Consider the following 72,089-nt stretch of genomic DNA (forward strand, 5'->3'; position numbering starts at 1 on the left):
ATGCCAACCTGGAAGGCAAACATATAAAAAGGGGTGTAGCTATCGTCTTGTCGAAAAAAAAAAATTGAATATGTTCATTCAGAAAGTGACCCTAACGGCAGATTTCTGCTCCTAATTGCAAGATAAATGCCACAAAATTCACTCTGGTGAATATATATGCTCCGAATAACTTCTAATTCGGTTTCCTGGAAGATTGTATTGCTAAAATTGAAAAGGTCAAGTGTGGAAACGTAATTGTTGGTGGTGATTTTAATTGTGTTCCCAGCTTAAAACTAGACAAAAACAAAAATAACAAATAAAGAATGGGATCCAAAAATTAAGACTTTCGGCAATAAATTTAGTAAATATTTGCGGGAAAATTCACTATACGACTGCTGGAGAACTTTTAACTCAGGTTCAAGAGACTATATCTATTTTTCCCATGTTCATCAGTCATACTCCCTTATAGATTTTTTTTCAGTTAAACCCGATCTTCTGGATTTAGTTGTTGAATCCAGGATTGGTTCAATTATCGTATCAGGTCATGCCCCAGTAGTTCTAACACTCAAACCCCCAAATTGTGTTAAAATTAGAAACCAATGGGGAGTAAACAAAAAGCTATTATTAATAGATAATGTAAACTCTGAATTAGTTACAGAACTCAACTACTTTATTAAAACCAATAATGGATAGGTTTCTACATGCACAGTTTTGTGCACTTTAAAAAGCTTTGCCAGGGGGCATGGCCTGACAGCGCGCGGATATGGACGCGTGAATTGTCAGCTCCCGAGAGGGTACTTACATAACAGCGATTTGCACAGCGAAAACTACCCAAATACAAGCGGAATATAACCTCCAGATATCCTATACCACCATGTCTCAAAGGGCCCCGAAAAAATCAAAGATAAGACCTGCAACGACCCGGGTTTCCTCCTTCACACCGCCACGCAACAAAATCCAAGATGGCCCAGATTCACTGGCAGCAGCATCAGATAAAAGCGACAGCACCTCTATCTCTATGGGCACTGCTGCTCCTGCATCGGAACAAGCCCTACACAAAATGTTACAAGACCTCCAGCAAACCCTGCAAGGGGAATTTGCCAAACTGGCCCGTGATGTACGAGCAGACATCAAAGAGATTGGCGAGCGCACCAGCATGATAGAGGACAAAATGGAGGAGGTCATAGAGGCTCACAATGACCTAGCAGCATCATGTGAAGCTATGGAAACTCAAATGACCTTTCTTGAAACCAAGATTGCCGACCACAAAGACCGTGATAGGCGCAATAACATACGCCTGAGAGGTATTCCAGAAGAAATTAAACCCTCAGAATTGCGGGATTACGCTATAGGCCTTTTTAAGGCCTTGTGTCCAGGACTAACTGAAGGGGACCTCCGGCTGGACCGTATTCACCGCCTACCGCGACCTAAATTCCTCGCACCCACAGCGGCCAGGGACGTGATCACAAGACTGCATTATTTCACCTCTAAAGAAATGGTGTTGCGGGCAGCGTGAAACCCTGACAGCATACCACCTGAATTCCAAAATGTCAAGCTATTTGTAGATTTATCGGCGGCAACCCTGGCAAAATGCAAAAGCACTCACGAAAGCACTCCGGGATGCAGAAATCCTATACAAATGGGGCGCCTCATAATAAAAAGGAACGGTGTGGAACACCAAATATTTTCGGCGTCAGAAGGAGCCCGGATACTCCAGGATTGGAACCTACAGGTTGTCCTTCAAGACGCAGCAGATCCACATCGAGGCCTCAAAAAGTCACCTATGAAAATTACTAAGGACTGGTCTACTGGAGCGAAACACAAGTAAAACGGACTTACACTATCCACCGAACCGAACAAGCCACCTAGCTTAGACATCGTACCTTACAGATACGTGAGCATGTTGCATATACCAATTGTTCTGATTCTTATGCTCTACTTCTGATCATAATGTTTATTTATGTGTTATGAGGTTACCAGGATATCTAGCATTATAGAGCGATAATGACTGTATCTATATACAATGCCGATATGTAACTGAAACACTACCTAAAGCAAACTATACACTGTTGGTTTTATGACAGTTTAAATCAAGATTTAGGCAACCACAAGGGCAGTCCCAACTCAAGGATTACCCTCCCCCCAATTAGACTCCATAGGGCCATTAAGCTCTTCCCTAGGGTCAGACAGTTTAAATCTGACCTTTCTTCTGTATATAGTTCTCGTTTGGTCCCCCACCCTCAACTCACTCCTACACCCTCCCACAAACATATTATATGTGAAACCAGGTCTTAAGGCACAGGCCACCGTAACAACATGCCTCACACCTAAATGTTACTGCTATCTGAACTATTGCACACATGCACGAATTAAGATACCACCGGTATGGCACTTACAAAATCACTTATCTAAGGGGAAGTATCAACCCACATTAAATAGAGACCCAACCTACACGCAGATTGACTCAGCCAAAGCTAGTTGCATTATGAAATGCACCCACAGTTTAACCGTATGGCTCTGACTATTTCTTCACTAAATGCCAAGGGATTGAATTCACCTCATAAGAGGAGGCTGGCTCTCGAGGAAGCTAAAAAAATCGAAGGCATCAGTAGCCCTCTTTCAAGAAACCGATTTCTTATACACTAAAATGCCCAAATTCTCTTCCAAGTACTACCCAACGGGTTTTCACGCTGGCTACACCAAGAAAAAAAGAGGGGTTTCCATCTTAATCAACAGAGACGTAGCTTTCTCACTGCAAAAGAAGGTAAGAGACAAGGAGGGTAGGTTCCTTCTCATCCAATGTCTCATTAATAATGAACAATATACCTTCATAAACATCTATGGCCCACATGACAACCAAATATCCTACCTGAATAAAATCTTATCCCTTGCAGACACTCACAAATTGGGGACCTTGATCATAGGTGGTGACACTAACTTCATACTGGATGGTACCCATGACACATCTTCCACTCTACATGTCTCTCGCAAAACAAATAAAAGACGTACCATATCCTCTTGTGCCATTAGAAAACAATTACACGACTCAGGTTATGTAGACATATGGAGGATCCTCCACCCCACCGAAAAGGACTTCACATTTCATTTACAAGCACACAACTCTTACTCGAGGATAGATAGATTCCTCTTACATACATCCTTGATACCCAAAGTTCAATCCACACAAATAGGTCTTATACAGTGGTCAGACCATGCACCAATCACCCTTACGCTATCAACCCAATTCCCCAACAAAGGCCGAGGTTCTTGGCGACTAAATGAGTCGTTGCTAAAGGTCCCCCAGCTCGTAGCACAAATCAAAACAGAATTAGAAACGTATTTTCACATCAACACCTCAGATGATATCTCTATAGAAACAATATGGCAAGCCCATAAAGCTGTAATTAGAGGCCTATTCATCAAACACTGTGACAACAGCTATGAGTGGCACTGTGCAGTGGCAGCAGTTGGCAGAGTAGACGCTGTAGGCCTGACACACACGCTTGCAGACAACTAACTGCTATTCAATCTATTGTAGAAAAGACAGAAGTGGCGTATACCGCGCCTAGTGATTTATATATATGCAGAAAATACATACATGTATCCTTGAATATTCTGATAAATCATAACCTCGGAAAAGAATTAAGATAAAAAATCATAGTGCAAAACAGTACATATTATCTTAAAGACAGGTGGTTATATGGCTTTGTACAGTCCACTCACATTTAAATGAGCTATGACAGAGCTCTGCTGTGAAGCGCTTGGACGGTACAATCCCCGTCTTTGGATTTGTAGTGGTTGTCACAGATGTTTTCAAAGTGCAATGTGCTTGGTAGATATAAAAGAAAGATAGCAGCAATATGGTGAAGTAAGTACTAATATTATATTAAATAGTAAATAGTATTGTACTTACACTTTCTAGAGCAAATGACCTGCTCTAGTATAAACAGCTTAGGTGGTATAATCCCCACCAAGGATATACAGGATCCAGGAAACCAAAAAAATTATGGATCTATAAAAAGTAACTTAAAAAAGTATACTTTAATGTAAACAAACAAAATAGTGAAGGATAAAATATATAAAATATATAAAATATAAAGTTTAGTCCCACTTGACGCGTTTCGCCAGATAGGCTTCTTCAGAAGTGTGGTTAAATGTCCCAACAGTCCGTTTTTATATCCTTACTGATGAAAAGATGGTTTCCTGGTGTGTTTGCTTCCTGGTTCCGGCTTGCTGTTGACACGCACGCGGCATACCGGAAATGACGCGGCACCCGCGTCATACTGGAAGTGACGCGTTGCTCGCGTCAGAACCGGAAATGATGGCAGCATCATAGTGAAAGGGGAATGTAATAATATGGCGCCTTGGAACGCACGCTACACCAATCAGTGGTGTGCGTCGCGTTCCGAGCGTCACCCGCCCCAATGTTGAACGAGGTGAAGTTTGGGTATCACATGGTGCGAATAGGGCATGTCGGCCATCTTTGATATGGGCAAACATGCAGATATGCAATAAAACAAAGCAAATGTATATAGAGAATGATAATAAGATACTATCAATATTTATTTATAAAATATTTTACCAGGAAAGATACATTGAGATTTCTCTCGTTTTCATATGGATATTATAGATGTAGACAGCGAAGAATGAGCTGCACTACTAATTAGTAGAACTTAATCTTTAAAAGAAGGATATAGTGGATATGCAAAAATATATATAAGCAATAAAGAAGAAAAAACACTACCAAATGGAGAATATCTCCATGGTAGATCTATGGCACATTAAAGCAATATATCCATGGTAAATCTATGGCACATTAAAGCAATATATACAATATATACAAAACACTACCAAAGGGAGAATATCTCCATGGTAGATCTCCATGGTAGATCTATGGCACATTAAAGCAATATATCCATGGTAAATATATGGCACATTAAAGCAATATTTACAAAACAATATGGCATAGGAAACCAAACAAAGAAATAGCGTCCATAAGACACAGTAAATATGAAACATACAAAAAATATAAAAATATTAAAGGACAAGTGAGCCCAATTAAAAGGTGAACGTATTGGGGTGTATTTATAAAAAAGGTGGAGAACAAATGTTGGAAATTTGCAGAATAAGTAAAAATTAGCCGAATATGTAAAAATGTTTAAAACTATAAATTATAAATTCTAAAGAAGTAGAATATGATAAAAAGATAAATATTATAAAAATTATAAAAAATTAAATAAATCGAAATCGACATTTAACCCTTTGGGGTGTAGGGTATCTAATTGATATACCCACTGCATTTCCGTTTGTCTAATCTTTTTTATAAAATCTCCTCCTCTCCAGTGGTTCTTAACTATTTTAATCCCGGTAAACGTGAGATGTTTAGGGTCATTATTGTGCATGCAGAAGTGAGCTGGTATTGAATGATTCTGTAAACCTTTTTCTAAAGACGTTTTTTTATAGACCTAGTTATACTGAAACTGTCACACCCTGCCGCTGAGCCCCAAGGTTTGCAGTCCTCAATTATGTATGTCCACATTTTTTCTTTTTCTTTATTTTTTACACTGCCGTAAATTCGAGTTCTCTGTACTAGATCTATATGAATTTACTATGTCGATATGTGATGAAATACTGGATCTATTTGTATTTGTTTCTTATGTTTTTGGTTATGTTGATTAAAAAATAAATAAATGTAAAAAAAAAAAAACTTAGAAAACATAATTAACTTACTTCACATGGGGAAAAGGGCAATTGTCCATCAAAAGATAGGGCTATCAACTGTGTGTCAGGGCCAGAACTGTGGGTAGTAAAGCGTCCTCTGATCAGTCCCTAGATGCCTATCTTAAAAATGATGTGCGCAGACCTGGGATGAGAGTCGACGGGTTCCCTCAGCTGCATTAGGACACAGTGTTAGGACACTTCCTCCTTTTGATACACCCCACCATCTCACAGCTCACAGCGAGAAAAGGCATGCTTAAAGCGATCCTCAGCCCTGTTCCAGTGTTCCAGTACTCTGACCTCCTGGTTCTGCTTATGTCGCATAGACCTTTTCTTGGTACTATGAGGGAGCCTGGAGATCCCAGGTGGCTGTGTTTCATCTGGGTGTGTGGACGGTGGACAGGTACACGGAACCTCTTGGATCCCCTCCAGGAAGGGGTGCACCGAACCTGGGTTCTGGTCATATGTGGTGCCTTAAGTGTAGGTTGTACTGATTGCTGTCTCTTAGCCTCCAATCCCTTCCAGAACTAGTGGCATATGGCATCAAATGCATCCTGGAAATCAGCTTCCCAGTTTCGGGCAGCAGCCTGCTTAACAGGCATGGCATCATTGTTGTCAGCGGCCATCTTGGAGGAGACGTGTGGGATTTCACCCAGTTGCAGAGTAAAGGTGAGTTCTGGCTTGTTAGGGACCTGGATAACTCCCACCAGCCCAGGGGAGTGGGGGGGGAGTGCGGGGCAATGAGTGTCGGCAAGAAATCCTGGGTAGCTCCAGGCGTAAAGATTGGCCACTTCCTCCACCGAGGAAATACCAGGCTGAAGCAGCCGGAGATCTAGATCACCGGGCAGCATGGGTGGTGAGACATGTGCCACACACCAAAGCAGTCCAGGAGGTACCAAGTGTCAGTGCCAGTGTGGGAGAGTTGAGTAGTAGGGTTGTTGTACCCCTTAAATTATAAGATTAGTCTGGAGCTCAAGACAACCATGACCTTCCAACATGTTGTCCAAGCCCGGCCCCCCTGAAAAACAATTTTGAAGAAAAAAAAAAGATATATGCATTTTGTAAAAATATTGAATGCTTATGCTCTGGAAGCTCCATGTTCACACAACTGGAACAAAATGCCCTAATGGCAATAACATTAGCCCTTTACTTTGACACATTCCAGTACTGAGAATGTTTCTCTAAATAAAATTCCCACTCTAGATAAGACTAATTTCTCAGGCTGCAGAGCTACAGGAAAACTGTGACAATTATGAAAACTGTGTTCTACTCAAGATTTACCACATAAGAATAGAGTGCAATGCTATATATGTGTTCAGATACTCCAGTCAATTGATGGATCAATTATCCCATGCATCATCCAGATACTGCCTAGAAAATGTCATTCTCAAAAACTCAACAACCAAGCAAAGAGGAAGCAAGTGAGCAGGGCCACTCCTTGTGGTGTGCAGGCTATGCAACTTCACTGCATGCCATGGCAACAGGGGCAACAAGCAACCGACACAGCTCACACATGGTTGGACACTATGGCATGCGGCACTCAAGTTAATATGGAGGAGAGATGACACATTCCCTTTGGGTTATAGCCAGGCTGAGAGAGTCATTCATTATTGCCTCTTGTGAACTCCCAGCATCTGATTAGAGGCAAACAGTTCAAGGGGGCTGTGGGTGGCTAAACGTTGCAGAGCGAAGGATTGGGTGTCAGCAGGGCAGCACTACTTTGTCTTATGTAATTTTCCTGTGCTTGACAACTGTGACAACAGGTTGAAGCTGAAAGTGCCACTTGATTTGTCAGTCTAACAAAAGGGTGAAGCTTGCCTTAAGATCCACCCTTTGTCAAGATTGACAAATGTAGGAAAAATACCTAAGACAAAGTAGTACAATTAATATTAGACATTAGGCAAAGAACAGATTCTGAAAGATGAAGTGGAGAGGAAACAATAGAAAAAGGTACATTTGAAGTGACAGAGCTACTTAAAGGGGCAAATGGGTAAAAAGTACTTATACATGTAGATGACATTTTGTGAAAGAATCAGGACGTCTATAATTTATAATCAGCTGGATCAAGTCTATATTATCTATACTGAAAATAAAAATTACCATTATGTATCACCTGCATATCTGAAGTTGGACTTCGCAGTCTTCCTTGGCCACAGAAACGCAAGCAATTATGTTTCCACAACTACCACAATTCCCATCTTGACATGCAAATTAGCACAGACAGACATTGTGTTTCAAATAATATACTGCATTCCTTTAGATACCCTTAGCAAATTGATGCCATTTAAGGCACAGTTTTGTTAAAACCAAAGCATTTGCTTTAATCTGAAAGGATCTGTAATCAGAAACCAGCCATGGACTACAGTTTTGACCTTGTGTGTCTCATCCGATGGTCTTGGTTTTGGTCTGGAAGTTGAAGTCTCTCATAGCATAGAGTTGAAGTCTGTCAGAGAGCATATATCTAAACACCAAAAAGGTTATGGTTAGACCAACCTCCTATTGAAAAGAGAGTGGAGTCGTAATTCATAATAAGATAAAAGTATTTCTCAGATTTCCTTAAAAAATAAATCAATACAATGTTAACCAAATGATTTTTTTTTATAAGGAAATGGAATATGAACCGTCTTTTCTGGATTTTTACGTTATTCATTCAAAGGCTCAAAGCCAGACATCTAAAGAAATGGGAACATATTCTCACAGAGGAAGAACTGATCTGGTGGATGAAACACATTCAAGCGTTGAATGGTAGAGCCATTTTCAGATCATTACTGTATCTGATAATATAATCTAATAATAGAATCAGATGTGAGTCAGCAAGGCTGGAATGTGCAATGCTTAAATGAGATGTCTAGTGGAAAATTAAACGTGGAAGGTACAAATCTCCATGTCAATTACTTAAAATTACTGGCAGGGTTTTTCAAAGGATTTAACAAAACAAAAAGCCAGATAAGCGGGCATGGGTTCCCTTGTTAAAAGTGTGCAATACATTGGTGTTATAGACGTATTCGCAAGATATAAGTGAACTGATTATGGGGAAAAAAATAAGTACAAATTTAGCCTGATCACTGATGTCCCTTATCCATTTTCTCTGTTGGAAGAAAAACATTTACTCATGAATGTCAAAAGCCATTTTCGGATCATTACTATATCTGATAACTGATAAAATATTTTTGAAAAAATAGATCACCTTGCTACTATTTCAAAGAGGATTGGAAAAAAAATATTATAATTGCAAATGTATATATAATGCATAAGATGGCTAGCAAAGTAAACTATACATAATTATGAGTATTTGTTAGTCATTGGAACATATTGTGTTCCCTCTGCTGGGATCTGTTGCACATTTGATAGGTGAAACGCATTGAAGGATATAATGTCAAAGTCATTTTCAGATCATTACTGTTTCTGATAATAGGAAGCCTAGTTTGTTGTTTGCCTGTGACACAGTTTTGATGCAAAATGGATTCATTGTATCAGGTTAGGTTACAGGGCTTCACAAATGGTGAATCTATGACAAGTATCAGCTGGATCGTTTTGTAAAGCTAAAAACACGAACAGCAGTAAACTGCACTGAAATAATACAGGTGTTATCAGAGTGCTACTGGGGTGGTGATTTGATCGGTTCACCCTATAAAGCATGTCCGTGACTTCAAGAAATTGCTCAGCCATATATGTCTACTGGGGAAGATATCATATTGTTTTCCTGTGTAATATATTTTTTATTTGGTTTTCTCACTTCTAACTGTATTTATCCTTCATGAAGCTTTTCTGCTTGAACTATCCCCAGAACCAAACAATTTCTGACTACTCTATTATTACATGTATAATTTACAGGGAAACTATAATGCAAAGAAAACAAACAGGATGTCAATAATGTCCCTTTAAGGATTACTATTTTGTCACTAATTTTGGCAAGTTATTGCTAGCATTACTGTCTGGTCGTGTAACTAACTGCAAGTGTATGCTTTCTATAATGTATTGAGCTCAAGTTTCCTAGTCTATCCATTCAAAAATAACACTAAAATGCTCTCAGTACTGTTCTTGTTCATGTTACAATAACGTTACTGCCCCATCGCTTTATGTGTTGAGTGTGGTGTAGTGAAATACCTAACACATTTGTGGTGGTGTTCCTCCCTTGTGGTGCTGTTCCTCTGCATTTATCTTGTAATCCTACCTTTTGCAGATTGCAACAGAATATGGGTCCAGAAAGGATGATAAAAACAGATGGTGCAGGCTTTGCTTTGATGAAAAGGAGTGTGGCGGAACCAGCCTCGCCACTGGGCATTGGGGAAGACTGATTTCCAGCCTCCTGCCATGTGACTATGGCCCCTGGGATGTATTGCCCTTTAAGAAACTTATTTGGGCTTATTGGATTTTGAAACACTTTTTCTGCCCCTTTGAATACATGGGAAGGTGTGCCACTCCTCCGTTTCTGGTCTATTGTCCTCCAGCAGGGCTTTGTCCCAGGTACACTGCCAGACCAGTTGGAACTTGCTGTTTTGCCCCTCCTCTGTCTCTCATCAGCCCTTGCTATGGTTTAACCCCATGGCGATTTGACTATGTTTGTGGTATCTGAGCGCTGTTCGGATATAGTGAGTGCTCAGATCCAAGCTATGAATGTGGGGGTTCTGTTCAATATAATGAGAATTATGTATTTTTAGTTTTTTTACTGTTGTTGTAAATGGAGATAAAGCCGTGAAAAGTTAGTTTGTACACCAAGCTAACATCTCTTTAAAAAGATGTGAATACAAGAGTGATGTTATACATGCAGAGGCAACCATTGCAGCATTAAGAAATGTGAGAGAAATGTTAAGTGACGAATAGCTGATGACAATGATTCTGCAAGATTTGCCTGAATTGTTTAAACCATTTACCATCCAGATTTCATAAAGTGGTGGAAAGTATCTTCAGCAGAGTTTAAAACACAGTTCCTGTCGGGATCCCGCGGGCGGCTGCGAGTACCGCTCGCAGTACTCACCCTCCAGCCGTCCGCGGTCCCCTCCTCCTCGTGGGCTTGGCGAGTGGCATCCTTCCAGCCTCAGATGCCGCCCGCGTCTTCCTCCACGTCCCCCAGTGGCAGCATGCATGACGCTGCATGCTGGGAGACCGCCCACTTTATTACACGCTGGGGTCAGCCACCTGACCCGGCGTTAAAGGCACAGTGCCTCAATCACAGTGGGAGGTCTAGATACCTCCCACGTGTGATTGCTAATTCTGATTGGAAATTATCCAATCAGAATTAACCTTATGGTTTAAATACTTACCTTTCCTGTTCCTCCCTGCCCTGTTGTGGTCTTTGCTTGCTAGTATTGCTACTGAACTTGTGTTTCTGGTTACGTACTCTCTGGCTTGTTAATCTGACTTTGTGACTTTCTCCTACCCTTTGACCTCAGCTTGTTTCTCGTTATCCTGTCTTCTGGTTCCCCTTACTCGGCTTGTCTCCTGACTATTCTTTGTGTGCTTAGCCTGGCCGGTACTGCACCTTTTCTGTGTGTGTGTGTGTTAGCGTGTTGGGTTCCCCGAATCGTGACAGTTCCGAAATGTCAAAGAAACTGATAAACACTGTGCAAGCTCATATGATGAACGTGAGTAATGTGACTCAAGTTTAAAATGAATGACAACTCTAATATAGTTTGTTACAATTGTGGCCATAGAGGGCAACGGGCCAGAGCATGCACAGACAGTCAAATAGCAGCTAGACTCTGTGGTGTTATTACTGTAATAGCCCAGTACAGTGATGCAGACTGGATGCGCAAGAAAAGACAACAAATGTTAAACAAGTGGCAGATAATGTTGATAACAGACATTCATATGAGTTTAAAAGCCCAATTGACCAAATTTATGGGCTAATACCAAAATAGTTAATGGCCGGCACATCGACAACATCCCACATAATTACTAACATCAACAAGCATAAAAGTTTTAATAACACTGTTAGATGAGAGAAACACTTTGCATATGGGAAAAAGGAAGCAGGTGTGACACTGAAGACAGGTGATGCAAATATTTACCTACTTGACAATAAAAGAAATCGAGTGTTTGAATCCTAAAGAAAGCATTGTATATACTTTTATCTACTCAAGACATTTTCTTTGTAGAGCAATAAACAATGGTGCATCAGTTAACATTAGACAGAGCAGAAGTGAACTCATTTATAAAAATGGCACCAAATTGTTGTCAATGACATCCGTGTGCTCCAGGCAGTTTTTGTCATTAATCTTAATGTGAGACTATTTTCTTAATATTTTCTTAATATTTATTTATACAGTTGCGGTTTGGAAAAAAAGAAACCATTTCCTTTGCCTTTGACTAAATCTCCTTTCTTCCAGTCTACATGTCAACCTCATATATATAAATATTCATAAACAGGACTATATACACGTATATATATATATACACTTAACAAAATTATAAACGCAACACTTTGAGCTGAACAATGAGCTGAACTCAAAGATCTAAGACTTTTTCTATGTACACAAAAGGCCTATTTCTCTCAAATATTCACAAATCTGTCTAAATCTGTGTTAGTGAACACTTCTTCTGTGTGGCATATCAAGATGCTGATTAGACAGCATGATTATTGAACAGGTGGGCCTTAGGCTGGCCACAATAAAAGGCCACTCTAAAATGTGCAGTTTTATCACACAGCACAATGCCACAGATGTCGCAAGTTTTGAGGGAGCGTGCAATTGGCATGCTGACTGCAGGAATGTCCACCAGAGCTGTTGCCCGTGAATTGAATGTTTAATGTTCTACCATAATCCGTCTCCAGAGGGGTTTTAGAGAATTTGGCAGTACATCAAACTGGCCTCACAACCAGCCCAGGACCTCCACATCCAGCATCTTTACCTCCAAGATCATCTGAGACCAGCCACCCAACACTACTTCTATTATTGCTGCTATATAATGTTATATAGACACTTCTTCTATTATTGCTGTCCATAACAATATTAGAGAGAAATAGGCCTTTTGTGAATATAGAAAAAGTCTTAGATCTTTGAGTTCAGCTCATGAAAAATGAGGGCAATAACAAAAGTGTTGTATTTATAATTTTGTTCAGTGTATATATATATATAGTTCTGTTTATGAATAGATTTTCAGACAATAGTTTGTTAGTTTACACAATAAACAAAACAAAAAACAATTAAGGGAGAGAGCAGCAGAGTCTCCTTTGTGGCGTTTCACTGGAGCCACTCTTTGGTGAGGACATTACAGTGGACTACCAAAGTACTGTACCCAATGTCTGGCATTGAGGATTGAGGTGGTCATAAATCTGCAGATGATAATTCTGTTTCCCCCACCACTGCACACATCACTGGTCTAGAAGCTATTTGATTATGAGTATGATAAGCCAAAGGAATTACAAATGGAGAGGTTGAAGAGAAAATTTTCTATTTTCTCTGCAGGCAGTGTGCACTCACTCCCTGCATCTTGTCCACCATCTCCAAGTCTGTCTGTATCTATTATAGATTGGTCTCATCTAACATAGACAGATGAGACATCAGATGTACTTGCTATCCCTAGCACAATTGTCTCAGCCACAACCACCACAAAATCCACCAACACCTATGCCACCACCATTTACATCACCTGACCTAGAACCATCAACATTTCCATTAGTATTAATTAACCAAGTGCTAGATTGTAGGCTAGTGTTTTGACAGCTCCCACTGCCACTGATGCAGATCCACTTGCATCTTCAGCAGATGAAAGGCAAAGAGTGAGGGATAGTATATTGTGGTAATGAATCAACGTTTGGGATCACATTAAATGCCTCCAAGAAGGCCAACTTTCAAAATGCAAATTGTATGGCAAGAAAGTGAGTAGGGGCTAGTAAAGGGTCATCCCACTAGTGCCAATATAATGGGACATTTGGATACCAAGATACCACAAGTATATGTTATTGAGAGAAGAAGCAGTATAAAAAAGTACTAGGGCAGGCAGCAAGTTCACTGGTGGTGTATTTAATTCTGCACAGTTGTCACATCCAACCACGAGTGCTACCTGGAAATTCCACACTATCTGACTTCCATTGTTAGACTTTGATTCTCATCTGGATAAGGGCTGGAAGTTTTTTTCCAATTCCAGATGGACAAGTAATGTGCAGCTTTCATAGGGTCGGGGCTTAAGTCATAAATATTCCTATCACTCAGGACCATTTGCTCTTTTCTTGTCTTTGCTTTAGAAACATAGAAACATAGAATGTGATGGCAGATAAGAACCATTCGGCCCATCTAGTCTGCCCAATTTTCTAAATACTTTCTTACCCTCTATCCTTGGGAGGAGCATCCAATGCCTCAGGGTACAAGTGTCAAGGGGTGCTGTAAATACCAGGAGTTATGACTAGATTCCGTCACAACTTTCCTTAAATATTGTAATACTTAGGAATAAAAGTTGGTTAGAACTCAATTGCAGATTTAGAAATAAAGAAATTCTGTCACTTTAAGAATATTTAAAGTAAGTGTTTGATTGCTTAGGCCTTAATATAACACAATAAACTTTAGTAGCAATTAAATCTTTGCTATGCAGATCCTTATTTGAATACTTAAACAATGTCCAATATAATTATATGCAGAGTATAAACAAAAAGTATATACAGGTATGCAGGAGTTGTGCAGGATATATTCAGGTTACAATTTAAATACAGGAATATATTGAAGCACAGTGAACTGACTTTTGAATTGACTGTATTCACCCTTTGAGAGGATTAAACTGAATGACTTGAACAATACAACAATTCCCAGTATAACAGAAGAGCTTGTTTGTGGAAGTTGGTGATTAGAGAGAGTCCTTTCCATGTTTAAGAAGTCTGTAGTTCAGCAATATCAGTTTGGAGTAAAGAGATGAGACTAGTCAACCTTCCATTTCTGGGGAAAATAATTGAAAAAGTACTGACAACTCAACTGGAGGCCCATCTATCAAGCTTGAACATCTTTAATCCTTTCCAGTCAGGTTTCAGATGCCGCCGCAGCACGGAAACAGCGCTAGTCCGAGTGCTAAATGATCTTCTCATGGCGAGAGAAAAAGTTGATTACTCCATCCCAATCCTCTTGAATCTCTCAGCTGCATTTGACACCATAAACCATCGGATTTTAATAGAGAGCTTGCAGCACATCTGTGGTCTAGGAGGCACAGTCCTTAACTGGTTTAAATATTTCCTCATTGGTAGACCACAGAGAATAACATTAGGATCAAGCTCATCGGCACAAACAGAATTGGCCTGCGAGTTCCTCAAGGATCCATTTTGTCTCCCATAATATTCGCAATTTACTTGCTACCACTGGGGGACATCATTGGTCTAAAGTATCATTGTTACGTGGATGGCACACGACTCTACTTCTCCTTTGCTCCAGATTGCACAGACCCAACATGCCGCATCAACAGTTGCTTAGCAGACCACTTGGAATGGATGAATGCTAGCTGGCTTAAAGTGAACATGGACAAAACAGAGTGACTCTTGGTGAGGGGACCCCGGGCAACAAAAATATCCCATGATCACCCAACTGGCCTGGAGCTTGGAGGCTCTGAACTCATGAATTCACTAAAGGTACAAAACTTCTGAGTGCTGATTGACTCTGGACTATCATTTAAACAGCAAATTTGCTCTGTAATAAAATCTGCCTACTTTCATCTGAAAAACATAGTCAGGATACAACACTTAATTCCACCGGATGATATGCCAACATCAATCCATGCATTTGTATCCTCTCGGCTAGATTACTGCAATGTACTTGACTTGGGCCTCCCAGAAAAAGAACTCCATCGCCTGCAGACTGTACAAAATGTAGCAGCAAGACTACTGACCAATCAAACTCGCTCCTGCCACATAACACCTGTTCTCCACTTGCATTGGCTTTCAATTAAATGGGGAACATATTTTAAAATTGGTCTGCTAACCTTCAAAGCCTTAAACAATCAAGGCCCACAATACCTGAAATAGCTCTTGACACCCTACATTCCATCCCGTTCACTTTGGTCAACCAGCAAATACTTCCTGTCAGTGCCAAGAATAGAGATTGACTCAAGTTCCAGGGCATTCAGCCACGCTGCTCCCACCTTCTGGAATGCTTTACCATGCAAAATCAAAGAGGCACCATCCTTACAAACTTTTTAAAAAAAAGCTAAAGACTCACCTCTTCCATCAGGCATTCAGTCCGCTCAGCTGACCTTCAGAAACTCCTAATTTTTATGTCTTTATGTTTGTATACTTGTGAAGTACTTTGAGTCTCACAGGGAGAATAGCGCTATATAAATAGCAAATTATTATTATTATTTTAAAGTCCATTCCATGTCCAGGGAGTAAATAGTTCAGCAATGTCGGTTTTGGAGGTTCAGATGTTCGGTACACAGCTTGGTAACAAAATGAAACAAATGGACTGAGCACTTGAGATTACCTGCAGCATCCCTTTAACACAGGTATCGTTGACATCAGAAGCATAGGCGGGGCCTGATCGATGAACCAGGAAGTGTTGCACAGTGTATCTGCCGATCAGTAATCATGACAAGTATCACCAATTCCTCTTTGTGCAAACTCAGCTTACACTAGTGGCTTAAAGATAATATGTTTATTAAAAAAACAAATACATGTACATGAGTAGCAAGAATAGTATCTATCATAAAATATTTTTTATTTACTCAACTACCCTATGCTAGTGCATGCATGTAAGAGAAGGAGGTGTCACTGCCACCTTGATGTTAACCTTACTCGCTGTTTCCAATACAGTACCTATATTTCAACAATACCACACCTTGACAGCAACCCCAGCCAATTAGCTTCTGAGTTTGAGCCTTGTTAGGAATGAAAAATCTTGCACATACACCAGTAATTGACACTGTTGTCCAAGAAATGGCATGTCCCAACTTCATCTGACTTTGACGGGTCTTTCGTAGTAGTAACTGGTTTAGTTTCTAAAATGCTGATAGTTCTTTCAGGAGAAAATGCCTTTACCTATGTTATGTTGTTGTATTTCAGGAGAAAATCCCTTTACCAGACTTTTGTATCACTAATTTATAAGTCAATAGGGAGAGTGCATGTGCATGTGTGTTGCTCTCACCTAGTTTCAGAGATAAAGCCAGTTCCCGGAATGTTGGGTTGGTTTATTAATGACATTTCTTAAATAAACTTAAGTCCAACTGTTTTACAACATAGCTCTTAACCATACAGTAGCCTTGGGAATGTATATATATATATATATATATATATATATATATATATATATGTCTCGGAAAAGTAGGTGCACCCACGGGTTTTTTGAAGAAATAATTAGTGTTATTTATTGCATATAAGCAAAAGTGACAAACCTGTCCCGATCGACGTTTCGACTCCTACCTGGGTCTTTTTCAAGATCAAAGAGTGAAGTGACAAATAACACAATATAATAAACAATACACAAGATCCAGCGCACTCTCCTATCTACTAAACAGCAACTTCAATGTTGACAGATTTTATTAGTTTTATTAGTTTAAATACACAATATATACACAAAAGGATAAAGTGACTTACAAATCACAATAAAAAACCTCGAGGTGTACCCAAACCCGGAAGTGGAGTAGCGGAACACGTGACCCCCTAGTGATGTAAAAAGCGTGATGATGCAAACGCCCCAACAAAGCATTGCTAGGCGATGTATAAACAATTGCGTGTATACCGGATAGACTGATAACGTGTGTGAACGATCCGGGCTGTGTTACAGTGCAGTGAAAGAAGCACTTAATATTTATAGAGAATTAAAAACAAGAATTAGACATGGAAGAAAACATCTAGAGTCCTGAGAATTAGAGAGCCTCACCACATTATTATGATATATAGAACTAGAGACCACCACTATATTAAATGTGAGCACAAAAAAAATGGATAACCAATAGAGTACTGTTTCCATCATGCAATCTCAGGCATATACCAGATAATGAACAATACAGCTATAAACAATATTGATAAACTGCATGGTGACTATAGATAGCATAATGTATATATAATGAAAAATATGAAAAAAATATAAATATTTTTTTTAAAAAAAAATTAAAAAATAAATAAAAATAAATTAATTAATTTAAAAAAATAAAATAAAACATAAAAATAAAAATATAAAAAATAAATAAAAAATAAAATTGCACAAAAAGTCTCCAAATATTTTTACATCTTACTTACCACACAGGGTCCAATATGATGAAGAAATCCATACATAAATACTGGGGGATCCTCAGTTTTAAACTAAAGGATACATCTGACTGCCATTCTGGGGTCAAGAGGGATTTTTTTACCTGTGTGTGGCAAAATTGGAAGTGCTTCAAACTGTTTTTTTTTTGCCTTCTTTTGGATCAACAGCAAAAACAAATGTGAGGAAGGCTGAACTTGATGGACACAAGTCTCTTTTCAGCCTATATAACTATGTAAGCATATACAGGGTCAGTGCAAATCGCTATATGCTGACCTGTACATTATTAGGAATATTCAACATACAAGAGGTCACGCATTTAGACTGGAAGAAAGCATGTACACTGAAGAAAATGGTTATTTACAGTAAGAACAATAAAGATTTGAAATTCTCTACCTAAAGAGGATGACTTGTCAGATTCTATAGATATAAAAGAAAAGGCTTGGATGTTTTTTTGAATAAACATAATATTCAAGGATATACTTGATATGTATGTCTACAGGCTGTTGATCATGGGGAGAAATCTGATTGCCGCTATGGAGTCAAGAAGGATTTTTTTCCCTTTTTGGCATAATTGGAAATTGCTAAATTGTTGTTTTTTGACATCTTTTGGATCAACAGTATAAAAGAATGGTTTTCAAGGTTGAACGTAATGGACTTTCTTTCTTAAACCTGGACTACTAAGTAACTATGTTATCCTCTACAATGGGTAACAACATTCCATTAAACAATTGATTTCATCTCAGAAAAAATGCCTGCTATAAAGAGTAGGGATATAGTAGTATTATTACAATCATTCCTAGCATTCTGATTCTGTTGAACTGCTTTTACTATTGGCAATATTAAATACCCTTTCAATGTTCCATATTGGATATCTCCTGGGTTTTAAAGGGAAACTCCACTGTCAAATAAAAAAATACATCCAATGAAAACATGCATGCATTTTATTATGCATCTTTCAGTTGAGGGTATATCTAAAAACAGCTTGCAAAAGCTGCATATTGCTTGTAAAAAGTATTTGTACGTAATCTCCTTCTGTCCTAGCCCATGCTGTATTTGACAGTCTAACAAGGAATTCTCAAAACAGCTCAATGAGATGCATTTGCAAGGCTGGTGTTCTAAGCAATTGCCTGCTCCTTGAGTTCAGATCCATTGAGTTAAACAACCAGGAAGTAACAGGATGGATGTCTTATTTTCAGTCAGGTGTTGTTACATGGTTAATTCATTAAAGTGCCAATTTCTACTGATTCTTCATCACCAGTACAAACCAAAATCAGCCTATCAATTAACAAATTTATACAACAAAAATGCTTGCTATCTCCAAAGACATCAAAATCCTCCCACCAACCTGACCAGTCTCAAACTATGATCAAAGACCCAAGGTATCATCCATTCCCGAACAGGCACAGCAATGGTAAAACGTTAATATGACTACCGATTTCTGTTCCTCAAATACAGCAGTCAATGTGTCTGAAACAATCCTACCTGGAGTATATAAATTTTTTACTTCTCCTACTTTTTCCCATCTGCCAATCCCTCCTCACTGGATATGTGAATAAATGGCAAGTAATAAAATGGCCAGCACTCAAAGGACTTACTTTCTGTTAAAACTTAGCTTTCATTACACTGTCAACGTTTCAGTTGAAAAACATAAACTTTCATCAGTGTGGAAGAAATATTTAGTTCTACTTAAAACATTCATGCAAAATAAGTCATTATTAGGCTTATTTAAATTTACCAACAGTTAACATAAATGCTTGCTGTAAAATTAAATATAAATGTAATGTTGCATATTACGATTGCGTAAAAAGTTTGTGGATTCCTTAAGATAATCAAAACATATGTACTGCATTAATTTGCTTGCAGACAGAGAGGAGCAGAATAGAAACATGACCATGATTGCATAGAAATTCTGAGACATAAAACATGTACTATACAACTAACGCAATTTTCAGATATACAGCATGTATTAGCAGTTATGGATAGAGAAGGGTTAATAATGATGTTAATTTAATTCACTTCTGTATGCCATAAGTGAGACAGAACATGCGATTCTGTGCTTGGAATATAAATTTATCCCATTTCATTACCAGTAAGCCCTTGAAATTCTGTCTATATATTAAATGCAAACCATTGACTCTGCTACAAGTTAAAAAAAAACACGGTTGTCATTAATAAAGTACTTTGCGTATTTCCATTTTACATAAAAGGGCCAATAGTGTATATTGTATATGTGCATGTTTAAATATAAGAGCACCCAATGAAGTGGGGTACAGAGACAACTCTGAAATATTAATTGTGACCTTTAAATTTAACCACCAGAATACCTCTAATGCCATCTAGTGGTTATATTTATTAAAAAAAAAATTGTATAATGGTACACCCACTGATCACTAATAATTTGTGACCTTTTATTAAAATTGTCCTTATTAAAATTATACTATAAATAATTAAACAAATAAACAAAATAAAAACTGCAACTGCTGTATCAGATTTCTTTCTGATTAAACTTTCCTACACAAAGTGCTATCACTCGTTAATGATATTCGTACCCACTACTTGCATTTTTTTTTTTATAAGTCCAGTGAGAATACACCTGTTTTGTCTGGCAAACATAAATGTACTATTTGGTCTGCAAACATTGATGCAGTTGCAGTCTGTGGATTTTGATGGAATGGGTTGAGTGGCTTATCACTGTGTTTGGAATCAGTTGTTTTGCATAGAAAAGGAAAGTAAAGTAGTGTTCAAATTGAAAAACAACATACATCAAATACAAATTAATCAAGTGCTTAGCCAATTGTTGTGATACCTGGGTGCAAGTTTTCCATGGTGCCCTGAGAGTGGCTTAATTAGCTTTTCCGTTTAATTGCCACAGTCTTTCTTTAAATGGACCATCTCCTCTATTCATCCCTTTGCCCAACAATACTCCTTCCTGATCAGATGAGAGCATTGGTACCTATGTGTACCTATGAAGTTCAGCTAACCGGCTTCACGAACAGCAACAATTACAGGAACTATAATAAACCAAAAAGGTTTCTCTAGATGTAAAAACTTTATCATCTGTCCTACCACAGACTATTCCCACAATAAAACTACTTCCTTTACATCAAACATAATAAATAAAACAACTAAAATAAAAGATTTTATCACATGCAATTCCAAAGATATTATTACTATTGGAGTGCCCCTGCAGCTAAAATGCAGTGGGATGACCACGGGATGACCGAATACTAGACTCAATGAACATTGTTGGAACATCAAAAAAAGACTGTAAGAATCACTCTGTCTCATTTTAAAATGCATAACAATGACCCAAAATACCTAAAAAAATATGGTATTCGAAAATGTAAAATACATTTTTTGAGGGGAGGTGTTTTAATTTTATATAGTCTTTGAATTTGTTTTTATTTTATTTTATGTTTTTATTTTATTTTCTGAAACTGGATTACAATCAGGAACAAAAATATAACTATTTTAACACTTTTTATTTTTTTTTGCAATTACATGATCTCCTTTTTTAAAATGCAGGGCGTGACCCTGCAGCCAGGAATGTACTTAACCAAGGCAAACTAGGCATTTGCCTTGGGCGACACTATTTAGGGGGAAGCAAAAAATGCTGCCCCAAACGCCCACTGTGGAATCCCCTGTTATTCCCTGTGCATGATGACATTAAGTGTCTGCTAAATCCCCATAGGAAATAATTGATACAATGCTTTTCTATGGGGGAGCCTAATGCAAGCGCAGAGGAGGAGCTTGACATAGCTCCAAGGGACATCGGCACTGGATTCTGGTAAATTGCAAAAGGGGTTTGTCAGGCCAAGGGGGGCACTATAGGGAACTATAATGCCAGTAAAACAGCTTTTTTTTTCCCCTGGCACTATAGTTTCCTTTTAAAAGTAGTAGGAAAATGTGTAGTTTAAAGAGGAAGAGATGCGGCCTTGACAGGAAGCGGCAGGTACATTTAGGTTAGGGTGGTGCCCAGGTTTAGTTATGCCTAGGGCAGTGCAAAACTAAAATACACCACTGCCTGCAGCTCTCTGAAAATGTAATTGCCCCTCCATTCACATGGCCTGACCAAAAAGTATATTGAACTATATATATTTTTTTTTTACCAATGTTGGTATTTTTCACTTTGCTTTTAACATCCTACTAGCAGTAGTAGTATATTTGCACATTTGCATCGTCACCCCTTTTGTTTTATTATATATATTTTTTTTCCTATAGTGCATGTCATTATGGACCCTGAGGGATTATGGACTCTAACTCCACTAATTTCGAATATCGAACTACATATTAATGCAGATTCCTATTTACTTTTTTTTTTTTAAATATTATATAATTTATACAAATACTTTGATTTATTTTTAATATAGGTTCAACTTTCAGTTTAAAGGAGAACTCACAAGAAGTAAGTGTGTGAAAAAGTGCTTAAAAGTGTCTTAATAGTAGTAGCTGCTCTAATACACCCTCACCTTAATATAAAACCAGACAAACAATTATCAAGATATACTCCTAATAATAAACAGGTGGAGTGCTTAGTCCTTATTTCAGGTTGTTTATTATTTGTTTACTTATATCTAATGCGTTAATCGTGTGAGTCATAGTAGTCACATGACTGATATCACTAAAACATTTTTTTAAAAATGTTTGATTCAATTAAATAGCACTTTTTAGTGATTTTACTTTACTTCAGAGGCAAAACACATTGTGATTTTACTGTAATCCTGCTTTTTTGTTTTATTCAAATTTTTACTATTGTTTTAAATATTAAATAAATTAATAGTGGTAACATTTATCCTTTTTGAGGATTTATAAACCTGCTGGTCATGCATCAATTATATAACCTCCTCTACCTCATTGAAGATTGTTTAACTTCAAACCTTCTGGATTTAGCTTAATTTATCCTATGTGGGAATTATACCACCCATGCTGACACCACAGAGCATTCAAATGCTCCCACAGATGTAAGCAGATTTTCATCTTATCTTGAGCATTGTCATAAACAGTGAGCACAATATTGTTTTCTTTTTGTGTGCTTATATTATATATTCCATTCATGTTTTTTGGAAGAAAACCCTATATAAATACACTAAAGTTGTATTTGTACTGCTTCATGCCCATTCCTTAGAGCTGTTCATTAGTGATGTCCCGAACGGTTCACTGGTGAATAGTTCCTGGCGAACATATGCGATGTTCGGTCCGCCCCCTATTCGTCATCATTGAGTAAACTTTGACCCTGTACCTCACAGTCAGCAGACACATTCCAGCCAATCAGCAGCAGACCCTCCCTCCCAGACCCTCCCACCTCCTGGACAGCATCCATTTTAGATTCATTCGGAAGCTGCATACATTTTGTTTTTATTTTATTTTTTATAAAAAAAAAATATATATTTTATTTTTTGAATTCAATATTTTTGTAGTGCATGGAGGTATAACAAATGAGCATGTGGAACCCCAACGGCATTCCTCATGCTTTTCAAATAACAATAGGGTATATGTTAATACGTGCACATTTTATATTTATTATGAGGTTTGTCAGATTCAACAACTTGGTAGTGTTTAGACAGGCTTAGACAATTTAAGAACATCTTTGAATTTAAACAGGCTTAAGCGTACGTCATAGTGAATACGTTATATTAAGCAGTGCGTGAGTATATATATCTACATTTAGATAATTTAAGAACATCTTTGAATTTAAAGCGGCACTGTCATGCCGAATACCGTTTTTTTTAACCCCCCTCCCGCCTCCACTACATCCAATTGACCCCTTAGTCACCCCCAAATGCCCCTATGCCCCCCCAGATTACCTATTTATTAATCTGTACTTTCTGCCCCGATCTATATTTAGGGCGCCGCCATCTTTGTGTGGGTAGGTGAAGTCCCTGTGGCCTTCCCCCGCCCTGCAGAGCTCAGTCTGCACGGAGCCCTCCATGGGTGAAGATGGATTAATTTTTTGAGCGTCGGGTTTTTTCTTTTTTGTCAGGAATTTTTTTTTGCGCTCGGGTTTTTTATTTTATTTTTAAGTTCGACGGGTATGATGGCTTTGTAACGGACCGTTTCAGCAGACAAGGGGTTCAAATCCGTTTAGGCGATATTCCCCTTTTAGATATAAAGGCAGCTACTGTAGAACACCAAACTCCCGAATTGAATACAAGTGAATGCACCAAACTCCCGAACTGCATACAAGGGAATAAGGTAGCACTCTAAACTCCCGAACCGGAACCTCACGAATAGCTGCTAGCAGACGAACAGGAAAAGCTCCCAAGCGGCTTACACTCCTGGCAATCAGTCTCTAACATCATACAGTGAATCCCCCCAAGAACGAGACAGAGCTCCGTGTTGAGGCTCAAGCAGTGGTCTGGTTTACTCAGGGCTACCCGCCCAGTATTTATGCAGGTCTCCCACCTGGTGGACACTCCCCTAGGGGACCAGATGGGAGACTGTAACAAAAGACAGACATACATCGTTTTAGGACATACAGTCACAATACTTTCCCACAATGCATCCTGGCTTCCTCTCCTCAGCCCTGGAGATAATTGAGAAGTAATTCGATTATCTCCCAGGACAGAGGCAAATCGCCATTATACACGTGGGAACACAAAGACAGTAAAACACCATAAAATACATGTAGCGGATTGGTACCGGGCTGTCCCACGACATGTATGAGAATAAGTGTATTTGGTCATATGGCTGGTTTAATGTGTATGTACATGTATAGAAAGCATGGTATCCGGGTATAATGACAGTTAAATGTATGTAAAGAATTGTATTCCTCTAGTTGTTCGGTAGAATCATTCAAATAAAACAAGGGAATGAAACTACCGAACAACCAGACCACCCAGGAATGAGTGTGCCTCCAATTACCGTTTGCAACAATGTTGCAAACAGGTAATTGGCAATCAGTGCAGTGTGGTCTTTGTCCTCTGGGTGGCCGCCATTCGGGAAACAAACACGTGGCGGCGGCCATCTTAAACTACCGAACAGCGGTGTTTTGCCGTCGAGTGTCTGGAACTAAAATCGGACACTTGACTAGGCAAACACCGCTGAGACCTCCATACTTCCAGAAATTCGTATGGAAACTACCGAATGACCCGCCGTTCGGTAGAAAGAGCCCCATAAACAAGGGAATTCATTCAAACCCTCTCCAGGCTCTATAACACAGGCAATTCGCCTGTTTTCATTCCCTTGTTTGTGACCGACCGCAGGGCCAAAATGCATGGAACTGTTTTCGGATACTTTACCCATGCGGTCGGTCAAATCTTTGGAACCCCATATCTCACGAACCATTCATCCGAATGGGCTAATTTTTAAGTATGTTGGTCCCCCAGAATAGAGCTATCTGGGGATGTTGGATTTGTGGATGTACCCCAAGTATTTAGGGTACATCCAAAACTCGGGGAAAACTGTGTACACAATAAGGGGATTATGATGCTAGAGGAGGGGAGGAGATCTGTGGGAGGTTACTACTTAGAGATTGGATAATGTCTTAAGTGTTAGAACCTCCTCCCTTGCATGGGAGAGGGCTTTATAAGGAACTGTGGAATAAAGCTTGTCAGTCTACTCCTGAAACTGTGTGTCGTCCAGTTATTGGGATTGCGATGGGGATACTGCTGTATTACTTTACCTGCTGGAAACCTTGCCTATAGACTTAACATCACCTTGTTCCTGAGCCTCACTGGAATCTCTAGTGGAGAATAGCTGTGCAAGATCAGCTCTCCGCTACAATACACAAAGTTCAATTTTATACATTAACCCCTTAATGACACAACTTTTAGGAATAAAAGGGAATCATGACGGAATATTTCCGTAATGTGTCCTTAAGGGGTTAAACACAGACATGTCACATATCCCCAGATAGCTGGGATCTGAGCGCACAAAACTACCGAATAGCCCTCAGATCCTATACACACAGTTCAATTGAGGTGAGGACAAGGAACGGGACATGGCTAGCTTGGTATCCAACCTTGTGCAAATGGGGAGTTTGCGGTTGTGCAAATGGACTGTTTGCGGTTGTTTGCGATGCGTTAAACGGGGAGTTTGGTCTGTCACTGTGAAGTGGGCGTAACCTTTACACTACCTGGTCTATACAACATCATACCTGATGTTTTAAAGCACGTTATTCCAAACAATTTAGGAAGGTTAGGTGATGTATGTCCTTTATGGATTAAAACCAGACTCTGCATCAACTGTGTAATTTTCCATGGGAGTTTTGCCATGGATCCCCCTCCGGCATGCCACAGCCCAGGTGTTAGTCCCCTTGAAACAACTTTTCCATCACTATTGTGGCCAGAAAGAGTCCCTGTGGGTTTTAAAATTCGCCTGCCCATTGAAGTCTATGGCGGTTCGCCCGGTTCGCCGGTTCGCGAACGTTTGCAGAAGTTCGCGTTCGCCATTCACGAATCGAAAATTTTATGTTCGCGACATCACTAGTTGTTAATCTTGAGCTATTAAAAGCTCTCCATTTGCCTATTGAGAACAAATGACTGTCACGGAAAAAATGTCTGTGCCACAGGAAGTCCTTACCCATAAGAATCTACTCTGGTCTACTATAATAAGGTAAACTCAACATTATTTCTGGACTTTTTGTTGATATATATAAAGTGCTCTTTTACATATAGTCTAATATTATTTTTTCTCTTTGTATTCTTAGTACTTTTAGACACAACCAGTTATTTAATCTTGTGTGTGTAACCCTACTAATGACTGATCAGAAGGAAAAAGAGAGACCTGAATCGAAGTTCAGGTCTCACGTGATCCAAGAGATCAATAGACGACTGGAGAAGTTGCTATCCATCATAAAACTAATAAAAAAAATAAAGGGTAACACTTAGCAATGTATATTTTTTTTCTGCTACCACTCTGTATTGTAGACACATTAGGAGTGCCCTCACATGTGTCAAGGTATACACTGTCAGAGGTGGCTGAGGGCGTGTTTTATGGAATTAGGTCCTTCCTGTTCCTTAGGGATATTTAATGCCAATCAGTATTGTATGCACATAAAGGGTGCATTTTCATCTGCTTACATAGTTGAGGGATATAGGAACTTTTTAGAATTCATCTTGTAATATTGTAATAAAGAGTAATTCTTTTTTTATTCCTTTTCTTCTGTTGTCTAATGGTCTACTGGTCCCAGATTCGAATGTGCATAAACCTTTTCCTCTTGATTAGTGTATCTGTGTGTATGCCACTGTATGTACTTATTGATCTGTGTGTGATCATCTGTGTGTCAGTGTATATGTATGTTTGTCATGGTATTTGTGTGTATCCCTTTTAGTGTCTGTCAGTCACCAAATAATTTAATGGCAGAAGAAGTTACTTTAGGTCATCACAAAGTTTATATGTCTCCTTTCAAAAGATAGTTTTATCTAAAGCATAAAACTAAAAAGTTAAATATAAAAAAGGTAAGTAATACTCTGTTACCAGTGTAACAAAAAAACTCTGTTTCTTTTCTCATACACAAGCAATGGCTAAAATTGTTAAAAATAAATAATTTAACTGTGTCATAGTTCTGGTTCATAAAATCCCTTGTGGATTTTGGTTTTGGACCTCTGTACACATTTTCTTTTGCCCATAGCTTTCTATTCACTTATTCTTACCATCAACTCTTGCAGAGTATGTCTAATTAATCATGCCACAGTTTATTGTTTCGAATTTAAGTTTTTCAAGTCACCATGCAAGTGACTCACTTAACGATACTACCTGCCTTCTAAAAACACCACTCGCTCTACAGATCTAATGGTTAGATTGGTCTGGCTGTCAGGGTTCCCTAAGTGGCCCTACACAGTTTTCAGCTTCATGAGCCATTATTTAGCTGTCCCGCGAGGCCAACTCCCATCTTCAACTATGGAGGTATTTGCCCCTCGGACCAAATCATAGTTACTGCCTCGCATTTCTGCCCTCTTGGCAAAAGCAGTTAGGGCCAACCCTTTTTTGAATCTCTTTAATCCTCACCGAGAGGCCAACACCCAGCCACAATGCTCGGTGGCAAATGTATCCAATGGGCCAAATCATAGGTAGAGCTTCTCATCGCCATTTGGCAACTAGTTAGGTTCCCAAGTCACCAATTTAGCTTAATTGTTTAGCCACTTGACATAACATAGGTCAGCCAGTATCTTGGTGTTATACAGTATCTCACACTAACAAATTTTATCTTTCAGGTATGGTTATGCATGCTGATAAAATGTAAATTATTGATTGTGTAATGTCAACATATATTAAAGTGTTAAGCTATTAACTTTTTGCCCTCTCTTTACAGGCCTACCCAAACATTGGTTTCGGCTCACTACAACCGACTTAGGCACTCAGCTTATTGTCCCTGACCACAAATGAAAGGCTGGGCCTGTAGTTGTGGGAGGGGTTATTCCGGCCTATAAATACAAAAGCTGTCCCTTCCTCTGGGCTGAGACTGTCTGGTTCAGCCCACCCACCACTCCCTTTATCAAACCATTTAAATTGGTCAGCTCTCTTTTTACAGGTCCACTCGAACATCGGTTTCGGCACACCACAACCGACTTAGGCACAACTAACATAACTCGGCTAATTGTTCCTGACCACAAATATTAGTTGTTATTGATTTTGCATGATTATATTTATATTTCATTCACATCTTACTTCTATAATTAATTTATATGATAAGCAAAGAATTATTAGTTAATATTTCTTGTACAAGTCAGCAAAGGTATTTCTGGTTCTTGTACTGCTCATATACTTTTTTTTACCTTTTTGGGGTATTGTTTACATGTGTTAAATAATTTTTAAGTATTTTGAGGTGTTTGCAAAGTTTTTGATAGTCTTGTTTTCTGATCTCAGAAATTGTTTTCTGTAAGGAACAGGGTTTATTTTCACTGAACTGATAACAGTATAAGTTGTGTTGGAAAATGTTATAACATGACAGGAGGCTACATATTTTGCTTAAGTCTTTCTTTACTTAAGCTTCACAGTAGCACTTTTTAACAAAGTAACAGGATAACCAATCAGAAAAAAGTAACAGGATATAAAACTCCCTCCCACTGATGTCACTTCCTCTTTCTTTGCTGCTTCACATAAGTACAGGTCAGAGTGCCACTGTCTCCTATTCTCTGTGGGATTCTGTGGTTTATTCATTCATTTCCTTTATCTGTTTATCCCATCTTTTTATATTATTATTGTGTCATATTTGCCTACTGGGTTTTACCTATTTTAACTGTAATTCTTGCCAAATTTCTTACAGCTATTTTTGCTACCTGCTACTTCACATATTCCTGTATATCATTTTTATTCTTTCATTCCTTTTTTCAATACTTCTATTCTTTCTAAAGCTGTATTTACTTACTTTCTATTTGCCTTATTTAGCCCGGGTTGTGGTCGGCAACCTCTGCCCCATTTTTCCCGGGCTTTCTGGGCCGTGGAGAACACATCAGATGACCCTTAGTGGGCACGGCGGCCCTCTTGAATCTTGCACGCTACCACGAGATCCAAACAGCCATTTGTCTCTCTTGTGCGCATGCACGAGGTCGCGGCGGCCATTTTCTTGGAGCTGCGACCTGCGCTCATACTGGCTGTGCGGTGGCCATTTTATTGTACCGCTTTCTTTCGCGGCACCTATTGCAAATAAATAAATAAATAAATAAAAGTTTTTATTATCTATTTCCCCGTTGACATTGTGGTCGCTAGTTTATGCCGACCAGTGGACCCCTCACTTCCAAGTAGAATCCACTATTTACTCACCTAAGGGATTTATGACACTGTACAATCAGTAACTGTTATTGTTGTGTTGTGCTGACTCCCCCTGGTAGTGATTCAGAATTACTACAAGGAATAAAATTATACCATTGACTTCATTTGAAACTACTTCTAAACTGTTACATTGGCATTGGGGTATCCACCCACCCTCATCACATATGATATTAATCAGCATATTATTTTAATCACATCCCACTGTGAATTTATAAAGGGTAAACCCCCAAGTATTATTTATGATTACTGTTATGTTATACAGCCCATGATTGGCCCGCTTTGTCTGTGCCACCATACCTCTTCAAGGGTACAAACAAATATATATTATATATATATATATATATATATATACACACACACACACACATACATATATACCCAGAGGTAATTTATGCTGGATGAGCCCCAGCTTAAGCTTGCAATTTTATTTTCAAAATATATATATATATATATATATATATATATATATATATATATGGCCTTGATATACATTCTAATACTGGCCTATTCTGCCCATAGGTACCAATACTTTACTATGGAGGCCACAAACCAAGATCAAAATTTACAAGTTCTCATAAACGCGGCTGTCACTGCTTAACTCGAAAAGGCCCTGGCTCGGGTGCTGACCTTAGAGTCTAAGGAACACAAACCCTCTGATCCCCCTTTTTTTGCAGAAGAATCAGAGGATTCCGATTCCCCAAGACGGAATATTTCCAAACCCCTAAAACGCTATTGGAAAGGGGATGGGCCAGAACCACCAAAACGCAAGTGAAAAGAACTGGCAAAACGCCCCAGACAGGCGGACACTAGCGAGAAACACTCTGTCCAGCCTACCATCTCGGAAGAGGAAAAATACATTTTTGCCCTACACCCCTTAGTCATTCTAGATGAATGGCAAGCTGACCACTCGTCGGACGATGAAAGGGACTGGCCTGAGGCATCCTTCGGGGGGGCCTCAAGATACTATTAGTGACCCCACGCTGGAGGATATAGTCCCATCAACACCAGCAGGGGAGGCTGAATCCTTTCTGGATACACTTGGTCAGCCACTATTTGACCCTCGGCATATCAGATACCCTCGATCATCGGAATGGTCTCTTCCAGACCATCTCTCCCAGTACATCCACTTCTAGATTAGGAGACCCCTGGATCGGGAGGTCCGCAAACCCTTAAGAGTGGAATGCCCCAGGCCTACCCTACCTGACAAGGTCACTATTACCCCAGAATTCGATACGCTGCTTTACACATACCTAGCCAGAACTGGACGTGACCAAAAAAAAGGGCATTGAACGCAGCTTACGCCTCACCCAGAACAAAATGCTGGATATCTTGGGGCCCCTTGCAAAAATTATTTTACTGGCTGATGGCGCCCTCTCTCAAGAGGGACCATTGGACCCATCCGTAATCAGAGAATGGGCACTACGCTCCATATGCCTGCTGGGCAATGCAAATACATCCCTCTGTACAGAGCATAGAAAAGCAGTGCTGCTGCACATGGATGCCAAACTATCCGACTCTGGAGCCAAAGAATTAGGCCCCAAAGCCAAGGTTCTGCTATTTGGAGAACCCTATATTAAAGAATTACACAAACATGTAAATCTATCCGCCACACTGAACAAGGCGCAAACATCCATGAAAAGAGTGTTTCATCAACAACCCTCATGGGTTTTTGGCAGGGCTGGCGTACAAGGGGTCATACAGCCAGTCGCTTCAGGACCACAGGCCAACGCCAGTGACCCCACACATGACCATTCTTCCCCAACTATTAATCAAGGGGCTTTTACACCCAAAGGTCGGATAGGGGAAGAGGAAGCAGAGCCTGAGGACACAACAGATATCTGACAGGTGAGATTTCCAACCTTTCACCTTTCTACTGTATGTCATGCGGGCAAATTGTTACATTGTGTAGACACGTGGAAGACTTTGTCTTCAGATACCTTGGTTCTAAACATGGTTCATGGTTATTCCATAGAGTTCTATTCTCTCCCAACTCAGACAGGTTTCCCACATTACCCGATATGTCAAAGTCACAAAGTTCTCTGCTAGACTCAGAACTATGATCCCTACTCACAAAAGGAGCGATCCAACCCGCCCAACACGACGAGGGCTTTCTCAGTTCTATCTTCTTGGTCAAGAAGAAATCAGGGGAACTTCGCCCAGTCATCTACCTTAGACAACTGAATACCTTCATTGTGTACAGGCATTTCAAAATGGAAGGCATACATCTTCTCCGAGACATTCTTCGGCCAGGCGATTGGTTCACCTGACTCGACCTCAAGGATTCATACCTCTCTGTGTCAGTGCATCCGAACAGTCGACGCTTCCTCCGCTTGCTTTGGAACCACCAGATCTTCCAATTCACCTGCCTCCCATTCGGCCTCAGCTCCACACCGTGGTGCTTCACCAAACTGCTCAAGCCAGTCACCGCACATCTTTGAGCCAGGGGCATACGCTGCTTAATATACCTCGACAATCTCTTACTACTTTGCGAAGACACATCCAGACTGCGATTTCAGATGAACTACACATCCTCATTGCTCGAATCCTTAGGGTTCGTTATCAACCAGGAGAAGTCAACACTTTCCCCATCCCAAATGGTCCAGTTCCTCGGCTTCGAGATCGACTCTTCGACCTGTGTTCTCCGCCTGCCTCAATCCAAACTATCGGCGATCGGGAAAGAACTATACAAGACTCTTCGACAGGCAGATATACCTCTCAGAGGTTTAGCTTGGATCATGGGCCTCCTCTCCGCTTCCATCCAGGCAATCTACCTGGGACCCTTACACTATCGGGCCATGCAATGCCTGAAAGCTCAATTTCTCCGAGCCCACTTGTTGTACGTCCAGAGGGTCCCGATTACCACCGAAGTAAGGGAGGAACTCCGTTGGTGGCTCCTCCACATGTCTGCTTGGAATGGCAAAGCAATTTTTGGCCCCATTCTGGACTTCGTGGTAGAATCAGATGCGAGCCTTCGAGGCTGGGGTGCAACTTATCATACGACTTCCACTGGGGGACCCTGGAAAGCGGCAGAACATTCACTCCACATCAATTGTCTGGAATTAATTGCAGGCTCTTTTGCAATCCGCAGTCTGGCCAATCACCTCTCGGACTGCTGTATTCTCCTTTAGATGGACAATATCTCGGCCGTCCAATACATCAACAGATTGGGCGGGGCCAGGTCACGCACCCTTTCCGAAGTGACGAAAGACATCTACAATACCTATTTCCAATGCAACATCACGCTTCGAGCAGAATACCTTCCGGGGGAGACGAACATCACAGCGGATTGGTTCTCCCGACATTGGAAAGATAGCGACTGGCGCCTACACAGATCAGTTTTCCTTTGCATCTGAAAACGCAGGGGCCCATTTGTGCTGGACCTGTTCGCCTCCCGAATGAACTTTCAAGTCCCACAGTTCTTCAGCTGGCTACCAGACCAAGAGTGCTCGGCAGTGGATGCCTTCCTACAGAGATGGCCGCCGACGGGGGCCTACGCCTTTCCTCCATTTGCAATGATCCCGAGAGTCCTTCTCCAAATTCGCAGACAACTAGTCACGCTAGTGCTTCTCACTCCACTCTGGCAGGGCCAAGCATGGTTTCCAGACCTTCTGGATCTCTCCTGCCAGCATCCTCTCCTTCTGCCGTCATTGCCCAATCTCCTGGAGGACCCTCAGGGGCTCCCTCATCCGTACAAGGCCACCTCAACTTAGTAGCTTGGACTCTTTCCGGGGAGCCTGGATCTAAGGAACTCCTCTGGGATTCTTGGTCCCCTGGAACCAGAAGATGCTACCTGTCCTCCTGGAACTCTTGGTACAATTGGTGCTTGGAATGGGATACCGATCCCCTTACAGCCCCTAGACAACTTATCTTGAATTTTTCTTTCATACCTCTTCGACCCCAGCTGCTCCTACCGGTTCATTAACGTTGCCCGATCGGCCATCCCGGCAGCCCATGTTCCTCTACACGGAGTTCCAGTTGGCCAGGACCCACTGGTCTGTAGACTTTTATGGGGGAATTAAACTGGCTCGCCCTCCAGCACCAAAGTACTTACACCTATGGGATGTTAACGTCATGATACGTTTCCTACAAGCTTGGCCGACTAACGAAGACCTCTCTCTCTGCCAACTCTCGGCAAAGTTCACCCTGTTACTTTGCTTAGTGTCTTTCCGCTGAGTGTCTGATGTTCAGAAATTTGACCACGACGCCATCACATTTTCTCCAGAAGGTGTTACCTTTGTCCTGTCCAGATGGACTATTGCCCTAACCATCTTAAATTGTGTGTAGTCTTGGCTCTCTCTCGCCATCTATTGCTCATCTCCAACCTTTGTTCACCTTCCTCCAGTCAGCTACTGGTCTCATACGTTCGAAAACACATAACCCAGTGTCAACCACGACTCTTGCCCATTGGGTTAGATGCTTACTCTCCCTTGCAGAGATACAAGCTTCCTTCGGAGCCCATCAGTGGTGCGGCAGCGTCAGGAGCGTTCAGCACTGGAGCTTCTCTTTGGGACATTCTTCAATCGGCAGACTGGTCCCGGCAAGAGACGTTTCGCAATTTCTATTTTCGTTCGGCTGTGCACACTTCCTTAGCCTTACTTGGGGAGCATTAAAACAGCAAAATACGAAGCCTCCAGTCATGTTATAAAATTGTAGATTATGCAAGCTTTAGTGTACCTATAATTTTAATTTTATTAATGACAGGAGGCGAGTATTTTCCCACCCTTTATTTTCTCCCCCCCCTAGCTTGTCATTTAGGTAAGTTTATTGAAGAGAAGGGTTAGTACGTTTTTGACTCACTTGAGTGTATTACATGTAGATATACTCTATGGGGTGGGAGGTTAGATATGACGTTCCATGCATACATCAGTATATAAATTAATACAAATCAATGGCATGATTTTAGAAGTCCATTTTGTGAATTAATCCTCTGTTTCGACCCTGCTCTCTCGTTTCAGTGTAAAGCTACCTCAAAAGGAAGAGCCTAGTTCCTGTCCCTCTCAATCATGAACTCTCCTCATCTTGTATGCTGAGCTTCTCATCTGGTCCATCTACGTTTTCCCTGTTCCTGTTTGTTTCGCAGCCAGAAAGAGGAAGTGACATCAGTGGGAGGGAGTTTCATATCCTGTTACTTTTTTTCTGGTTATCCTGTTACTATGTTAAAAAGTACTGCTGTGAAGCTTAAGTAACTAAACCCTTGAGCAAAATAGATTATAGGTACACTAAAGCTAGCATTATCTACAATTTTGGATCTGTGGGATTGTGATCTCTTTGATATTGGGTCATCAACAGCCATTAATGTGACAATAAATATTGGATGTGAGATTGTAATTGACCTATTTCTTTAGAATTAAAAAAAAAAGATTGTAAAGAATATTTCTTTTTTGTTTCAGTTTATAGTTAATTTAAATCCTCATAGTAATTAATCCCAGAGAATATGTGTATTCCAATTTTCTGAATAACTGACCTTTTGCAATGTAACATATACAGCAGAACCTTTGTAGAAGTATTTCATTTTGTTAATGCACCTCATGTTCTTCAGATCTATTGTCACCTGAATGACATAGCTTGACCACACTGTAAATGCTACACAGAATTACAGGACAAAAAAAGATTTAATGTGTCAAACCTGTCTGTTAAAAGTCATAAATAAGCTTCATAAAACAATACTTTTTATTCAGTGCAAATCTAGCTTTCAAAAAGACAGAGGTCATGAAAAGAAATATAGCAATCACAAAAAGTAATCTTTTATGGGTGCAGAACTGAAGTGATAGAGACATAAATAAGTAGAAAGATTGCTGGAAAGGTCAAACTTCAATGTAAGAAATCCAAAGTATTGCAAAGAATAGTTTTATGTAGTTCTGTTGTTGGTAAAGTTTGCGCTGTCAATAAAGAACAACTCTTAAAATGATAGTGTGTGGAATTTCACCCAAAAACTATTGTGAATATATACACTGTTATGTAAAAAATGTGTACTTTTTGCATATGGAGTTAGATTCCACTAGATAAAATATATGCTTATCTCTTGTAATTGCCCAACAATGGTCTTGCTAATTTCGTGGTCATAGAAATGGAAAGAGGAAAAAAAAAAAAAAAAACTGATTTGGCACCAACTTAGGATTCATACCTCTAAAACTCATTTTTCTATCTTCTGTCATGCCATATGCATATGAGCAATCAATTTGTAAAGGAAAAAAATAGGGGCTCGTGAATTGGATCTATACTCTGAGAAAATGTTATAAAGCTGCTAGATACAACAATATACAGATTAAGACAATTACAACACGCACAAAAATGTAAATATGTTTTTAAACGTAACCTGTTCTATCTAAATGGTATTAGAATTTGTTTGTAATTTTTTTATATCATAATACATGTCAATAAATAAAATAAGGCCCAGGCATTAAAGGCAGAGCAACCCAGTATGAGGGTTCGGGGACAGAGAAGGGGCATGTTATGTTATCAACAAAGACACATACGCCAAGTCACAGTGAGCATGTGAGTTTGCTGTCCCTCCAGGACATCTCATGTGCAGAGCCCTGCTGAAGAGCACTCACATGGGAGCAATGACTTTGTTTATTTTACATAGCACAGCTATGCATTTGCTGATGACTTGTCTCTGGTGTCCCTATAACAGGACAAAAGTGAAGCATTGCCAGTAATGGGTGTTGTGCATGTGTGGGGGCCTATCTGTGGTGCTGTATGTAGTTGAAGGTTGGCTGTTGGATTTGTGTGCGTAGAGGCGGCTGTTTGGGGTGTAGTGTGTATAACGGAGTCTGCTTGTGGTGTACTATGTGTGGCTAGGAACTGTAATGTGTATGTGTTTCCACTGGATGTAAAGTGTGTGTGTCTGTGTCTGGGAGCTGTAGAGATTGTGTATGTCTGTCTGCCTAGCGGTTGTAGAGAGAGAGCAAGGAAGCATGTGTCAATGGGGGTAGTTTGTATGTACACGATAGTTTAAGTTTGTATAGGGGCTGTAGTGTGTGTGTGTATAGAGGGTGCAGTGTGTTTGTCTACGGGGTGTAGTGTGTGTCTAGAGGGTGTGTGCATCTGGGGGCTATAGTGTGCGTACAAATGTATCTAAAGTGCATGTATCACATGGGTTGTAGTCTGTGTATATTAATATAGACTGTAGTGTGTGTATTGAGCTACAGTGTGGATTGGGGCTGTTTTGTGTGTGTTTGCCTAGTAGGCTTTAGTGTGTATTTATGGAGTTGTTGTGTGTGGGGGCATAAGTGTTAAGACAGCAGAGGACAAGAAAATATTAGTATAAAAAAAACAAATCATTTAAAAATATGTTTTTAAAATATTTATTCCCCCACCCCCCCTTTTCTTACCTTTGGCTAAGGGAGGGAATATATCAGGGGGTATCTGGTGTTCCAGTAAGCTGGAAGTACTCTACAGCTGGTGGCAAAGTTGCTTCAGAGGAGCTCCAGAGCTATTGAGAGTGTTGCCATACGACAATTCTCTCATGGGACTGGAGCTTGCTAGAATATACGCCCATCCAGAAGTGAGACCCGATGCTTCCTGCGCTGCTCTGCATATTCTGAACCATGGGTTGGGGATGGAGATCTCCGCACCTGACCCTTAAAATACTTTTTTTTGTTTGGGTTGCTCTCACTGAATGTCTTTGATCTCCCTGGTGGGCCTCGACCTTTTGCCAGTGCATCCCACTGACATTTACCAGTTTGCCCGATGGCCAGGCCAGGTCTGACTACAATTGTCCTGAGCAATTTCATAGTAGGATTTTACTGTACCTTTTCCTATAACATAATCCTCATGTGATGAGGTGTAATTCAATTTTCAGCTTTCTACTCTATTAATTTAGCATCTGAATTGCAAGTCATAGTACAATTTGCTGTGTATTACATACTGTTGTATTATTGGTGTAAACATACAATTAAACAAATATTCAACTTTAACCTAACCTAACATAGCAGGTATATAGGTGCCTAGAATGCTCCTTTATATTATACACCCACAGTTCAAATTAGCACATTCTGAGTCTTCAATAGCAATATCAAATATAGGTATGCTCAAAAGCTGATTAAGAGGTGATACTAGTATAGAGAAAAAAAAAATATTTGTATTGTACGTGTAAAGTGTTTGCAGACCTGCATGGGACAATTTGTACATTAGCTGAATCTTTGTAAGCAAAGCTAATGGAATGGAATAGCCATAAATATTAAATAAGCACTGAAAATATATAATGTATTACTATCATAACAAAACACACTCTTGGGATTACTCTGTATTTTGTGGTTACCAGATACACAAATAAAGAACAATTTATTTGTATCAGTTTTGATTATATATTTTTCCGGGCAATATCTCACACAGCTTGGCAGAGGATGATCCTATATAAGCTGTTATCTGTTATTTAAAGGGAAACTATAGTCGCCCAAACCACTTCATCTCAATGAAAGTCCTTTTAACCCTGCAATGTAAAACATTTACATTTTAGGGTTAAACACACATCTAGTGGCTGCCAACATGACAAACACTAGAGGCACTTATGCTGCACTGACCAAGTAAAACTTGGTTATAGGATTCATAAGCCCTCATAGGAAAGCATTGAATCAATGCTTTCTTGTATGCCCAATAGATTGGATGTCACTGAAGGAGGAGAGGTAAGAAGCAACAAATGAGCCTCAGCACTGGAAAAAATAAGTAAATCATCTATTTGCTTTGCACATGTAGGGAGGAGGGGGGCAACTACAAATAGGGATAAGAATATTATAGCATGAGGAATACAGAATAGTATTCCTAATGTTATAGTGCTCCTTTAATAGATGATTTCATACAAAAGACGTAACAAAAAATCATCAACAGAAAAAGAAATAACTTAATTGCAAAATAGTGCAGAGAATATATGCAGTGAAACATCATTCATATACTTAAATGATCAATAATTGGGGTAACAATGCCAAAGTAGAAATAAGACCTGATTAGTAAATTCAGATTGTCCCATTAGTAAAGGTCGCATCATGTAAATACAAAGTTATATCCATCTGCCCAGTAAGATGGAAACCCCAATATAATAAACGTGTCTGCAGACACAATTAAAGAACAGCACAGGATAACCGATTCCAGAAAAATCATAATTACTTTGGAAAGCAGCGTAAGACTCCTTCTTAAACAATCCATTTGCTATATTATGTATAACTCAATCATATAATTTGTAAGGCTTTTTATTGAACAATGAAATTATTTTCAATTTCCATGCTAAGCATTTAAGTATTATATAATAACAAGTGCCCCAAGCTGTATGATTGGCTTAAGGTAGCTAACTTTAAATATGTGGCAATTACATTTGTGGCTTCATTATATTTTTTCTAGAGTTTTCTTATTGCCAGCCACAGTTTACTGTTCATGGCAAATAAATGGATTAGTATGTAATGTAAGTGTGATGGACACTCTGTCAATCGATGCTCCTAGTGCTTACCAAGGACCATCAGCACCGCACCAGACACCATAAGCACTGCAGATCCCATGAACCGCCGCAGCTTGGCTGGGAACTTGCTGTCCTCTACCCACCCTGGACATATGACAAGGCTCCAGATTCCAGTGGGTGAACCTCTCCTCCAAGAGAGAGTAGCAGGAACAAGCTCTTAAAAGAGCTCAGTGATTATAGCTCAGGGGAGTATACCGAGTATAGCAATCCCCCAGTGTAAATGCAGCATTTTCCCCCACACATGAGACGAGACTCTATGTTGAGGGTAAAACAGGAACTCAGCAGATCTGAGGGTTTATTGTCTTTTATACAGTTTTCCCTACAAGGTTACCACCCATGTGGACCTTGTGGAGCATAGGACACAAAGTCACAAAACCAATCAAAACAGTATCTTACATGCAGACACTCCCCTACAGTGCACACAATCCCTCCCTTCTGCCTGTGATACAATTAACAAAGACAATGGGTCAATTAAGTCAATTAACTCTAAACAGAAAAAAAACACATACATTTTTACAAATCCCCAAAAGTACCCCAAAATACAACATATCCCCTGATAGCCCTGATCTGGGTGAACAGCATATCAAAAAACCACCCAGATTGGTTCAGGGGTTCAAGAATTTCCTGAAGTCTTATTTTTGCCCCACCGTGTACATGGTCCCATGCCCACAACAGTTCCATACACTCGACGACAAAACACTGCTGGACAATTTAATATGGCCGCCGCCACATGTTTGAAAGGGGCATTGTGCTAAATCCCAATATGCATAAATAGTGTTTTTAAACGGTAATACACCCCAGGGGCCATAGTCACAAGGCAAGAGGCTGGCAAGCAGGCCTCTCCAAAACCCAGTGGCGAGGTTACTTTCGCCACTTTAAGCATTTATAAGGTTAACATAATTATATCACTTAATAGCTTTAGGCTTCAAACCCCACTGCTACCTGTTCATTGACAACATTTATTTCTTTTGAAATTGCAACATATAAATTGTGCATACTATATATAAACTGCAATACTATTACGGCAAAAAATGATAAAGTAGTGAAATTAAATATTGCACTAGTTTAATTCATGGCTTCTTAGGACCTCTTTGTGAATAGGATACTCTGCAAGGATTAGTGCTTATTAAATCCATAGAGGTATTCACATAGGTTACAAAAAAAAAAAAAAACATTGAATTTTGGATTTATTAGTTCCTATAATACTTATTTAGAACAGAATATTTCCAGAATGCTTTATATTGCCTCAAATCTACAATATTTACAACAGTTGGAAGTCAGATCATACAAACACATTCACCTCTAAGCGACAGAGTACAATTTAGTGCAGATATGGTCTTTTGCGATCAGTCTATGAATACACAATAATGTCAAGTTCTGCAGCCAAAAACAGAACTTTTAAATCATTATGTTGAAGACTCTGCCCAAAGAAAGAAATTACTCTCCTCTGCCCTGAAGATATGCTGACAAACAGGTTTGGGTAAGGTGAAGACCACTTTTGGCGCATTTACTCAGTAAATATTTTTTCAAAGTATTTTTATGAAATGGCTCTGTAAGGAAAATAGGAAAAGCAGGCAATTTATTTACTATTTCAACTCAATATATAGCAAATCACTACTACAAAAACAACAATAAAAAAGTAGTGCAAATGTAATTGGATGACACAGGATAAAGTGCTGTAGCACATAAATATAGTATAGTTAATATAGTTAAAATACAAATTGTTATATGACATATATCAACTAATACTAAGGGAGATAAGTGTAGTACTATTCAAACCACTGATTTTTATTATACAGAATTACAGGAGAAAATCAAATTTAGTGCCCATTTATAAGAAGGGATTGCCTACTCAGAAAATACAGTCCTGTGAGTTTAACATCAGTGGATGCGAAATTATATGAAGGGTTAGCCATCATATTTAGGAATTTATACACACAAAACAAAACTGTTTAGAGAGCTCGATATATACATATGTAATAAGTGACTAATTAGTAGAAAGCTGCTATAACATACACATGAAAATTCTCAGATATAAACAACACGAAAAAAACAAGATGTTAAGCGCTAAGTGAATAAACCCCTTATATGGCAAGCAGGTTTCACTATGGACAAATGGTGAAGGAAGTCCATATAATATTGTATGACAATTACTGATGTAAATTAACCAGCATAATAGGTGAAAAAAACACACGCGGGGTTGGGGGGGGGGGAGGGGGAAGAGACAATGCCTGCGACAAAATCCTCCTTCAGGTGATGTACCTTTAAATATAGAAAGAAAAATACATAGCGTGATACCGTAAAATATATATTGGTTTATTAACAATCTGTGGCCCCCAAATTAAAAACTCTAAAAAGAGATATATGTGGTTCTTGTCTCCAAGTCCCACACAACAGCTTGTCTGTTTTAGCCCAGCGGCTCTTTAAAACACGTTACCGATCCCAGTCGTCTGCAGTTGATGTTTAAAGTCCCGTGCACTCGGACAAGTTGTTTATCAATGCAGGTAAATGCTGGAATCTCGGTTTAAATGTTCGGCTTACTGGTGTCTTTAGTAAGTTGGTTTCATCAATTTCATCTACGCGTTACGCCTGCTAGAACCCAGGCTTTTTCAAGATGTAAAGTTGAATGAGACTTTCCTTCCTTATGAACCAGTTCAGTTAGCCACTCCCAGGCAGTCAATTAAGGAAGGGAGTTTCACTTAATTTGTGAATACACAGTATACATTCCCAATAGTAGCAATTTAACATGTTATTTGTTGCTAAGTATTTTTACAGGTACAAATGTTGTACATACAGCGGGAATATTGAGTGGTATCCAGAAGATGATGAAAAAAACATAAAAAATGGTGATGTAAAATAAAATACAAAATGTATAAAAATTGCATAAAACAATAATAAAAAAAATAATAAAAATACACAACACTACATAAGTTTAAACATGCAGCAATTCCGGTACATTTTTATATATACATTGCAACTAGAGTAACAGTTTATATACAATGCATATAGCTCAACATTTAGTAGAAAAACCATTATTAGATCTCGGAAATGTTACAGCAATATACGACTATATTGGTATGATTATGTCTAGAACTGCCAAAAATGTTTTACCTACTTATAGAATAGGGGCCAATTCTAGTTCTGCATTTAAGCCTGAAGGGGCAAGTGTTTTCAAGTTAAAGATCCAAAACATTTCTCTATATGTTAAAATGTTGGCTAAATCTCCCTCCCTCCAAGGAATAGTGATTTTTTGAATACCACAAAATTTTAATAAAGTCGGATCTCCCCCATGATGTAGCTTAAAATGATAGGATACTGAATGATTTTCGAATTGCCTCTTGATGTTATGTACATGTTCCCTTAGTCTGGTTTTTAATAAACGTTTCGTTTGACCAATATATTGAAGTCCACATGGACAGGATAACATGTATATAACTTGCTTTGTATTGCATGTGATGCACTCTTTAATTTGAAAATCCTGCTTAGTTATGAAGGATTGAATAGAGCTAACTTTTCCGTGATTCATTTTAGTTGTTTTACATATATTACAATCACCACATCTAAAGAAGCCCGTCTCCTGATTAAGAAAATGATTTCTCTTTGAATTGTTTCTATAACTCTGCACCAATTTATTTCTAATAGTTGGAGCTCCTCGAAAGATAAATTTAGGAGTAGAAGGTAAGAAAGGAGCTAAAATAGGATCTTGTAGTAATAAGTGCCAATGGCGTTTGATACTTCTCTTTAAATTTGCCGTTTGGGCACTATAATTAAAAATTAGAGGTTGAGTAGATAATGCATTGGTGTTATCTTTGTTCTGTTTCTATTTTTCCACTAGGAGTGAGTTTCTGTCTACTTTTTTCATTTTTTCTAATGCTTGTGATAATAACGAAGGGTCATATTTTTTATCCTTAAATTGCTGAATGACTTTATTCATCTGCTGGTGACCAGCAGATGAATAAAGTCATTCAGCAATTTAAGGATAAAGAATATGACCCTTCGTTATTATCACAAGCATTAGAAAAAACGAAAAAAGTAGACAGAAACTCAGCAGATGAATAAAGTCATTAAAGTCATTAGTGCTTAACATCTTGTTTTTTTCATATTTAGGAATTTATTGGGAAGAAAAATGCAGTTAGTAATAAACAACATGATTTTATCATGTATGTATCATGTCAAACTAATGTAATAGCATTTTATGAAGACACCAGTAGAAGTATTGATTAGGGTGTTGTAGTGAATGTGATTTATTTGGATTCTAGTAAAGCATTTGACATGGTTCATTACAAAAAGATACTGTGCAAACTAGAAACAGTTGGTTTAGAGTAAAAACATTTTGCTCATAGAGAGATAGTGCAGTAGTTGAGGGGAATTAGGGTCAAGGTTGGGCTTTTTCAGAATTAGGTTACGGCTGCATGTTTAACCCCTTAAGGATACATGACATGTGTGACATGTCATGATTTCCTTTTATTCCAGAAGTTTGGTCCTTAAGGGGTTAAAGGGTTGAGGAAATGTGCCAAAGGAGAGGGAGAGATTAAACATTTTAGTGAGAGGCAGGGCAAGAGAAGGAAACAAAGTGCAGATGAGATAAGAGGGAATAGGATCGAGGGAACATGTGGTGGGGTGGGAGGAACAGAGCAGAGCAGAAACCTCTTCTGCTGTAGCGGGTGCAAATTAGCATAGGACAGCTAAGGGAGTGTGGTTAGGGCAAAGGTTGGTAGTGGATTGAGAGAGATGAAAGATATCTTCCCTGATTGTAGAAATCTTCTCAGTGAAGTGAGTTGCAAAGTTTGTGGAGGTCAAGTTGGTAAGAGGAGGAGGCACGGCAGGGTGAAGAAGAGAATTAAAAACATGAAACAGTCGTTTGGACTCACGGGAGAGTGTGGTTATGAGTGTATTGAAGTAGCTTTCTTTTGAAGAGGAAACAAGCCATACCGTAGGAGTGCAGAATAAATTTATAGTGGAGGAAGTCTGATGACACAAGTTAGGTTGTATAATGTAATACAGAATGATCAGGCTAATAAGTTAGGTTGTAAAATGTCATACAGAATGATCAGGAATCAGGATACTACATCATTGCTGAACAATTGGACAAAATAGGAGACTTGGTAGCCAAGTGGTAATATGATTTAATGTAGACCAGTGGGATCGACATCCTGCATCCTCAGCTCTGCAGAAGCAAGATGTGCATCACTGACCCTTAGAAAACCCTCAGAGCCTAGTGGGAACCTGTATGAACCACTGAAAAATGGTTTTACTCTATTACCGAGTAGTGTGGCCAAGGTACTCCTCAGTTTGCTATAATGCTTAGAGTAACATTTATGTAACACTGTGCTACTTGTAGTGATGACAAATAAAAATAACTTTCCTGGCTAATCATGGCAGCATCACTTATGGGTAGCTCCGCCACTAACCAGATCTGGACAGGATTAACTAATAAAAAAAAAGAGAGAAAGAGACTGGAGGCATAAAAGGTCCCTCCTCCTTCCATACCTCAGTCTTTTTCCTGTCCTTAACCGGATAGAAAGGTTAACATTTTATTTACCTTCCCATGTGTACCATGGGTCTCTCACACACAGTTCAGCCTCTTTGTGCCTAAAGGACCCAGTAAACAGCATGCATGAGCATGACTAACTGGGTCAAGATTCAAAAAAAGTAATTTGAATCTGCTTATAATCAAAAATTAATGCTAAGGTTTATGACTCCATTGATAAATCCAGAAGCCTTGTATATTCCCCCTACAGAACCTAGAGGCAATGGGAGATAGACCTTGCCCTTCTTCATTCGGAAGTTTTTTACGCATTAATGTACACGGATGACTTGTAGCTAACATAATAACTGTGCAATTGTGTCATACAAATGGCAATGTATGAACATTTCACTCATACTGTATTTCTAATATAATGTCCCTGAAAAAAGAGCTGTGAGGAGGTGAGGACGTCAATTATATAGAACAATATGTTATGCAAATATGTATTAAACAAGATGTGCATGACGAATGTGTTTTTTTATTCGCAGTTCATTCATATTTAAAATCACATCACACACAGAAGAATTTGATAAATATTCATGATATTGAAACCGGTTTTAATTATTAAAGAGATTCTACCAGTGATAAAACATAGATGACATGAACCCTTTTGGGTAGTTGTACAATTAATCTATACATTGCTCTGGTGAAATCACCTGCAATGCAAAGTTCAAATTATATACTTGCCTAAAGATTTCATCTGTTTCATCGATTTATAAAAATGCCATCTCTGACTTTATGCAAATGGATATAAAATATGAAAATATATTTTAAAAAAAAAAACAGTGTCTCTTTAAACCATTAAAGACAATTATTTTCAGAGAATACATGCACTTTGGACATTCTTGCAATGTGTTTAGATTTACCATAATTCCACTCTTTAAATCTTCTAAAGTGCACTCATAAATAATATATATCATTTTTAAAGGACATATAGGCCTTCCCTCTTATACTTTATATGTATACATTACATAACATTACGTGTGAATAAAATATAAATTGGGAACATTTTTCTCCCGTTTTGCTTGTAATATTATCTACACACTCAGTGTAACTAATTGTAAGAACTCAAAATTCGACCTGGTGATTCATTTTGAACTGCACTGAAATTTAAGCAAAATCAGGCTGATTGGAAGAATTTCCGATTTCCAACAGCACCAGAAAAGAAGGGGGATGGAATAAAGATTTTTTGGGGGGTGTGTTGATAAATAAGAATTTAATTTGCCATAATAGACAAAAGGTCTTCCCTAATCATTTGGGCTGGATCTCGTGTCCAATCCATAGGTCAAAACAAAATATGATTGATGGCTAGAGGACAGTCACTAAAAGCTGATTTTATCTATAGATCAATTGACCAATAGAGGGGTGAAAAAAAAGGAACAATAAAACAAATATACTTCCAAGCAGGATTATTTAGTCACTTTAACTTCAGCTATTGAGGGTGACAGATCAGCAGTAATACAGTGATGTGGAGTGGGAGATAGGCTGGATAATTGTTGATACTACTAAGACTAGCAGTAGTATCTACAATGACTGTATCTAGCAGCTAGTACTGCCATGAACACTATAGAAAACTTTGATTGGGAGATTGGAGATAGTCGCTTCACAGGCATTTTGTCATTCACACTTGTTTGAGACGATTATACCAATTTACAGTTGTTAAAACATGTTTTAGTTTTGTTAATTGTTTGGAGAATATAAAGTCTTTCCTTTGGGGACCATGATGTTGGGAATAAAAATTACTCTTTTCTAGCTTGGTTCATTGATCTTAATGTGACACCAGTTTGCCAATATACAGTTGTTAAATTGTTTTTTGTTTGTTTGTTTGTTAACTGTTTAGAGGAATGAAAATCCTTTACTTGGAACTGTTTCTGTAACTCTTCTTCAACAATTCCTGTTTTTTTTTGTTTGTTTTTAAAGTAAAATACACTATTGTACATTACTGCTAAGGCCGACCCCAGTGAAATCATGTAGAAAAGTTTTAAAACTCACCTCCTTTGTATGACGTCAGCAGGGGCCTTTCTCAGTCAATCACAGTATTATTATAGAGAAGAATTTGATTGTTGCATTGGCTCAGAGCACATGTGCTCACTCTCTGCCAGCAAGGAGAATAAGAAAGTGAGGGCTGGACAGGATACGGAAATAAAAAAAAAAGCAAAAAAGAAATGCGGGGAAGCAGGAAGGGCTTAATAAATGAAGGGATTGAGGAATGGAGTGGATAACAAACGTAGAAAAATGCATCTAGACAGGGCCGGTGCTAGGATTTTTAGTTACACAGGCGAAGATGCATTTTGGCGACCCAACCCTCATTAAAAAAATAAAAAAAATGCATCTTCACCTGTGTGTCTTTCCTCCCAAGCCACAGGCATCATTTTTCAGTTACACAGTCAAAGTCATACAGGTACACTGTCATACAAAGACAGAAATAATCATACAGATACATACAGACACATACAGTCAGAGACATACAAGCAGAGACATACATGCATACAGAGGCATACCATCATACAAACACATACATACAGACAGGCATACAGAAACATACATACAGAGACATACAGGCATGCAGACACATACATACATACATACAGGCATACAAAAACATACACACATACAGATACATGCATGCATACAGAGACATAACGTCATACAGACACATGCATATATATAGGCATACAGACACATACATACATACAGAGGCATACCGTCATACAGACACATACATACATACAGAGGCATACCGTCATACAGACACATACATACAGACAGGCATACAGAAACATACATACAGAGACATACAGGCATGCAGACACATACATACATACATACAGGCATACAAAGACATGCATGCATACAGAGACATAACGTCATACAGACACATGCATATATACAGGCATACAGACACATACATACATGCAGAGGCATACCGTCATACAGACACATACATACATACAGAGGCATACCGTCATACAGGCACATACATACATACAGAAACATGCATACAAAGACATACAGGCATACAGAGACACACAGACACACACATACGTACATACAGAGACATAAAGGCATACAGTTACATACATGCATACAGAGACATACAGAAACATACGTACAAGACATACAGGCATACAGACACATACATACATACAGAGGCATACCGTCATACAGATACATACATACAGACAGGCATACAGAAACATACATACAAAGACATTCAGGCACATACATAAAGACACATACATACATACATACATACAGAAACATGCATACAAAGACATACAGACACATACATACAAACATACAGAAACATAAAGGCATACAATTACATACATGAATACAGAGACATATATAAAGACATTCAGAGACAAACATACATCCAGTTACATACAAACATACATACAAAATTACATACTTACATCTGTTAAAGCTTGTCCCTGGGGTGCGTGCTGTCCGGCTCCTTGGAGTCCTGTCCTGCAGCCCAGCCCCACCACTGTGCGCCAGCCGCGCTGTGTGATTCACAGGGAGCAGGGATATGATGTCATATCCCCGCCCCCTCAACACAGCCTGCGGCAGACAGCAGGGTAGGAGGTGGGCGGGCGGAGGCTGGGATCCGCGGGCAGAACGATAAGGGCTGCGCTCAGGCACGCTACAAGTATTAACCGGCTGGAGGGGAGCGCATTGCGCTTCCCTCCTTCCGGTCAGCCTGATTTTGCGCCCCCAGGGCCGGTGCGCCCTAAGGCGGCCGCCTGTGCCGCCTTATGGTACCGCCGGCCCTGCATCTAGACATCACTTCCAATACATGTCATTTCATGATGAAAGTGCAATATAAAGTGCAAGACGTGATCACATCATAATACAGACAAGGCGCTTTGGGGGCTGGCAAAGAGCGTTTACTTACTTCTCCTGCAGCTCCTGTCAGCTCCCTCCTCCTCCGCGCCGGTCTGGTCAGCTCCTCTGCAAGTCCCAGTGTAAATCTCGCGAGAGCCGCGGGGTCATAGCAGAGGGAGCTGACCGGACCAGCGTGCAGGAGGAGAAGGGAGCTGACAGGAGCTGCAGGAGCCCCCCTCTGCCAGCCCTCCTCCACTGAACTGCCAATGCCACTGGACCACCAGGGAGTGAAAACCCCCTCCCTGCCATGTATCAAGCAGGGAGGGGGGATGAAAAAAATATATATAAATAATAATAAAATAAAATAAAAAAATTTAACAAAAAATTATTATTAAAATAATTTTAAAAAAAATAATAAAAATGCCCACCCCCACCAAGGCTCTGCAACACATACACAAACACACACTGCATCACACACACACTCACACTGCACTCACACACACTGCACTCACACTCATACACACACACTGCACTCCTATACACACACTGCACTCCTATACACACACACTGCATATACACACACTGCACTCATACACACACACTGCATGCATAAACACATTCTGCATTCATACACACACACTGCACTCATACACACACACACTGCATTCATATACACACTGCATTCATATACACACTGTATTCATATACACACACTGCATTCATTATATACACACTGTAAATAAATATTCAATTAACATCATTTTTTTTGGATCTAATTTTATTTAGAAATTTACCAGTAGCTGCTGCATTTCCCACCCTAGTCTTATACTCGAGTCAATAAGTTTTCCCAGTTTTTTGGGGTAAAATTAGGGGCCTCGGCTTATATTCGGGTCGGCTTATACTCTAGTATATATGGTATTTGTTCCCATGTACGCATGCGCAGTTAGCCGTGACCATGGTGATACATTGCACTGTCAGCCTTCTGGGTTGCCGTCAAATTTTTACTGCTATTATGCGGATGTGTGCATGTGTATACTTCTGTTAGACAATGCATGCGCACTAGTATTGGGGACTTATATTGAGTCTAGCGTATAGCGTCATTATTCTGAACCTCTAGCGTTATAAAAAAAGGACGTCATTACGTGTACGTCATCATGCTGACGCCAAGAAGAGGAAGTAGCTGTTCGTCAGGACTTTTTTATACTGTCTGCTTTATATTTAATTAATTATTTACGCTTAATTGGGTTTATTTAATCAGGATTCTCTTATCTAAACATTTTGTTTGAATTTTCAATTTGTGACACAGCTGTCAGCCTCTACTAATGGTTAAGTTTTACTGAGATATATGAATTGATTTAATTAATTGTTCAATTATGTAAATTTGTTGTTAATTACTTGTATTCCTATTAAAATGGATTTGTGCACACATTTGATAGCTTGACAAAGAATGTGTAGGTCAAAACATTGTGAGTGGCAGTGGGTTCAATAAATTTACCTATTTTGTATCTTGGAGTGCCTGGACCATCTTCTATTTTTTTCTTATCAAATGTTTAGTTCCTGGTACTAGGACTGGCCTGGTTGCACTATGTCTAAAATGGTTGAGCATTCAAGGATGAGTTTATTTTTTTTTTATCCCAAGCTATAATATTGCCTAAAAAAGACACACATGCAAAATGCAACAAAAATACAATTCAAAACAAAATACTGCCAGCAATCATGTCACAACTACCAAGTAAAACCCACAATGATGCAGATTTACACATGTTGCCTATAAACTGACAAATATCAAGTCACGTATTTAAAGTTCATGCAAAGGGAAATTGACATTGTTAGGAGAGATGTCATTACATATGTTGTTCATTACTTTATTGTTATTGATTTATGATCCTAGCTTCATTTTATTGTGATGTGACACTGTCGACTGTTAAGAAAATATAAGACTCATGATAAATGCTATGTCAATTTAATTTATTCTAAGTCTTTGTAGATGCAGGAAGAAGGGTTTGGATTATCCTTTCTGCAGTATGAGCATTAATGAGCATTAATCTCTCATACAGTTTTTTTCTCGTCTAGCAACACATCCAATTTAATGAGAATGAATTCTTAGAACTAGTGTCAAAACAATATGATTTTAACTTAGGCAGTCATAACTGTGTGCAGGTACAGCTTCTAAATTCTACAGAAATTAAAAATTAAGTACTTAGCAATACAAAAACACACTTGTAAAAAATGAATTATGCAGTAAATGACAACATGTAAATAAAGAATCTTCAGAATATTGATGGTCACAGATTTACAGATATTCATGGATTAGCCTTATAACAGTTTAGCCTTATAACAGTTCTCTTGTAAGTAAATGCTTATCTGCGGATAAATAGTATTACCAGTTACATTCAAATCAAAAAAAGTATCACCTCCAGAAATCTTACTTGGAATGAAACAGAGAATCTGATAGTTGATTAGATATCACTAGACTTCATACCACACAAATCTATCTCCAGAAGATTACTGGCTCAAACATACCAACTCCAATAGGCCAGTTCAATCTGGCATCACTAAACATTCTGTTTAATATATTATAGTCAAAAAAAGAAGCCCATGGGATCTAACATTTTACAATGATCACATTTCTTCCCCATTGGGATTTTTGATGTGAAAATCAACTGAACCTCTTGACCATGTTTGCATTTTTTAATGCAGTGAGTTGCATCCACATAAATAGTTGACAAGACATTTACACTAAAAAAAATAGGTAATTCTTTGGCACAGCTGTGATGCTTGCTCTGTGAGTGGCAATAAAGTTTTTTTTTTTTGTATTACTATGGATACTTTTGACCTTGGATCTTCTATTAACCAGACATTTGTTTTCTGATGATTAGATATTTACACTTAAAAAGTTGGCATGCAAATATACCTAATGAAATGACCGTACATTTTAATGCTAAAAAATGTTCGATGTTTTTTTTTTCCAGAATTGCAAATTAGCTTTCCAAGTTTTTCTAAATATAAATCAGATAGTAAGCACAACTATTGTACAGAAACTATATGAAAATAGAATTAAGCTTAAAGGCTAATCTAAGCACCAAATTAATTTATCTAATAAAGTGGTTTTGATGTATAGATAATTTCCCCAAAGTGAAGTGTTACTGCTCAATTACCTTCCATTTAGGAGTTAATTTATTTTTGTATGCAGCCCTAGCCTCCCCTTCCCTAGCTGTGACGTACATAGCCTCACTACACAATTCCTGAAAAAAATGTCTAAGTTTAAACTTACCTTATTGCACAGGATGTTAGATTTAAAAGTTGTTATCTTCTGCTCCGTTAAATGCCTGCAGCAGCCTATTTAGTGTAATTAAAGTTTAATTAATAGAGCAGGCGATACAAACTTCAAAAGTGAACAAATTGTCCTGTAAGATCAGTTTAAAAACAAAAACATTTTTTTTCTTTTGAGTCTGTATGAGCCACAGCCAAGTGAGGCTGAAGAAACAAAGCGATTTAATATCTAAGCAGCAGATAATTGAGGTGTGACACTGGAGACATGATATAAATACACACATATATATATATATATATATATATATATATATATATATATATATATATATATATATATATATATATATAATCTCCAAACTGCTTCATTAAACTAAAGTTGTTTTGGTGCCTAGAGTATCCTTTATATATATTTTTATTCACATATAAACCATAGTAAATGTGTTAAGATCTCTTGTTTATTTCCACTAATTAGATAAATGTCTGATAAATTGGGTGCAATTTTGTGTGAATATTGCATGTCTCCTTTTTTTCCAATGTATATGTCACACTGTTTATAAAACATTCAAAATAAATTTGAGTTTTATCATGGGATGGTAAAATGTAGATTTTTAATGTGACTTTAAATGTATTGCCCATTGTGTAACAAGGTGATTTGGAACAGCTGCTTCCAATAAATCCAATGTATTGTTCCCTTGTATCATTAATTTGCTAATTCACTCAGCCTTACAGTTTATTGCAAGGATAAAACAAAAAAGTCTTAACAAGGATAAAAGAGATCTCCCAGAGGCCTACTGATTTGCTGATGTACTTTCAAATGCAGATTTGCCTTTTTTCCATTTTTCCTAGTTAAATTTTTCATTCTATTTCCACCAACAAGTAATTTACAAAGTAAAATCCAAAGCAGCCTGTCATTAAAATGTAATAACATTTCTGTGTATGTTAAGAAGTTTTCTACGTCTAACAGATGTTTAAGAAAATGCACAAGGCTTACTTACTGTTAGAAAATACTTGTTTACATGCCCCCACTCAGAAAGGGAAGATTACTGTTATACTTTTTTTCCAAGCCCTTATCTTTACTACACACTGCAGTAGATTAAAGATGGAAGCTTGACCTGAATACATATTAGAGCGGAGTGAAATCTGAAAACAGAAATTTTTACTTACCATAAATTATTTTTTTCTTAATATGGTGGCAGTAACTGAGGGTTTGCCCTTTCCTGTGGGACAAGCATCTAAAAGATAAATATATTGAGCAAATCCCTCCCCCTTCCCCATAAAGGGCTACCAAGGCAAACCTACCCCAGTAAGTAGCAAGAAAACACAGACAATTCATAAACTGCAAGTAAAACATATTTTAATATAGAGGGAGGGAAGCTGTACAGCCACCATATTAAGAAAAAAATAATTTACGGTAAGTCAAATTTTCCGTTTTTCTGACATATGGTGGCAGTACCTGAGGGATATAGCAAGATCCCAATCTGGGCAGGTCCTATGCCACTACAGCTTATAACACCTTACGCCCAAAGGCCACTTCAGAGGATGAGAATATATCTAGCCTGTAGTGCTTGATGAAGGTGTTGAAGGAAGACCAAGATGCTGCCTTACAGATGTCTTCTGGAGAAGCAAGAGCCCTTTCCGTCCATTAGGCAGCCATAGCCTGAGTGGAATGAGCTGTGAGAGAAACTGGAACTTGAAAACCACCGGAAGAATATGCCAATCTAATCGCTTGTTTGAGCCTACGAGACAAAGAATTGTGGAAAGCTTCTTTCCCCTTGAATTTTCCCTGGAAGTTAACAAACAGGACATAAATTAATGAAATGTCCCCTCTCCCCACAGTAAAAACAAAGTCCTTTATTCCTCCTTCTTGCCCTTTCCTGGGGTGGCTGTCTGAAAGAGATCATCCCAATCTCCATGGGTTCCACAGTATCCAAGGTAGTCAAATACGAAACCTCAGAAGTTTTAGGTAAGTTGGACACGGTTGAGCCCTCTAAGTTCTAAGTCCAAGTGTACGGGGCAGTAAATTCCACGTTCAGATCGGGATGCCTTTTCCTTTGAGTAACTGGATGTGTTCTGGAAACACAAGGCTTTCGTGCCATATTGCAGTATGCTTCCAGGGACTTAGAGGCCTCGCAGGAGTCTAGGACTGGATCCTTGGTGATCAACAATTGGTGAGCCCACAACTTAGGATGCCCCGACAGCAGGGTGATGGCTGTCCTCACCTTAATGAAATCTGTAGCATTGGTGATCGGTTGCAGGGAGAATTGGACCTCACAGTCCACCTTGAATGTAGCAAATTTTGACCGAAACCCAGTAAATTTCTCAGGCAGATTCACCAGCGGTTCTGCGTGTTCAGGCTTACGGGTTACTTTCCCTTTAAGGGAAGCCAGTTCTTGCCTTACACCCTGTAAGGCTTGGGTAATGAGGGGAAATCTGGAACCACACATCTAGATCCTATTCCTTTCTTGACCAGGCCGTTAGAATCTCTCACTGTAGAGGCCTCACATTGGATTTCGCCCACTTGACCATGGTAAAGGCGGATGTGAGGAAACCTAGAATGCTCATAGTGTGTCTGAAGGAACAATTTTCTTCTTTTTGCAAGCTGGATACTATTCTTCGAATCTTCTTTCTCCTTTGTTTGGGAAGATAAACCGACAAGGTGTTTGAATTGATCATGAGACCTAGGAACTCTATCTCCCTTGATTGAATAAGAATTGACTTTTGTAAATTTAGGATCCAACCATGATCCTGCAGCAGTTTGATAGTGATACGTTGGTTGATGAGAAGAAGCTGTCTTGTTCGTGCTATGAGAAGCCAGTTGTCCAAGTATGGGATGATGGTGACCCCTATATCCCTTAAAAGAGCTGTAATGGGAGCCAATATCTTTGTGAATATTCTCGGGGCAGATGATAGACCAAATGGTAGAGCCCTGAACTGGTAATGATAGAAGGTCTTGCCCCTTTTTACTGTGAACCTTAGGAACTTTCTTGATGAAACTGCAATTGGGACATGCAGATATGCATCCTTTAGGTCTAGTTTTACCATGAAGTCGCCTTCTTGTAGGATCGGAATTAATCCAAAATCCAAATAGATCACATCCACTGCAACACCCTGATCTATACTTCTACTTACGTCTTCGTAGAACGCAATCATGTTAGTTTGACATGACCTGTGCTTCATAAAACCGTGCTGATTTTTGCTGATAACCATGTTCTTCTCAAGGAATTCTTGAATAATATCCCTTAATAACCTTTCAAATATTTTACCAGCCACAGAAGTTAAGCTCACAGGTCTATAATTTCCAGGCAAGGATTTTGAACCCTTTTTGAATATAGGAACCACATCTGCCTTCCTCCAATCCTCTGGAACACTTCCTGAAAGAAAAGAATCTTGAAAGACTAAAAACAGAGGTTCACTTATTTCTACACTTAGTTCCTTAAGTACACGTGGATGGATACCGTCAGGCCCTGGAGCTTTGTTTATATTAACTTTCTTTAGTTGCTGCAGCGCCTTGTCTTGAGTTAACCAATTACAATTATTCTGCAAGTTTTTAGTAGCAATCATTTGCACATCTATTGCCATGGGTTCTTCCTTAATATATACGGAGGAGAAATAGTTATTTAAAATTCCTGCCTTTTCCTGGTCTTCATTAACTACCACCCCCCCCCCCCACCCCCCACCCCGTTTCAGTTTTTAGTGTACCTACACTTTCATTTTTATTTTTTTTTTAGAATTTATGTACTTAAAAATGCTTTGGGGTTGGTTTTGCTCTCTTTAGCTATCATTTTTTTCATTTTGAAGTTTAGCAATTCTAATTGCCTTTTTGCACGCATTATTTGCTTTCTTATATCTTTTATAAGATGCATCTGATTTGTCCGATCGAAATGCTTTAAATGCCCTTTTCTTAGTTTTAATCTCTTGTTTTACTTCTCTACTAAGCCACATTGGTTTTAATTTGTTTCTTTTATATTTATTTCCCAATGGTACATACTGAGAAATGTACCTTTCTAATATTTGTTGGAAGATGATCCATTTATCCTCAGTGTTCTTTTCACTAAAGAGTTTATGCCAGTCAATATATTGTAAAGCTTCCCTTAACTTATTGAAATTGGCCTTTTTAAAATTATATGTTTTAGTATACCCCATGTGCTTTTGTTTTTTTGAGTTTATTTCAAAGGACACTATATTGTGATCCCTATTTCCCAAGTGCTCACCTACTTGAATGTTGGTCAAAAGATCAACGTTGTTTGTTAAAACCAGGCCCAGACAAGCGTCCATTCTAGTTGGTGCTTGTACAAGTTGTGACATGAAGGTGTCATTTAACAAGTTTAAAAACATAATTCCCTTTGCTGAGCTACTAGTCCCTCTGTCCCAATTTATGTCCGGGTAGTTAAAATCTCCAATAATTAAAGTGTTACCCAGATTTGCAGCTCTCAATTTGCTCAAACAGCTGTTGTTCCTCGTCAATATTAACATTAGGTGGTTTATAACATATCCCAACCAATAGTTGGTTTCCCTTATTTTCCCCCAAGCAGATATTTACCCATAAAGCCTCCACATTTTCCTCATCGCATTCCATTTGCTTAAGATTTGGTTTTAAATCATGGTTGACATACAAACATACCCCACCACCCTTCTTGTTTTGCCTATCCTTCCTAAATAACATGTACCCATTTAAGTTACTGCCCAGTCATGTGTCTCATCCCACCATGTTTCAGTTATGCCTATTATATCATATTGTTTAGTCTATGCTAATGCCTCTAGTTCCCCCATTTTGTTATTTAGGCTCCTTGCATTAGTAAGCATACATTTAATATCATGCATCACTTGTATATTTTGTGAATTATCAATATTACATAGCTTCTCTGTTCTGAGCTTGCCCCTCCCCCTGTCTCCACCCCCCTTATACTGTGCTAAAGCCCATCTCCTTTCTGTCCTATCTCCATTTTGTAGATTGCTATGACCCTCCCCCCTACTACTGGTTTAAAATCTCCTCCAACTTTCAAGCCATCCTATCCCTCAGCACTGCAGACCCTCTCACGTTTAGGTGCAATCCATCACTACTATAAAGGTTGTACCCAATCGCAAAGTAAGCCCAGTGCTCTAAAAAACCCAAAACCTCCTTCCTGCACCAAGACTTCAGCCACGCATTAACCTCTCTAATCTCCCGCTGCCTTTCCACTGTAGCGTGTGGCACAGGTAATATCTCAGAAAATACCACCTTGGAGGTCCTTTTCTTAAGTTTGCTACCTAATTCCCTGAAATCATTCTTTAGGACTGTTACGGACCGTTTCAGCATAAAAAGGGGAAAATCGGTTTAGGCGATAATCCCCTTTTCCCAAAAAGGCACAGCTACTGTAAAAGCACCAAAACTCACGAATTTGGATATAAATGAATGCACCAAACTCCCGAACTGCATACCAGGGAATAAGATAGCATTCTAAGCTGGAACCTCACGAATAGCTGCTAGCAGATGAATAGGAAAAGCAGACATCAGCTTACACTCCTAGCAGTCAAACTCCAACAGCATACAGTGAATCCCCCCAAGAAAGAGACAAGGCTCCATGTTGAAGGTCAAGCAGTGGTCTGAGGTGCTGGGGCACCCAGCCTGGTTTTTATTACATGAGTACACATACAGGCCCCACCCAGGGGGAGGCATAAAATAACCAATCACATACATGGTTCAGCCCACACATCCCCTCCCCTCAGATAACATTAAACCCAATTATCCGGTACACTTTTCCAGCCAAGTTCTGGATGTACCCCAAAAACATTGTTGCAAACAGTAATTGGAGTCACACTTATTCCTGGGTGGTCTGGTTGTTCGGTAGTTTCAGTCAATATACTGAATGGAGTGATTCTACCGAACAATCAGATGAATACTGCATATCTATATCCCAGGTTAACTCAACACATAAATACATACAGGATATTAAAGGCAGGGTTAAAGTACTATGTTCCACAGTCTTAAAGGTACAGTATCACAAAAGTCCCCATAAGTTCACGGATGACCCTTAAAGGCCCAGTAGCAGTAATATAAATTATTACATGCCCAAATATAGTTTTTATAGAGCAATATGTCCAGGGGCCGTAGTCGCAGGGCAGGAGGCAGGCAACCAGGCTCCTCCAAAACAATGTGGCGAGATTGTTTCCGTCACAAGGACCTTCCATCTTCCTCTTACTTTATCATTGGTACCAACATGGACCATGACCGCTGGGTCATCCCCAGCCCCTCCCAATAATCCATCCACTCTGTCAGCAACATGCCGGACCCGAGCACCCGGGAGACAGCAAACTGTCCGGTTGAGCCGATCAGAGCGGCAGATTGCCCTATCTGCTCTCCTAATAATAGAGTCCCCTACCACCACAACCTTCCTTACATTTTGATCCCCACCCGTACTAGGGGGTCTGTTAGCTCGGCTGTTAGAAGTAACAGCTTCCTCTAATACAGCTACTCCTGAGCTGATGCTCCCAACATCTTCCCTCAAACGGGCAAATCTGCTAGGTTGCACCAAATCAGGACTAGCTAGCCCTTTCCTCTTCACTCACCCCCTGCTTCCTCGCCACACTGTCACCCAGCTACATGCCTGTTCCCCATCTGTCTTATCTCCTCCCTCTCCACTACCTGCCCCCACTAAACTCTGCTCAGTGAACAGCAGACTCTTCTCAAGATTGTCAATCTCCCTCAAAGTTGCGATTTACTTCTCGAGATCTCCAATCTGAGCTTCCAGAGAAGCCACTCGCACACAACCATCACAGAGGTATGGACCCTGGACGGGTACATCCAGGCATCCATACATGCAACAAGATGTGCATTGAGTTAAACCAGCAATCTTGCTAACACTCATTTCCCCAGATACAGAACAATAAAAAATATATAAAAAAATTACCTTGATAGTTTAAACTCCTTGTTAGTTTTAACTCCTGGTTTTCTAACTCCTACTTGACAGAGTCTACTTAAAGCTAACAAGGGGTTTAAACTATCAAGGTAATTTTTTTTTTTTTAAAACTTTACCAACTGAACCAATTAAACAAAAATAAAATACAAACCACTCTCCACAGTATACAAACCACTCCAAGCAACTCCTGGTTTTCTAACTCCTACTTGAAAGAGTCTACTTAACCCCTTAACCCCTTAAGGACACAGCTTCAGAAGCTGGACTTACGCTTAATGACACAAGCAATTTTTGCATTTTCTTGCTGTTTGCGTTCAACTGCAATTTGCATCTCTCTCATTTATTGCACCGACACATATTATATACTGTTTTTTAAAGGACAGAAAGGGCTTTAATTTGATATAACATATATATATATATATATATATATATATATATATATACTTACTTATTATAAAAAAAAATACAGAAAAATGCAAAAAAAATGAAAAATATTGTTTTTTTTACAGTTTTTGCAATCATAATGTGTGCATAATTAGTGCAGGTTAAGGAAAGTAATTAAAAATAAATTCATTTATTTGTTCTGATTTACAGAATATATAATGTGTCTGGGATTTTACGTTTTTTTTGGTAGTTACAGGTCACAAAGCACAAGGAGTAAAATAAAATTTTAATGTGGAGCGATTTTAGAATTTGGTATGTTTGTCTTGTAAGCCTAATAGCCATAAAAGAAAACAAAATTGCCACACAAAAGTATATATTTATATAAAGTAGACATCACAGGCTATTTACCTAAGGTTGTTTTGACACTTTCTACGTAGCCATTTTACCGCCAACCTCTGCTAAATATTGAAGTAAAATTGTGTTTTTTGGGGGGTTTCGCACACAAACGTATAACAAAGAACTTCTCATGTGTATTTTGTAAAGTTGGTGTGTGCTATTCCTGTACAAAGTTTTATTATGTGTTCAGTTACTTCTGCTGAGTACAACGGTACCCCCATTGTATGTCTTTGGCACTATTTTGTGAAGCTACAGTGCCATATACGAGACCTGTCCTTTTCAGTATTCACAGTAGAATTTTGAGAGACGGATTTAATGAGCCTATGCTTCCATTTGGGGTATTATAACAGTTTGACTGTTCAAAAACACCCCACAAAGGCCTACCATTTGTAAAAGTAGACACTCCAGGGTATATCATAAGGTGCATTTTGTGCCTTAGCATGCCCCCATTTTTTTCACCAATATATGCCAAAGTATGTGGTAAAAAATAATTTTGTGCAGTTTTTGACATACGGATTGCATTTTTGCTGGGCATTTTGTATATTTCATATGTGCCACTAAGTTCAAAACCTCCAAATTATGCTCAGCTAAGTCTTCTGAGTAAAAAGACATCCCCAATGAATTTCTTTGGCACTATTTTGTGAAGCTACAGTGGCATATTGGAGACCAAGCCATATCAGTTTTTACAGAACTTAGAATTTTGACGCTGGGCCTATGTGCAATTTCCAAGCATCTTCGCAGGTTTTAAATTCAAACTACCCTACAAAGGTCTACCATTTCTTAAAGTAGACACCCCATGGTATTTCAAAAGGCATATTTTGAACCTTAGCGTGGGATCATTTATCCGCTAGCTTGTACCAGGTGTAGTGGTAATAAGCGTTTTTTCTGCCTTTTTGACACTCAAAGTGAGTTTGCACAGTATATTTTGCAAACCTTATGTGTACCACCACTCTATAATACTTTATATGTTGCTCAGCTATGTCGGCCGAGTACAAAAATACCCCCGTATGTACCTATGCCAGGTATATGTGGACATCGGAGGGGCACATTTGGGAAACAGCCATTCCATTTTTTTTCAAACTTTTAATTTTTACGCTGTGCCCATGTCCCATTTTAGAGTGTTTTACCAGGCTATATAATCCAAATACCCCATAAAGCCATACCATTTCTTAAAGAAGACATCCCAGGGTATTTCAAAAGGCATATTTTGAACCTTAGTGTGGGATCATTTTTCCGCTAGCTTGTACCAGGTGTAGTGGTAATAAGCGTTTTTTCTGCCTTTTTGACACACAAAGTGAGTTTTCACAGTATATTTTGCAAACCTTATGTGTACCACCACTCTATAATACTTTATATGTTGCTCAGCTATGTCGGCTGAGTACAAAAATACCCCCGTATGTACCTTTGCCAGGTATATGTGGACATCGGAGGGGCACATTTGGGACACAGCCATTCCATTTTTTTTCAAACTTTTAATTTTTACGCTGTGCCCATGTCCCATTTTAGAGTATTTTACCAGGCTATATAATCCAAATACCCCATAAAGCCATACCATTTCTTAAAGAAGACATCCCAGGGTATTTCAAAAGGCATATTTTGAACCTTAGCGTGGGATCATTTTTCCGCTAGCTTGTACCAGGTGTAGTGGTAATGAGCGTTATTAAATACATTTTTTAACTTTATAAAACTTTTTTTACTTTTTAAAACTATTTTTTAAACTTTTGTTTTGCTTATTAATTTTTTTAAAGTTTCCTAAACTTTCGTAAAACTTTTTTTACAGATTTAACATTTTTCTAAGCTTTTTCTTTTACCGTTAACCCCTAACTAGCAGTAAGCAACACTAACAGTAAATTCCCCATTTTCCCATAACTCCCACCCACCCCAGCTAGCAAAATATTTAATTATACAATATTTAAATTAGTTAATTAAATAAATTTAACCCCTGAGGGTTAACAAATAAATAAAAGTTAATCGTCAGGGGTTAAAAAAAAATGAGATCACAGTATAATACTGTGATCTGTATTTTGATCACTGTAGGCAGTGATAGACTGGCAGGGAAGGGGTTAATTTTTATTTGGACTGGGTAAAGGGTTTATTTTTTTTAATTTTTTACTTAAACGTTATTAAAACTTTTTTTAACTTAATTTTTTAACTTTTTAAAGCTTATTTTAAAACTTTTTTTAACGTTAACCCCTAGTTAGCCTAACACTAATTCCCCCAATTCCCCACTAACTTCCACCCTCCCCAGCTAGCTAAATTTATAATTTTAAAATATTTAAATTAATGAATAAAAGAAATTTAACCCCTGAGGGTTAAAAAAAAAAGAATTAACCCTCAGGGGTTAAAAAAAAATCAGATCATATTAAAATGTAATCCCTGCCAATTGATCACTGTAGTCAGTGATCAATTGGCAGGGAAGGGGTTAATTTTTTATTAATATGGGTAAAGGGGGGTGGGATTTTAATTTAACTTTTTTTTTTTACACACCAGGGGGCAGGATCACTGAAGATCCGTCTCCCTGCACTTCACACTGAACCCGGAAGTGCAGGGAGGCGGAGGTGAGTATAGAGAGCACATGTGCCCGCTCAGACATGCTCTCAGAGCGGGCACATGTACTGGGGCAGCCCGATCCGGTGCTCCCGGTCTGCCTCTAATGCAGAGGCAGACCGGAGCACCATTAACCCCACGATCGCAGCAATCTGGGGTTAATTTTACCGTGTGACGGACGAGGTCCGTTAAGGGTATCCCCTGGATGACGGACCTCGTCCGTCACCCGTCCTGAAGGGGTTAAGGACTGAGCCAAATGTACACATTGTGAACAGAACAAAACGTAAACAAAACCTGGCATTTGCGCTATATGTCTGTCCAAACGTAATTCACCTCTTTCATATTAAATGCACCCCCCCCCCCTTATATATATTTTATTCGAGGGAAACATGGCTTTCATTTAATATCAAATATTTAGCTATGAAACATAATTTAATATGAAAAAAATGGGAGAAAATAAGAAATTTTATTTTTTTAGTTCTACATGACATTTTAACTGTCAATGTCATAATACTGTTTGCTTTTACTGCAATAAAATACACATATTTGTATTCAGCAAAGTCTCACGTGTAAAACAGTACCCACTATGTACAGGTTTTATGGTGTCAGGGTCAAATATAGTGTGTTACATTTGAAATTGAAATTCGCCAGATTGGTTACGTTGCCTTTGAGACTGTATAGTAGCCCAGGAAATAAATTTACACCCATAATGGCATACCGTTTGCAATAGTAGACAACCCAAGGTATTGCAAATGGGGTATGTCCAGTCTTTTTTAGTAGCCATTTGGTCACAAACACTGGCCAAAGTAAGCGTTAGTATTTGTTTGTGTGTGAAAAATGCAAAAAACGCCAATTTTGGCCATTGTTTGTGACTAAGTGGCTACTAAAAAAGACTGGACATGGGGGCGTGGCCAGCTGAGCAACCGACTAGACGTGCCTGTGCAGAGCTCCTGCTAATCAGACCACAAAAACGGGCAAAAACCCACGAAATCGGGCATATTTAGAATCAAATTACTGCCTATACCTCCGATATAACGATGGGGCGCAAACACCGCAAGTTAACCCACACGGAGGGATACTGCCAAACCGATATTCTAAGATCCTTCGATGGGCCGCGGCCTCAGGCTCGGACCAAGATGGCCCCTGATACAGCACGAGGCTCCAGTAACTCGGAGGATTCCATGGAGGAGGAAGATACCGAGGCCCCACAGACAGTGAGTGGAATACACAAAAGGGCGGAATCAGACACAGACACATGCCCGTCCACTAAAGGGGACATTAAACAGCTCCTACTGGACCTACGGGCGGTATGGAAAGCAGACCTCGCGGGGGTACAGTCTGAAATAACCACCCTGACCCACCGAGTAAATGAAGTAGAATCCAGAGAGGGGGAATGAGACGGCTTAATAGCAGATTCTCATACGCAGATACAAGCCATGTCCCTGCAGATCCAGAGACTTACCAACTCGGTCACGACACTGGAGGCAAGACACCGCAAGAGAAATATCAGGCTCAGAGGCATACCGGAGACCGTGAACCAGGAGGCCCTGATGGATTTTGCCACTAAGGTAGCCGTAGCGCTGGGGGTGCAGGTGGGGAACGGAGTACAGCCCTTGATATCGGCGTTCCGAGTCCGGAAGGCCCCCACTGCCCCTGCAGACGCCCCCAGAGACACCATCGTGATTACACGAGATATCTCAGTCAAGTCAGCCATACTGTCCCGCTCCAGAAATCAGGACACTGTGATGGTGGAAAACAGCCGTATAAGACTATTTGATGACTTACCTTTCTCGATACTAGCAGAGCGGCGCAGATTCCAGCCCATCACCAGGGCCCTCAGAGACCACGGAGTCCGGTACAGATGGGGAGCATCCGGTACGCTAGTGGTGCCCCACGGCGACACCGTCCTGGCCCTCTCAGCAGGAGAAGACCCGACCAAGCTCCTCAACACGCTTGGGCTGCCCGTCACAACGCAACCGTCGAAGGGAACAACGGCGGGAACGACCATTCCGGCACCCTGCCAGAACGGACCAGCCTGAAGCAGGGACCAGAACCCTCCTTAACACGCCAGCAGACTGTGGTGGCCTACCCGGCTACTCATCAGGCGGTATCCAGTTGAAGCTGAATGATTGCTGTAATTGCAAGGGACAATTCAAACCTGATTCACAATAACTTGCAGCACAACCCTTTGAACTCTGTTATTGCTTACCTGTTGTTAGAGCAGTGGCTCAGTTTACCGAGTGCGCCCTACCAAGACAGCACAACAGACTAGGCCCCAAATCTAGACCGACACATTAACATTATCCCCACCTGCACCTTCCACATAGCGAGGGAGAGCCCCAAATTAATGGGATCGCTTGCCATACAGGGGATCGCTCAATAGCCCACACATTCTCTCGCTGTACCCGTAATTACAGGCAAGCAGAGCAGTCCTTATAACCTCACGGCAGCCAGATTACTACTTACGGGTACCACCACCCGAGACAGACCCTCCTAGACACCACATTATGTTTATTTTGCTGTACATAGGCTTCATTTGCAATATTATATTATATTATATAATTTAAGGAGACAACGTACCAAAGGCCACAAGAGATGCATGTGTCCCCCAGGGGGAAGCAGGCTTATAGCCCTTACTAGACAACCATAGGCACCCTACCATGCCCACCTACGAGCCATGATCTAGGCTAACACGATCGACCTCAACGACATTGTTTTTTCTTTTGTTTTTTCTTGCATACTTGATGTCACTAAGAGTATACATTATATAACTTATTCTGAGACAACATAACTTGACGGATAATCAGAAATACTAGCTGGACTTGTTCTTCAATGTGTAGAAAGTTTAGTAAGACTCAGGTTTACAATGATATTAATGCTTCATAAGATATATATAACTAGCCAACACTCCTTTCACTTTATGCTTTGTTCCTACTCGTCATTTAAAATGCATGATGACTGTTTTATATTCATATATAGTTCATCCTTTTCTAAAAAATGTGCACAGCTATCTCAATGCCATGTTATTCACTGTTATCCAATGGTCTTCTGCAACTGTTGTGGTTCAGAGAGCCAAAATGTTATTCTATGCACTAACAAAAATAAAGAATTAAAAAAAAAAAAAGACTGGACATACCCCATTTGCAATACCTTGGGTTGTCTACTATTGCAAATGGCATGCCATCATAGGGGTAATTTTCATTCTTGGGCTACCATAGGGTCACAAAGGCAACATAAGCAATCTGGCGAATTTTAATGTGAAAAAAATGAAACACAAGCCTTATATTTGATGCTGTAACTTTTGAAAACACCATAAAACCTGTACATGAGGGGTACTTTTGTACTCGGGAGACTTCGCTGAACACAAATATTTGTGTTTTAAAACAGTAAAAAGTATCACAGCAATAATATCGTCCGTGTAAGTGCTGTTTGTGCGTGGAAAATGCAAAAAACATCACTTTTACTGGCAATATCATCGTTGTAATATATTTTACTGTTTTGAAACACTAATATTTGTGTTCAGCGAAGTCTCCCGAGTAAAACAGCAACCCCCATGTACAGGTTTTATGGTGTCTTGGAAAGTTATTGGGTTAAATATAGTGCTAGCAAATTAAATTCCCTATACTTTCGGCATGGGTTGTCAGGCAGGTCCCGCTAATTGTAATTAATTAGGATACCTAATTATGTAAAAATATTACATAAATATATGTGTAGAATCAATATATGTATATTCTGTCCTGATGAAAGTTCCCTAGCGGAACTGAAACGTTGACCGTTGGAATAAAGACTTATTTTAATTTTTTATACAAATCCTGGGAGTGCTGATTTTCTTTGGCTATATGTGTATATATATGTATATATATACAATAAATACACAAGATCCAGCGCACTCTCCTATCTACTAAACAGCAACTTCAATGTCGACAGACTTTATTAGTCTGTAAAAGTTTTTTTTAAAAACACCTAATCTAGGCAAAAAAATGGGGATTTAGTTACATTATATGATCATACATTGCATAAGCCTGCCACAACGTCAATGTACCCCATCTTTGGCAGGTCCTACTCTCACAGTCTAATGTCTGCTCTTATGAGATTAACCACTTACTTGGGAAAAAATTCCATCTGAGGCTCTCTGCAGTACAAGGCTAAATAGGGACCTGAGATGAGGCACCTGTAACAGGGAGGGGTGCAGAACCAAGGAGTTGGCTAGACTCCCAAATATATATAGGAAACATGGGGGATGGTTGCACTCACCTAAACATGCTTAAATTGGGTGCTGCTGGGGGCCATATTATACAATAAATACACAAGATCCAGCGCACTCTCCTATCTACTAAACAGCAACTTCAATGTCGACAGACTTTATTAGTCTGTAAAAGTTTTTTTTAAAAACACCTAATCTATGCAAAAAAATGGGGATTTAGTTACATTATATGATCATACATTGCATAAGCCTGCCACAACGTCAATGTACCCCATCTTTGGCAGGTCCTACTCTCACAGTCTAATGTCTGCTCTTATGAGATTAACCACTTACTTGGGAAAAAATTCCATCTGAGGCTCTCTGCAGTACAAGGCTAAATAGGGACCTGAGATGAGGCACCTGTAACAGGGAGGGGTGCAGAACCAAGGAGTTGGCTAGACTCCCAAATATATATAGGAAACATGGGGGGATGGTTGCACTCACCTAAACATGCTTAAATGGGGTGCTGCTGGGGGCCATATTATACAACAAACAATACACAAGATCCAGCGCACTCTCCTATCTACTAAACAGCAACTTCAATGTCGACAGACTTTATTAGTCTGTAAAAGTTTTTTTTAAAAACACCTAATCTAGGCAAAAAAATGGGGATTTAGTTACATTATATGATCATACATTGCATAAGCCTGCCACAACGTCAATGTACCCCATCTTTGGCAGGTCCTACTCTCACAGTCTAATGTCTGCTCTTATGAGATTAACCACTTACTTGGGAAAAAATTCCATCTGAGGCTCTCTGCAGTACAAGGCTAAATAGGGACCTGAGATGAGGCACCTGTAACAGGGAGGGGTGCAGAACCAAGGAGTTGGCTAGACTCCCAAATATATATAGGAAACATGGGGGGATGGTTGCACTCACCTAAACATGCTTAAATGGGGTGCTGCTGGGGGCCATATTATACAATAAATACACAAGATCCAGCGCACTCTCCTATCTACTAAACAGCAACTTCAATGTCGACAGACTTTATTAGTCTGTAAAAGTTTTTTTTAAAAAGTGAGTTACAGTTTTAAAGCTAAAACTTGCAAATTTGGCTTGCTGAGATTACAACTTTTATAAATGTCACGGAATCTATAACTGCTACACAAATTTATATATTTTTAAAAAGTACATGTATTTACCATCTCTTTAACTAATAGCATTTTACACTTTTTATGTAATAATTTTATCACAAACATCGATCAAAAGGCTTCTGCCCTTTCTTGCAGGTAAGTGCTATATATGTCTTTTGGTTGTTTTGGCATACATTAGGCAGTGTAGGACCTGCCAGATATGGGGTACATTGGCGTTGTTGGCAGGCTTATGCAATGTATGATCATATAGTGTGACTAAATCCCCATAATTTCCATATGTAGTACTTAGTTATTTCTCCTCTTGTTTTGCCTATGTTATCTTGTCTTGTTTTAGTTTGTATACCCTGTCCATGTACAGTCCTGTCCAGTCATGCCCATGTTATGTTCATGTTTTCCTTATGTCTTGTGTATATGTTCTGGGTTCAGCTTACTATCCTTCTCTGATTCTGGGTTCTATCAGTTCTATCTTGTTTTCATGTTTGGTGTCTATCTCTAGTCTTGCCTTGTTTCTAGTACTGGATACAATCTTGCTGCAGAGCCTCCCTATTAAGCTCCTGGGAGGTCTGCTTAATTTCCAAGCTCCTAGTTCCTGGTATCCGCTGAAGCTGATTCAGGGTCTTGGTATGTGGCTGCACAAATGCTGGTGCTCAACACCAGGGGGCGTGCGGTTACCCTGCACCAGACCCTGCTAATCCACCTCCACACTGTGACTCCTACTCTGAACATCAGGCATACTGGGTCCCGGTCCTGCTCCGTCGCCTGGACATTGTGTCGGGTTCCGGACACCGGACCGCCACCCTGACAGTATGGCCATAGGCCCTTGGAGTTCGTGGAGTGGACCCTGCAGCTTTCCTGATCTGTTCTGTCTGTATCCTGTCCTGCCTGGATTATGCAGTATACAAGAGTACCTGTATCTGGACCAGTCTGCTGGAGATGGCTTCCTCATTCCTGTTCAGTCTGTCTGATTTCTGTCTTGGAGGGGTCGATCTGCTAAGCAGTTCGGTGGTCTCTGCAGGTGTCATCTTGGTCTGCTTCTTGTTCTAGTTCCTGTTTCGGCATGCAAGAGTTCCTGTATCTGGACCAGTCTGCTGGAGATGGCTTCCTTATTTTTGTTGTGGAGGAGGTCGATCTGCTAAGCTGTACGGTGGTCGCTTAAGGTGTTCTCTTGTGATGCTTGGTTCCTGTTTCGTAGTAGTGCTCCTTTTCTGGTGGTTCCTATGCAGGAGGCCTTTCGTCCGGCGGGGGATCCTTGCCTTTGTGGAAGTCAAGAGGACTTCGTTGCAGGATCCGCTCGCCATTCCTGGTCTCTGCCTGGGAGCTGTTTGGGGCATCTGGAGTTCGCTCCTTAAGAGGGGTGTTAGGTCACAACCTGCTCTGATTCTGTTTCCTGGTAATGCTTCTGTTTTTGAGTGGACCTTCTTTCGTTGCTGGTGGTTCCTATGCAGGAGGCCTTTCCGGTAGGGGATCCTTGCCTCCGTGGAAGTCAAGAGGACTTTGTTGCAGGATCCGCTCACCATTCCTGGTCTCTGCCTGGGAGCTGTTTGGAGCGTCCGGAGTTCGCTCCTTAAGAGGGGCATTATGTCACATCCTGCTCTGTTCTGTGGAGATGTCTGGCCTTGGCTTCTAGTATCCAGTACTCTTGTTACAATTCTTGTTTAGTTTTTCTTGGTTTTCTATTCTATGTCTGGTTTTCTTTATGCTGGGATTTCTGGGTTCATTCCTGTAATCCATCCCTGGGATTCCCAGTCTCCAGGTTTCATTTAAATGTTTTATGTTGCCACACCCATTTGTTTTCCATCATTCACTCTGTTTCAGTGTTCCTGCAGGCAGCTCCTCAAGGCTTCTGCCCTTTCTTGCAGGTAAGTGCTATATATGTCTTTTGGTTGTTTTGGCATACATTAGGTAAGTGTAGGACCTGCCAGATATGGGGTACATTGGCGTTGTTGGCAGGCTTATGCAATGTATGATCATATAGTGTGACTAAATCCCCATAATTTCCATATGTATTACTTAGTTATTTCTCCTCTTATTTTGCCTATGTTATCTTGTCTTGTTTTAGTTTGTATACCCAGTCCATATACAGTCCTGTCCAGTCATGCCCATGTTATGTTCATGTTTTCCTCATGTCTTGTGTATGTGTTCTGGGTTTAGCTTGCTATCCTTCTCTGGTTCTGGGTTCTATTAGTTCTGTCTTGTTTTCATGTTTGGTGCCTATCTCTAGTCTTGCCTTGTTTCTAGTACTGGATACAATCTTGCTGCAGAGCCTCCCTATTAAGCTCCTGGGAGATCTGCTTAATTTCCAAGCTCCTAGTTCCTGGTATCCGCTGAAGCTGATTCAGGGTCTTGGTATGTGGCTGCACAAACGCTGGTGCTCAACAGCAGGGGGCGTGCGGTTACCCTGCACCAGACCCTGCTAATCCACCTCCACACTGTGACTCCTACTCTGAACATCAGGCATACTGGGTCCCGGTCCTGCTCAGCTGCCCGGACAGTGTCTGGGTCCCAGGCACCGGACCGCCACCCTGACAGTCATATTATAACTGGACTGAGGAAGCCATACAATGGCAAAATGTGTATCTGGACTACTATAGACTTCACCTTCATATTTGGTATTTAATAAGCTTGTTTTATTGCATTTTTGTATTTTTTAAATATTGAAATAAATATCCAATTTTAAAAATCAACTTGGACTCCAGCAGTTTTAAAGAAGGGTGTGTGGTCCTTAACCACACTAGGCGCCTTACTGAGCCAGCATACAGGCTGCACACTTGTGAGTATAATTGCTGTTTATGCACCATATGGAAGTATAAGGGTATCTGCACCATTACTGTGTTTCTTTTATCCCGAGTAAAACAAGGAAAGGAAAGAGCACCATAACTACAAGATCCAGAAGGGGGAGTGGTCACAGATAACGGACCAATAAGGGATACATACCAGAGCTTGTTTACATAGCTCTGGATATTGTGAGTGTGCAATTGGCTTTTTCATATATCTTGCAATTGTTTTTAATGTTTTTACACTATTGCAGTTTATTTCTCTATTAAAGGAACACACACTGAATTGAAGTTCCTCAATAACGAATTAAGCTACCGTAAGTTTATTTTAGTACATATGTATATATGAATTGTCTATGTATTACACTAAGATAGCGCTCCACTATTTTCTGTATATGCAATAAGTGTTTGTGTGGTTTTGGAAGAATTACACATTTAGCGTTGTAGCAGCTTAGTTTTATTGAAAAAACTCCAAATTGGTATACTGATAGAATTGATAAGCATATACCTCTTGTTTAAAGCACACACAAATCTAAGTTTGTTTTATACCATATTTGTTAACCCTTGTACTGCACAGGGTTATTTAACTATTTACCTATTGGTTGCTTGCGCTGACAGTGGGCAAATTGCACTTGAAAACATAATTCAGTTGCAAAAAGTAAACATTAATTTGTGAACATGTATCCTGCAGGATGAATTTGCTCTCACGATTTTTATAAAACCGGTGCTTTATGAATTTTCCAAATGATATACTTTGTATAGTGTTTTTATATACAAATGCACGGATTTTAATGCAGACACAGAATGTATCCACACAATTGTTGCAGATTCACTCAGCTTGGTCGAATTCCAAACAGATTTAGTAAATATGAGAACTGCCATTCCAGTCAGAACTTGTACATTTTCACTATATTTTGCTAATCTGGACAATATCTGGTGTTTACTAAATTGGTCACACAGAGTTGCCATGGCAAGTTGTCCAGGGTAAGTTATCCAGGCCAAGTTGTCCCTCTGTGAGCTGCAAAATACACTATTGGTTATTCACTAAAGTGAATTTCAAATTTAAGGTCAAAATAGTTGAGTTGGAAGTATAGTTAACTTAGATAATGTCTCCAGTTTGTCTATAGTAGTAAGAAACAGTACAAATCATCTACCTAACATTTGAAAGGTGCCCCGCCCCTTTTTAATTAAACAACGCCCATTTCACAATAAGGTCCTGCCCATTGCGCGTTGATGGGTGCCCGCTCCTTTTTTATTAAACCATGGTCCTTGCACATTATGGTCCCGCCCCTTGCAATTTTTGAGATAGTAACAGACATTTTTATGAATGGCAATGGCATGTTATAGACACGACCCTTACTGAATAAAGGGGAGATTACATGTCAACAACTGAAATGTGTTCCTTAACCCCTTAAGGACACATGACATGTGTGACATGTCATGATTACCTTTTATTCCAGAAGTTTGGTCCTTAAGGGGTTAAACACATTGCACAGTATGACCATTGATAGACAGCATTTACAACCAAGAGTGGAGACAGCTATAATAAGATAACCAGATGAATTGTATTCTTTAATCATGATGCCCAACAACAATAATATATCGGCATTAAAATCAATATATTACACACCAAGAGAAGCAGGTAGCTACAGCAGTATTGATAAATTCTATAACTCAATTAAAAAACATAACCTCAAAAAAATGTCTGTTAAAGAATGGCTGGCAGATCAGGACACTTACACATTACACAGGCCAGCAAGGCGACGATTTGAACGCAATAAGATTTGCGTCTCTAATATTGATGAACAATGGCAAGCTGATCTTGTGTCAATGATTGACTTTGCTAAACAAAATGATGGTATAAAATATATACTGAATGTCGTAGATGTGCTGTCAAAATATGCATGGGCTGTGGCTTTGAAGAATAAATCAGGAAAAACCATTGCTGTTACTTTTCAGAATATATTTGCGACTGGTTGTGTACCTCAAAAGTTGCAAACAGACTTTCAAAAAATGTGAGATTATACACTTTATAACAAATAATATGGTGAAGGCCGCTATTGTGGAACATTTTAACAGAACATTAAAAGCTAAAATGTGGCGCTATT

The sequence above is a fragment of the Pelobates fuscus genome, chromosome 6 (genome assembly GCF_036172605.1).
Source record: "Pelobates fuscus isolate aPelFus1 chromosome 6, aPelFus1.pri, whole genome shotgun sequence".
Classification (NCBI taxonomy): domain Eukaryota; kingdom Metazoa; phylum Chordata; class Amphibia; order Anura; family Pelobatidae; genus Pelobates; species Pelobates fuscus.